We start from the raw sequence: 72,089 nt of genomic DNA, 5'->3' as shown, positions 1-72,089 counted from the left end.
TGTACGACCTAGCCGGCTTAACGACAGATCTTCGCATAATCGCTAGCCTCTTACGTGACTTTATGTCACATCTTTATTATCTAGTAATGTGCTCCTTCGTTCTACCCTCGAACAGTTCGTCACCAACCCTTTTTTTCCTGTCTCTGAAAAGAATGAAGCAAATATATGCACAAAGTTGTCCTTATGATGGGATATGATCAGGTCTGAAGCTATAATTGAGTTCCATTAGCACATTTAAAAAAAAATGGCTGAGGACCTTGCAACTTAACTTCTGATCTCATCAGTCCCCTAGAACTTAGAGCTAATTAAACCTAACTAACCTAAGGACATCACACACATCCATGCCCGAGGCAGGATTCGAACCTGCGACCGTAGCGGTCGCGCGGTTCCAGACTGTAGCGCCTAGAAGCGCTCGGCCACCCCGTCCGGCACACGTTTCCAAAAAGGTCTTATATTTTATCTAAAGGTATGGTACACAGAAACATTTATAAACGACACAGACTGGCGAGAAGAAATAAAATGCCATCTCATTTGTTTTACGGCAAAAGACATACAGAATGTGTTTCCGTCTGACCTCTATCTCCAAAAAAAAAAAAAAAAAAAAAAAAAAAAAAAAAAAAAAAAAAAAAAAAAAAAAAAAAAAAAAAAAAACCGTTTTTCTTATGTTTTTAATTACGAAAACTTATTTTACACAGAAAAACAAAAACAGAAATTCACCGCCAATCACAGTATTAGTATGCTGCTTCTGATTTGTTCATATTTCACACATAAACAATTTCATGGTCCTGAGCTCGAAACACTTATACGAAGGAGCGACGGAAGACTCGTTTATGTTTGTGCGAATTTCTGCAGGCACGCCGGTCTCAGAGGATTTACATCGTGTGGCTCTTGGACAATGTCGCGGATCTGCCTCAGAGGCTAGGGGCAAGGACGCGGCGTGTAAGCAGCCTAGGCCCGGCGTTATCTGGCGCGGATTTCACTGCCAGCCCCGGCCACGTGCCGAAGCCGCCGCGCAGCCGGCGGACTAACCCGACGCCTGGCCGCCTCCCGCGTTTATCTGCCAGCCCGCGACACTCCCCCCCCCCCCTCCCTCCCCCCCCTCCCCCCCCTCACCACCCTCACAGACGAGCCTTATCTGTCTGACGGCGTGTTTGTCCAAGTTGTCGCGCGCCCGACCCGCTTGTAGCAACAGCCGAGAGGCCTTTCTCGCGAGGTTTTGTTATTCCAGCGCTTACGAAGATGTGATTCCGCAGGAGATAAATGCACTCTCCTCCAGACACTCCCTCTCGGCGACCCTCTCCGCAGCAGTATCGAGTTAATTAACGGGGTCGGATGCCTCGCAGGAGACAGCCTGGGGAACACGGGCTCCCCTTCCACTGCCTCTTGTCCCTCTTTAAGATGACGTTTAATTAAATCTCACAATTGACAGGGAGCCGCTCGCCTCCTTGGCACGCATATCACGTGTCTCTCCGGGACGCAGGTTCGCAGGACGCCCATAAAACTTGGGCAGCTGCAGTTGGCAGGGAGGGGTGTCGTAAAATCCGTGGTGCCTGCGCCATAAACAACTTTCCCTCCACTATGAGCGATGGACGCTATCCGGTCCTTGACACCTTGTACACTGCCGAAAGGACACCTACCTCGGGTTCACAGTTTTGGAATCACAAGTCTGTTTACAAACAGTACAGTATTGATCCGTATTTAGCTTGCTTGTAATGCTTATCTCTCGGCTGGCGCAAAGTCCCAAGCGATTGGAAGAACGCGCAGTTGACTCCTGTAAATAAAAACGGTAAAAGAACGGACGCAACAAAATTACTGACCAATATATTTAACATCGGTTTGCTGCAGAATCCTTGAACACATTCTCTGTTCGAATGTAATACATTTCCAAGAGAGGAATAAGCTTCTATCCACAAATCAGCAAGGGTTTTATCACATGACATACTGCGAACCATGGACGAAAGGGCAACAGGTGAAATATATATTCTTAGATTTCGTAAAGCATTTGACTCGCTGTCACATGCACAAAAATATACGGAATAGGTTCCCAGGCATGCGAGTGGCTCAAAGATTTCTTAAGTAACAGAACCCAGTACGCTGTCGTCGACGGAGTGTGCCCATCAGAGACAAGGGCGGCATCAGGAGTGCCCCATCGAAGTGTTATAGAACCGCTGTTATTTTCTACAAATGCTGTGGCATACAGGGTAAGTGGCAATTTGTAGCTGTTTGCTGATGATGCTTCGGTATACGGCAAAGTGTCGTCGTTGAGTGACTGCAGGAGGATACAAGATGACTGAGACTAAATTTCTAGTCGGTGTGATGAATGGCAGCTAGGTCTGAATGAGGAAAAATGTAAATTGATGCACATAATTAGGGAAAAAAACCGTAATATTCGAGAGCAGCTTTAGGAATACGAGGTGCGACAATAAAGTGATGAGACTGAGTTTCTTTGCAAGATGCGGCAACCCTGAAGGACTTGCACACGCATTCTGATAACTGGTTAATATGTTCAGGATAGGGTGTAACCACCTCTGGCACCAATACAGGCCTGGCAACGACAGTACATGCTGTGAATGATGTCATCAATCTCATATTGAGGCAATAACACTCATTCTTCCTGCAGAGCTGCTCACAAATCTTGGAGAGTGGTTGGTGGATGCTGACGTCATGCAGTCCGTTTAACTCGTGCATCCCAAACATCCTCTATGGGTTCAAATCGGAGGAGCGATCAGGCCATGGCATGTGTGCAATATCTTCCGTTTCGAAAAAAAACATGGGCAAGCGGTTCTAGGCGCTTCAGTTTGGAACCGCGCGACTGCCACGGTCGCACGTTCGAATCCTGTCTCGGGCACGGACGTGTGTGATGTGATTAACTTTGTTAGGATTAAGTAGTTCTAAGTTCTAGGGGACTGATGACCTCAGATGTTAAGTCCCATTGTGCTCAGAGCCATTTGAACCATTTTTGAACCCAAAAACATCAGCCTCCCGTGCTCTATGAGGTCAAGCGTTATCGTCCACCAGCACGAAGTCGGGGTCCACAGCACCTCGCAACACGAGATCCTAAAAACCCCTTACGGTACCTGACAGCAGTTAAATCTTGCTCATTCACCCATGCAATTTCATGAAGAGGTGTACGAGTGCTCAAAATAATCCCTGCCCGCACTATTAGGGACCGTCCTCAATATCATTCTCTTTCCAGAACGTTTCGGCTCAGAAATCGTATTCCACTTTCCCTCCAAATGCGAATCCGTTGCGGATCACTCTCCAAATCGAGACTCATATGTGAAAATAACATTTACCCACCGTTCGACCGTCCAGGTGGCATGCTGACGGCCCCACTCTAGACATTCCCTTCTATGAAAACACGTTAGCGGTAAACAGAAAGCAGGACTCCAACAATAAAGACCTCTCTGCTGAAGCCTTCTGTACACCTTTGCCTCGATGCAACACGTCCAAGGGATGCCGCGAGGTCAGATGCCAGTTGCAGAGCGGTACTAAGACGCTACGATCGTGCCCTTTCAGACAAATAATGGTCCACTCTTTCTGATGACACATGCGGTCGGCCCTTTCCTGGTTTGCGGGATACAGTTTCGGTCTCTATCAACTGTCGCCTCATCAGAGATTCACATTAAGCCATCCGAGATTCACATTAACCCATTGGCCACATCATTTTGCAACTCTCCTGCTTCCATTCTTACTATGGCCCTCCACATCAGTCTGTAGGCGTCTTCTCTGTGCTATACTGCACCGTCTGTCACTGTGTACACAGCGATTGTGGATGTGAGGCTACCCTGCAAACACTACCCCACTTGATAGGTGCCCTGACGTCATTGTTGGCGTGGTTATCCGTTGATCAGAATGCCATCTTCTGTGCAGATTACCATCGTATCGACATCTGCTGACAGTTTATATGAATATATCGTGAATTAGACACAGGACGGGAAAATAGTAGTTCGTTGCGTTAGTTTTGGACACCAGAGTACTTTTATGTTAATAGTCAAACTAGTTTAAGGGAGAAGCCGTACCTTACTACTTCGGCAGACCATCATTGTCTAAATTCCTTCTTATCCCCTCGTGAAAAGAACTTGTCATTTGTACTTATACTTCCTACACCTCCCTAAGTAGCCTTATGAAGGTACATTGAGGTAATCATAGACTAACAGGGTCGTTAACGTCCTGACTACGCCATGCAGGCCACACCAACACAATATTGGTAACCTGGACCCGTGCAGGGACGCGGCAGCTTTTGAAACCCTAAGGTATGGTGTGAGCTCTGGGACACTTTACATTGTCCTGCTGGTAGGTACCATCGTGCCGAAGAGAAACAAAGAGCATGTACTATTTATCTATCTATCTGTCGCTTGAGCCTTGTCCTGCAGTTACGCAGGGTCAGCCATCGTTAATCGGATTTGGCGTGTTAATGTTTAAGTGGTGGCCGGATACCCTTCCTGCCGCCACCCTGTACCCCCCGGGATGGAATTAGTGTACCCCAACTGTCTGCGTCGAGTGAAAGCCAAGGAATAAAAAAAATGGTTCAGATGGCTCTGAACACTATGGGACTTAACATCTGAGGTCATCAGTCCCATGGAACTTAGAACTACTTAAACCTAATTAACCTAAGCACATCACACACATCCATGCCCGAGGCAGGATTCGAACCTGCGACCGTAGCGGTCTTGCGGTTCCAGACTGCTGTTAAAGGCGCTGCAGTCTGGAACCGCAAGACCGCTACGGTCGCAGGTTCGAATCCTGCCTCGGGCATGGATGTGTGTGATGTCCTTAGGTTAGTTAGGTTTAACTAGTACTAAGTTCTAGGGGACTAATGACCTCAGCAGTTGAGTCCCATAGTGCTCAGAGCCATTTTTTGAAGCGCCTAGAACCGCACGGCCACCGCGGCCTGCTCCATGGAATAGTGCGAAAGTGTTCAGATGTCTGCGAGCCGCGTGACTGAGGCGGAACATGGGGACCAGTCCGGTATTCACCTAGCAGGATGTGGAAAACCGCCTAAAAACCACATCCAGGCTGGCCAGCACATCTGCGCTCGTCGTTAATCCGCCGGGCAGATTCGATCCAGGGCCGGCGCGCCTACCCGAGTCCAGGAAGCAGTGCGTTAGCGCTCGCGGTTACCCTGGCGGGGCAAACAAAGAGCAGCTTACAAGGGGACATAATCCCTAACGATGGATGCATACTTGTGTTGATCCATTGCGCCTTTCAGAATGACGGAATAACCCAGGGAATCCTACGAAAACATACATCAGACCATAACACTCTGTCCTCTGGTCCAGGTACTTCCGGAAAGATTGTTGCTGGATGGTTGGAAACATCAAGTCGTTGTTACAGCTAGACTGGAAGAAGTATTTTATAGATGTTGGCCACTGATCAATGGTGTGTACGATTGGAGTTAAACTCCTCAGGGTCAGTCAAGCCCTGAAGCTGGAGCACAGAAGCATCGAAAGTGGTAGCCATATAATAAATAACATCGTAAGGACGGCTGTAGGTGTTCCATTTTATTGCCGGCCGAAGTGGCCGTGCGGTTAAAGGCGCTGCAGTCTGGAACCGCAAGACCGCTACGGTCGCAGGTTCGAATCCTGCCTCGGGCATGGATGTTTGTAAGGTCCTTAGGTTAGTTAGGTTTAACTAGTTCTAAGTTCTAGGGGACTAATGACCTCAGCAGTTGAGTCCCATACTGCTCAGAGCCATTTAGTTCCATTTTATTACATTCTTGCAGGATGTTTGCCTTCAGACGTTTCACGCCGTGCACACCAACGGCCATCAGTCCGATAAAGCATAAAGGGTGAGCTATCTGATAAGGCCACCTGTACAATTGTGGTATTGACGTAGAAATTACAGCCTTCGTCGTCAGTGAAAGCAGTCAGCATATGGACATAAACCAGAGCCCTGCTGTTGCTGAACATTCGGTGAACTGTTGGTAGCCGTTGGTTCCTCTGGGAGATCAGCTGCTCAACAGTTGCACATCTGCTCGCCTGTACACGTCCCTGCAGCCATAGTTCACCCCTATCATCTACATCTCGTGGTGTATAACACCACAGTTGCCTCGGAGCCGGTTTTCGATAACCGTATTTTGCCAATGGTTCAAATGGCTCCGAGCACTATGGGACTTAACATCGGTGGTCATCAGTCCCCTAGAACTTAGAACTACTTAAACCTAACTAACCGAAGGACATCACACACATCCATGCCCGAGGCAGGATTCGAACATGCGACCGTAGCGGTCACGCGGTTCCAGACTGAAGCGCCTAGAACGGCACGGCCACAGCGGCCGGCTTTTGCCAATGATCATGCCCTTTTGGACATCAGGTGAATCGCTCCGGCTGCCCATAGAGAAAACATCTGCACTGTTTTCCGTGTCTCTCAAACAAACTTTATATTCCCCCCGCTGCTAGCACTGCCATCTGCTGTCTGCGAGTGGTTATTGCACATCGACGTCGAACTTAAACGGTGGTCACTGAACAGTGTAGTTTTCGTTTTTAGATACTACTTCAGGGCTTTTCTGCAGCTTTAGATTTCTCCTATTGCCTATACTCTATGTGGTCAACACTTTACTTCCATATCAGAAACCGTATGAACAGTTTTATAAAACATTCCCGAAGACTTAGGTTTACATTCGATGTTAAGAAATGTTTCCTTTCCAGAAACGCTTTTCTTCCTGTCGCCAATTTTAATTTTACCTCCTCTTGAGCCGTCGTTACTTAGTTTAGTTGCCAAATAACAAATCTACAGCCTTAGTGTCTAATTTCCTAACTCCTGCAAGATCGACGGTGAAAAGCAAGACACTTAGATCACGTACTCCTCAACCCCTAGCAATAACAAATAATGTGTGGAAGGAAGTCAACTAACAGCTGCGCCACCAGTGCATGAGGATGGCAGCCCAAGAACTATGTCACAGAATATCACCCAGGGGATATCAAAATCGCACTGACAGTTGTCAGTGCACCACATGGCGGAGGAGCACGTAATACGTATCACATCACTGAGTGTAAAGCAAGACTATTGTAACTGTCTCGTCATGGACATGATGACTTTAGTTAACCAATTAATACTTTGTGCACATTGCCTTTAATAAAGGTCTGAAAAAATTTCTAATCTAATCCTCTCAGCATTTGATCCGACTAAATTTTTTGTTTTTGTGAAGTTCATATTATAACTTCTCAGCAAGAGCCTATCTACTCATTTGGCCTGATCTACCTAGAGATAGGCTGTATGTGACAGGATTACAATCAAGAAACTTAACGTTTTTATATATTGTCCATAAATTTTGATTACTTTTACAAATTTCTCTTTGGTGCACTACTCGAGAATTGTAGACACTGTGCTGTGAATTGGCATATCCTTGCTTGTGTCGGTGGGACTTACTGTACCATCGGAAGACAGTGGTGGGAGGAGAGAAGTACGGGCACGAAGTCTGTTGGAGCGAGCTGTCGGAAACAGTAGCAGCGATTGGTACCACGTGATGGACTGTTATTAAAAAATGGTTCAAATGGCTCTGAGCACTATGGGACTTAACACCTATGGTCATCAGTCCCCTAGAACTTAAAACTACTTTAACCTAACTAACCTAAGGACAGCACACACCCAGTCATCACGAGGCAGAGAAAATCCCTGACCCCGCCGGGAATCGAACCCGGGAACCCGGGCGTGGGAAACGAGAACGCTACCGCACGACCACGAGCTGCGGACGACTGTTATTAAAAGGGCACCGTAGGCAGTTGGTTTACTGACGGTAAGCCCTGTCTGTTGGGAGCATGTTATACAACCGAAATCCGACGACGGTTTGGCTGATGGTTGTACCGCACAGTTCATGTGTGCTCCTGAACACGCCGTGGAAACGGGACATGTGAGGTTGTTAGTGAACATTACTGCTGTTTATCGTACCTTGCCTGGCCTTGTTAGACCATTCGTCGTGTTGAGCGCCAGGTTGTCATTAACAAGTGCGTCATTGTTTGTTGCAAGTGGTTTCAGACAGCAGACTTTATGACTGTACGTTATCTTGTTGCGTTAGTCTGCTGGCGATAGCGCGACATATTGCTGTGGCGCTTTGTTTCTGCGTTGCCGGCCTGCTATGTGTGCGCAAGAAAGCACTTGGGTGTAGATAAGCTCGCATCAAGCCTGTACAATTATCTGTAGTAAAGCTGAATGGCATCAAGTGATCTTTTATCGGTTCTTTCGTCAAATGTTCTGCAAGTGGCTATTTAGAACGGTGTGCAGTAGATGAAATCTAGAGCTTCCACTACTCCTTAAGATTTTACTGTTTGGTGAATGATGCAACTGTTAGTATAGCTTAGGTGTTAAATTATTGGCTAATTCACTGGTTTAGCTTAGATTTCAGATTGTTGGTTAGTTCATTGGGATCTGGCTTGGTGACCGTAATTCACATTTACACTGTTATACACCAATTCTTAACTGGTGACTCTATAATTTCATAGTTTTAAGATACGGATGTTAAAGAAAAAATTGCCGGCACTGCGAGTAAATAGGGTTGTTGTTAAATGTTTCTGTGGTCATGTTTTAATATAGTTTCCGTTTCAAATGAGCCTATTGTGATATCATTTCAATTACTTGTGTCGGCCTGATTTCGGTGGCGCCCGTGAACTGTTACATTGTACACAACTAAGACTTCCACTTGCGTTGACTGTACTGTGGCGGTGGATCCCGCTGATTTGAGAAGACTGTAAAGTTCATTCCAGTTAGGTATTGCATACATAAACACTAATTGTGGTGGAACGATTAGACTGATTTTCAAAGGAATACTTAAAATTTACTTTTTAAAATTTTCTATTTAATTGCTTACGCAGTCAATAAAATTTTAGAAGGCGACACTGCACTCATTAGACCCGGATCCTTCTCGAAGCCTGTATATGCAACACTATTCCTGTATTACTACTGAATCCCTTTTATGCTTGAGCGAGGTGGCGCAGTGGTTAGACACTGGACTCGCATTCGGGAGGACGACGGTTCAATCTCGCGTCCGGCCATCCTGATTTAGGTTTTCCGTGATTTCCCTAAATCACTCCAGGCAAATGCCGGGATGGTTCCTCTGAAAGGGCACGGCCGACTTCCTTCCCTAATCCGATGAGACCGATGACCACGCTGTCTGGTCTCCTTCCCCAAACCAACCAACCAACCAACCTTTTATGCCCCTGGGCTCTTGTAACTGAAATCTCGTTCCTGTTCTAGTGGCAGATAATATTTCGCTCCAATTTGATCACTCACAACGTCAGAATACGGGAACGGTGTATTCCAGTCATTGGAAAAACCTTTCTCTAAAACAACAAATACTATTAGCGGATATTTACTTGTCTTCAATAAAGGTCAGTATTGCTTCTTATAATCCTACACTCCGTATGTTTATAATATTATTATTGATGTAGCCTCATAGATGTGTGTACCCTAAAAATATGTCACGTTGCATTCGCTTCCGAAGTGAGCTATTCCAGGATTCACAGCCTATCTGTATCAATAGTAACTCCCGCTCAGTGCTGTAATAGGTAACGCGTGATTATCTGCTTCATGATCAGATGATCTTATTTGTGACTGAAGAATACTCTTGCAAGAACCTGTTGATTATTCGTGCGCCTCTGCGATGAAAGTGTATCGTTGAATCAACTAACTGCACCATCCTGAATACTGCTATCGAGCGACGTAGCGATCAGTTGAGGCACTGATCCCGTATCCGAGAGGATCGGGTTTCAGATCCCTTTGTTGTCTAAAAGATGTAAGTTTTATGGTGAGAGGAGGTATTGTTTCACTGAAGAGGGCATGGTCGATTTCCTTTCCATTCTTATCCGTCCTCGTGCTCCATCCATAATGATGTCGATGTTGACAGGATGCCCTAAGTGGGTATAGGTTTCGAATAGTAACGCTACATGGAGCTTTCTAAGTTCTAAGTCTTTGATATCTAATGATAGCAGCGGCCTAAATCGTATATTAAAAAACATTTACTATGCGATCGCGGTATTCTATAGGAAATTAATTTTCTTATTAGTTCTCGAACGTGGTATTCATGTGAAAGGTTTGTGGGAATGCATTCTCCTTCTGTGTTGCTCTTCGGCAGTTCTAAGAAGTCACTTTTCACTCTCGCTTTGATAGACGCATTTAATGTGTCATATAACATTGGCACAGTGATCATTCCGCTAAGCAGTAGACTAAATCTTTTCCATCATGTATTTGTGGATAAAATGGGTAGGTATGTGGACATGAGGCCATAGAGGTATATGACGCTGGTGTGTCGGTCATGCGGTACACGGGGTATGTTTGAGGTGACATTATGGTAAAACATGCAGTCAGAAATGGGAGAAATAACACATACAACACGAAAACTTTTGGAGAGAGAGGTTATGAAGAAGGTATCTGTTTTCGTTATTTTTCCTTTGTTTTCTTTTTTACTGGTGTTATTGGTCGGCGCGAATTACGTGAAGCGAGAAACGGGTTAACTGGATATACTGATATGACAATTTCGTTTTCAAGGAGATTTCTTTTGTATTTGTGGCAGTACTTAGGAAGTATTTATTGCAGGCGTTGCACGTAGAAGAATATCAAAAGTTAGCAAACAGTTGGTTGTAGTGGATTTTTGGCAATAAATGCGTCAGTTTTCGGGTAAAAAAGTGTTTTCCACTAAGAAATATGCACAATACATATACTACATTTAATTATTTCGCACATTTCATTTCTGCCTGGACGTAGAAATAACAGGGAAGGTCGCTGTGAAACTTTTGGTTCTTCTGTGCTAGTACTGGTGGCGGTGGGGCGGTGCTTAGGTCTCAATTTAAAAGAAATCTGAAGGGTAATTTTATTTTCGACATTAATCTTACATGTAATTTCTTACCTTCTCGGAAGGTTTGATAGGAGTACCACGTATTACACACGAACTCTTAGACCGGCAACGGCGACCATTATATAGGGTGTTTAAGAAGTGATGGTCAATATTCCGGGATATGACAGAAATGATCATTCGAAACAAAAAAGTCAAGTTAACATGGGCTCTAAAACGCATATCTAAAGAGCTATGAGCAATTGTTAATCTTCTATTCTGTGAAACAAATTTCTTCTACTGCAGCTCTTTGCTTTCTATATTTTGGGAAGTAGTAGTATGGATCAAACCAAGAAAAAACGTCCTGTAAACTAGTGCTCTAAAATGCATATCTTAAAAGTTATGACCAATTGTTCATTAGAAGAGTTGTGTTTCAAAGCAACGAAGATGAACAAGTGCTCACAGCTCTAATGGCATGCATTTTAGAGCACATGTTTACTGGACCCATTTTGCTTGTTTTGGTCCATACTACCACTTGACAAAATATGGAAATCAAACAGCTTGCGGTAGAAGACATTTATTTCACAGTATCAAAGATCGAGAATTGCTCATAGATCTTAAAGTACTCGTTTTGGATCCCATGTTTGCTCGATATTTTTGTTTCGAATGATCATTCCTGTCATATCCCTGACTATTGACCATGACTTCTGAAACACCCAGTATTTTTAAGTTTATCATTATGGAGTCTTTTTTCTATCACAGGAATAGCACTACCGCAAGGGAGGGGGAGACAACAAGCAATTTAGAGTGGGAAATTCGGGTTCGAGTACTAGGAGCAAAGATTTTCAATCATCACTTCATATGTTGGCTTAATTAATGTTCATGTAGTACATCAGTCAACCTATATCAAATAGGGCAGGGTGGATGGTTGCAGAACTCATATCTTTCTAAGCTTTGAATTGAGAATCTTTTTTCCCAATTGGGACTGTTTGGCAAAAGGCATCCGATTTCATCTTTTACTGGGTACCCACGGGCTTCTACCAAATATTCTTGTGTCAACCTCTTCAAGTCACAGCAGTACTTGCACGAAAGCCTTCAATTAGGTGTTGGATGTATTCGAATCCTTATCTTCTCTACAGTTTTATTCTCTACAGCTCATGTGTAGTACCATGGAGGTTTTTCCCTGGTATCTTGACACGCCCTGTCATCCTGTCCCTTCTTCAGCGTTTTTCGTATGTTTCTCACCTCCCCTATTCTGCGGTGAACATCCTCATTCTTTATATCATCAGTCCACCTAATTTTCAACCTATTTCTATACCTCAGCATCTCAGATGTTTCGATTCACTTCGTTTCCAGTTTCCTCACATATCATGCTGCACTTCCTTACAACACTGTGCTCCAAAAGTGCATTCTCAGAAATTTCATCGTCAGTTTATGCGTATGTTAGATACTAGTAGACTTTTCTTCGTCAGGAATATCCTCTTTGACTGTGGTAAACTGCTTTTATGTCCTCCTTTCTTTACCGATCATGCGTTATTTTGTTTTGGAAGTTTCGGAATTCCTTAACTTTAACTACTTTGTGGCCAACAATTTTGATATTAACTTTACTGCTAATCATCACTTTTACTTTCGTCTTTCTTCAATTTCACTCAGTATTCTGAACTCATCATACTGTTCATTCCATTCAACATGTCCTGGAAGTCTTAAGTGTAATTGACATGAGCGGTGTCAGTATTTTTATGCTTTCACACTGAATTCCTATCCAGCTCTTGAGTTTTCTTTTATTTCCTTCACTGATTGTTAGCTGTATATATTGAATAGTAGCGGCGAAGTTTCCTTCACTGATTGTTAGCTGTATATATTGAATAGTAGGGGTGGAGTACTGTATTCCTGGTTTATACCTTTTTAAATCGGAGCACTTATCTCCGGGTTTTCCATTTTTAAAGTTAGCATTTGGATCTTGTGCATGCCGTATATTACCAGTCTTTCCGTACAGCTTACTGTTGTTTTTACCTGTTACCTCGACAAATCCAATGAAGGTATCTTGATTTTCCTTTAGTGTTTCTTCAGTTACTAATCGCAACGTCAGCACTGCCTCTCCGTTACCTTTACCTTTCCCAAAGCCAAACTTCTAGTCATCTAACAGATATGCAAATTTCTTTTCCATTCATCTTTTCCCAGCGGAGAAATTTGGAGAGCATATCTAATTCCGGAATTCGTCCAATGATCCTTGATTGCAAACTGGAGGACTGGAGAAATTTATAATTTATTTGTGGAACAATGTTGTTCATTGTTGTAGACAGAAACAAAAAATTTAGGTGTCTGGGAGAGACCAGGTTGGGGGGAGGGTCAAAGGGGGAAGGGGCATTGCGAAGGCTACGGCAGAATGAGAGTAAGATTTTTTCCACTTTCAGATAGCAAGTATGAGACTGTCAAGAGCCCTGTTGAGCAAACGTGCCCTTTAGCGGAGGTTCTAAAGTCGAGACTGTATGAAAAGTGCCCCGACAGGACACAGCGCTGTTGCAAGCTTTCAACTGCGAAGCATTACCGGGTGCAGGCGAAAACAGTAGCCGTCTACAGAGGTTTGACAACACAGAGGCGTTGTCATAGAGACGATTACCAAATCGCGTTACGTTATTGGTTGACGCAGGCCCGCGAAGCTGCCGCACCAAACCCGTTGCAACTATCAGGGATCAACTTAACGCGAGCTCAGCTTTAGCCAACCGTGCGCTGCCCCTGGCGGCAGCTACCCGCCAGACAGCGGCAGCAGCAGGACAGCGATCCGCGACCCGACCTGCCATCCATCAACATGGGGCGCGCGCAGGCAGCCCTGCGGCGAACACGGCGCCATGTCCGCCAGGAGCCCAATTTACATAGGCCGGCTGCCGGGCCTGCGCTAATGAAAGCGTTGGCGCGCTTTTTGCTAATGCGTGCCGCCAGAAATAACGGTTTCATTAACACTGCGTGTCCGCGCTCGCTCTAGTCGCCGGGCACGTGTCTAAACTGCCATTTGCATAATGTCCTCGCGGTAATGGACCCTTTTTAAAATTACTTTCCTTTCTAGCTGAATGATTATGTTCATTCCACCACAACGCTCGTGTCTCATTAAATGTTCAGTTCGTAGAGTTATGTGTAACAACGTAGGGCCGTGTTGCTTCAGAAACCTCCTGCATATGAAATTGCACTTTGTAAATTTAAACCTGGATGACCATGAAAATTTCTTAACACTGTTTACTCTGAAATTAACCAAAAGCTTACAACATTTAACATCGGGGGCCGTCGGTGCTTGGATTAATCGCGCAATTTGACTATATATCTGATATCGGGTGCCGCGGAGGTTGAAGACCTACCAGAGGAGATGGACTTAGATGTCTGTTAGTGGGCAGCGTAATCGCACAGCACTGTGCTTACACGGCAAGGGCGCTACCGTCTCGCTATAAGGCAGCCAATAGCGTTCCTCGCGGCCGGTATTTAGGCGGTCGCTCAGCGCACAGCTGGTCAGTTGAGTGTTTACCCGTGATATTGTCGGACCTATCTTCGCTGTTCTAGGACTGCTTGATAACTACCTTACTTATCATGTGATTTCTCTCTTGGTCACATCTTCGATTTTTTTCAATTTATTGGTTTTCGGGCAGTGCCCATTCAGCCATATCAATGTTAGCGTCAGTTATGACGATACGCAATGATGAACAACGCAGTGCCAAGTCACGGAGTGATGGTCTTGGATCTGTCTGTTTTCCACGTGGCCATCGTTGTGGTGAAGGCTCCGCTTAGGGCCTCGTTCTCGTCTAGATTGTTTGTCATTGTCCTGGTGTGTTGTCTGCAGTTTGCCACGTTTCGTCCACCTACCGTTAGTTTGGGTTACACAGGCAGCTCTCCCGACTGGCGGCTTCGTCCGTTTCTCCAATTCTTCCCGAGCTCCGACGTGTGCACCGGTGACTGACTACCTGAGGATATAGCGACATATATTCCAACTAAAGTACGCCAACAATGTGGATTTAATGAACTGTTGTAAAACCCGAATTAACTGATGTAAGACGGCGTGCGGATAAGTAATGACGCTGAAATTTTGTGCGAAAACTCTTAAAGCTTTTGAAATAAAACAAACCATATTAACATGATACACTTTTATTATTCATATATACGTATTTATTTCTCAATATTGTCGCCCTGGCGACGAACACCTTTCTACCGACTAGAGATAAGTTTATTGATACCGACACTGTAGAATGATTCCCTTACGGAGCCAGAGCCTCAGCTGTCCTTGCACAGCTTCATCACTATGGAAATGAAGTCCTTGAAGGCGTTCCGTAAGTTTTGAGAACAGATGAAAGTCGGATGAAGTCAAGGTGGGACACAGTGCAGGGTGATCACTGACAGTGAACCTAAGGCGTGGGATTGTTGCATGTGTCGCAGCACACGTGTGTGGTCCGCAATTGCTATACTGAATGAAAGGGTGCTCCATGTAGGTAAGACGTTTTCGAATTCGAAAATCGATTACAGTACCATGTTTCCCACACAGCGATATACTTAGGTTACGCGCTCCAATGTCATACGCTGTAACTGGCAGCCCTATAGCGGCAGAGAGCTGCAAATATGTAACGTAGAATGAATATGTAGAATGATAATGTCATCTGATTTATTTTAAAAGTTCTAAAAGTTTTCACATAAAAAATTACGAGGAGTTATTTTTCAGCTCGCCCTCACTTTATCGTCAAGCAACTTCATCATCATTTCAATAGATGTAATTAGGTGCTAGTTTACTGATCAGAGCGCAATTTTTACCTAAAGAGACACTCCTGGATTATCCTGTTCGTAGGAAAATAGGATGTCAATTAAGGGCTAAGCAAAACTTCTAGTCCTTCATTTAACTTGAGACATTTATTCTCTCCAATTATTTTACGAACACGCTCATTACGCTATTTCGTTAAAAATATCATCACTCATTCTAGGATCCTCTCCATAAACACACACACCTTGAACCAAGTTACCAATGCTAAAGATTAATGATAGTAACTATCGAATACTCAGCGAAACAAAACTAAATCTTGAACACACGGAATTTCAAATGACATGTTCAAGCTGTCACAAAATTAATTTGAAACGCCAGCTATATACAATAACGTACTGTGAATTAGGTGGTGTATATGTATCACTGACATAGCTCACTGCAAAGTGAGAATTGGTTTCCTTTGACATAGGACATAAATTATCTCACATATCCAAATTCAGCACATGACCCGAAATTAAATACTACAAATTAACTCTCGTGGCCGCGACATATCACATATCACAGCAATTGAACTGCAAGCTGCGTGCAAACGAAAGGAGTAGTCAGCAGAGCCATGGGGAAATATTACCTAATTAACCCATGATATCCGGAAGGTAGTGCTGGTCAGCTCGACTTCAGCTACAAGAGTGCCTGTCCACACTACCTTTGGGACAAAGTACCTTTTCTCCCACTCTTACTTACGGTACCCCGTATTGATCGCGAAGGTGCAATAGCAACCCACCAAGATTTCACGCAATGGCTAGCTTGATGAGCGTGCTAACTAATCAGATAGCTATATCGTTAGCCTTAAGACACCAGGTGTGAGATGATTGATTACATTGCTGATCCCAGTTCGCCAGCGCCAACTTGGAGAAATATCGCAATCTTGCGTGCGTAATTATAGTATTGAATGTACGTGTCTAAAGCTATTAAACCCAGACCTATGGACTGGACCAATAGTACTCAGGATGTAGCAGAGCTTTCAAAATTGCATCTAGGGGCTGTTCTAAAGGGGTTCAGGATTTAGATTTGAAATCTAGCTACAAATTATCTACAGCAAACTTTCATTATGTATTAGGCCGTGACTTGTAGACTGAAGCTGTGTAGGTGAAATGTGCTTGCATGGAAGGACGTACTCATATATCAACTGGCGTGGCGGAAAAGTGAAGTCCAGCGGCTCTGTTTATGCAACTGCCTGGGTCGTAGAACTGGATGACGTAGCATTATCTGTACTACTACGAATGTATTAAGAAAGCCAGTAGCAAAATCATTGAATAATTAAGTACCTTAGCCAGTGAAGAAATGCAATAGGGGACGTTTCCACAACACATCTATAAATATATGCTTCAAGTGACGGACACGTAGTCGGAATCATAGAAAAAAGCAAATATATAAAGTAATAAAATCACGAGTGCCAAGAATACTGAAAAAGCAATATAATGATAGAAGTGAAACTACAGAATGAATTACTCTTAAGGGCAATTGTAATACATCACATCTGCCATGTTCAACATCACAAATTTACATCATCACCCAATGAAATTCCAAAATAGTACTACATGGTTGAAAATATTGATTTTTGGAGCAAGAGAGAGAAATTAACCGTCACTTTCAACCACACATGCATCAATTAAAACCACATATTGAGTTTCTTGTGCTCTGGTGAAATCGAATCGATCACATTACGTGTCACCAGGATTTGGAATGAAAATGAGACGCGAGAATTCAGTTCGATATTACATAGCTTAAAAGCATATTTAAGTTTTAAAAACGTAAATTAAAAGCGAAGGCACGAAGCAAGCTGCAATCTCACCAAATCCTGTGATATAGCAAATTGACTGGCCCCTACTCGAAACACACAAAGAAACTAAAACAAATGGGACAACAATGTACGGAGATTGCGATAGCACCTTGGATCTGGAACAGAATTCTACATTCATAATTCAGTGAATGGTTCAGTGAAGGAATTCAAGCATCTTGATAAACATATATCATAACCCTAAGTTCCGACTCAGTTGTTAAACATTTCCAAATTCACTTGCACTTACAGAATGCAAGAATGAGGACAGGACACAAAAACTGTGCAGTCAACGGTATCAGACGTAAAACTCACTAAGTACGCGTAATATAAAAGGGGTATTACATGACTTTAGCGCCAAAACAGGAAAAGAAGTTATTTACAAACCAAGTACAAGCAGTTTCGGCTTACACGAGAAACGTTTAGGTAATGAGAGTCGACTTATAAATTTTGAAATAACAATTGATTTCACATTAAGTAGCACAAAATTTCAACACAAACGAATTCATTTAAGGACATAGATATCACCTGACGAAGATGTAATGAATGGAGTTGAACATGTAGCTATCCAAAAAATATTCTAAAACAGTATTAAAGATAAATAACTTCTCATGGCTGGGGTTCGCAGCCCTGTAGAACTTTTTAAAAGACATCTCGTTCGCCGTTGCCTGTAGAAAGAATTTATTTTCACAACCGCAGTTTCGGCCTTAAGGACATAATCAAGCAGTGTATTGCAAGCGACTGTGTGTTACTAATATTAGAATCTTTAGGGGAGCGGATTGCAGCAGAGACTGTATGGGTAGTCATGACATAAATGAAAACGAAGCTGAAAAGGAAACTATACAGAAATTGAGTTTAAATTGGTAGTTACAAACTAGGAAACACGGCAAAATAAAACAGAAAACCTTACGAAAAATGGGAAGTAACCTAACAAAAACGTGACTGGCGTACAAGGAACATTAGCATGTGGAAAAAAATGGAGACACCTAAAGAGAAATATACAAAATATGACTTCCAGAGTTCTAGGAAACAGGAGACCTACTAACAAAATTTAGTATAAAGTGCCAAATAAAACGCTGAAGAGCAGAAATGCGAGTAATTCTTGGATCCAACAAACCAAAAGCGCTAATCTGAAGGAAATGTCCGTGAAAACACTGTGAATTTGAGAAAAGGGGGCCAGAGGATAATTTGACGCATCGTGGGACAAGTCAAGTCTTCCAAGATATATAAAAAAGTCTTGAGGTAAATTCACGAAAGTGAAACAATTTATGACGGATCAACATGGTGAACTTCTAATCTGCAAGCGTAACATACAAAAACCATGGGAGGCATATTTTAATCAAATATTCAACTTACTTTAAAGTTGAAGAACCAGCTACAGATGATATCCAAGTCAGTGCCTCCAGAAGTGCAGAAAGCAATAAAGATATTGAAGAATAACTATACCTGAGACGATATACACTGAACTACTAAAACAATAGAGGTCACAACCGGAATTATATCTACAGTCCTTCACAAAAACAATTTGGAAGGCAGAAACCATAGCTGCACATTAGAAAATCGGAATTATGTGCCGAAAAATTAAGAAAAATAATCACCTGGTGAGCGAAGGTTAAAGAGGAATTGCTTTACCTGATGTTACTTACAAAATAAGAACTAAGTGGAGACTACAACACGGTTTGCGCAGAAAGATTGACATTGGATCATTTATTCACTCTATGACAAATTACTGAGAACGTGTGGGATTTCAGTGTAGATGTTCACATGCAGACTTATAAAAGGCTTTTGATAACTTAATCCATCAGTGATTCTCACGCATAAATTGAGGACTGAATATGCCTTCAAAACTAGACTAGTGTGAAATGTGTACAGACAAAACGTCATGCCACATAAAGAAACTGGTAGGAGAAAATGAAAATTTTGATGTGTACACTTGAACGAATATACGGCATGCCATTTCGCCTACATTACTTTACCTTTTAATATGGAAGATCGATAGAAAATTTGTTGAAGTTAACCACAAGTAAGTTAACTGTAGGAACTGAATATTATTAGATTTGCCAATGTGGGTGATAGAGCATTATAGTTAATCTAAAACAGAATTAGGCAATACTATCGCAAAATGGCTGCGTAAACAGGATTATGTGTTAATAAAGAGAATACAGAATGCTGGTCATTATTAAGAAAAGACAAAGTGATGCACCTTTGACTGTAGATGGATTCAGTTTCACGAAAGCTGACGGTTTCAAGTAGCTAGGCAGTGAGTTTGGCAATGACAACAGAACAGATATCGAAGTAGATGTTCTTCTAGTATCGGAATACTTTTACTGAATCAATATCTTAAGGAAAACATCACTTAGCAAATATTTCAAAATACGCATTCATCAGTTCTCATTCTAAAAAACTAAACTCTCCCGAACAGGTCATGAAGGCCCAACGGATCTGACCGGCTGCCGTGTCATCTTCAGCCCACAGGGTTCATTGGATGAGGATATGGAGGGGCATGCGGTCAGGACACTGCTCTACTGGCCATATGTTAGTTTATGAGACCGGAGGCGCTACTTCTCAATCAAGTAGCTCCTCGGTTTTCCTCACAAGGGCTGAGTGCACCCTGCTTGCCAACAGCGCTCGGCAGACTGGATGGTCACCCATCTAAGTGTTAGCCCAGCCCTACAGCGCTTAACTTCGGACCAGTCCACAATCTGACCAGCAATATTATACAGATGGGAATTATTAATTACAAGAAAGAAGTATGAAAAGACTCAGAGATTTGCAGACCAATAATCGAAGGGAATAACATCGAATGGAAAATTAGACAAGTGAAAAGCTATTGGAGTTGTACAAGCACTGTAATATTATGAAAGTGCTAAAGAAGGGAAGGCTGAGATGGGCTGGTCACATCGTAAAAATGTGGGAGAATATACTACCTACAAGAAAATTCTCTAGGAAAACATTTGAACAAGACGAAGAAGAAGAGCCAGAATTAACTGGTGAGACAATATATGAGATGACACAGTAGCAGGTAGACAAGGAGAGCTGTGGGACAAAGAATGTTGCCCCAATTCTCCCCATCCCCCTATTGTTCTAGAACAATGGGCTAATGTCATTGTTTTACAACCTCCCTATTGCTCTCTACCAAAAGACTATTGATCTCTAAGTCCTCTATTCTGTTAGTGATTACTCGCATTACTTCCCCTCCCCTTGTATTGTGTTTGAACAAAGCGTGTTACCTGCCAATGTTACCTCCACTTGATGGGCTTTCCAGTCCTGGAATAAAAGTTATTGTCCCTCCTTCCTTCGTCTCTCTGACATATGCAAATTGCTCTATGTGTAAATTCATGGAAAATTAAAAAATAGCCTGATGTTTTCCTGACGTCACTGTAGAAGTAGGGCTTTTTTCCTAAGTATACAATAGCAGGAAATCCAAGATTGTGCATTGTCCTGCTGGAATTCAAGATGGCTGACCTGGAATACAGGTGCAATTTGCATTGTTGCCAGATTTCCTGGGTTTTCCCCTGACATCACTCATCTGAAGAAAAAGGATATAAATTTCCCTGCAGGTCTAACCTGGACTGTTAGACAAAGCTGCATTCCTCCTACCAGTCTGAACTTGTGTATGTGGGACAAAGGACAATCTCACCAATGTCACCTCCCTCCCACCCAACACCAGTTATAGGACAAAGGAGAGCTGTATCGCCCAGCGTGAATGGATATTTTCTCCTGTGCAGTTCCAATCCCATCTGCTACTCACATACACGACAAAAGGGGTTTATTTCCCCTTCAGATCCAAGCGTGTGTGTTAGACAAAGCATTAGTAAGCAGTCTGAACTTGTCCGCTGACCTTCTTTCAATTAAATTCAGTTTCAATTCAATTCAGTTTCAACTTAAATTCAATTCATTTCAGCTTAAATACAATTTGAACTCTGTACAATTCAGCTCATATTCAGTTCAGATTGAATTAAAGTCAGTTCAAAATATGCTAGCTAAGACAGCAATATATTTAAACTTATGGAGAGTGAAGTCCTTCAATTTACATAAGTTTAAAGATGTTACTAGCCTAGCTTCCCAAAGTTGAAACAATTTACCTTATGAAGGTAAAGTGTAAAACAGTGTCCCTCAGATGTTAGAGTTAAAGAAACTTCCCTTCATCACTCCGATTTCATAGTTTAAACAATTGTCATCCTAAGTTAAGATCTAACCTGTTTTAAGTTTAAGTCCACTTGCACTTTAAACAACTTCCACCACAGCTGGAAATGCATCCTAAATCTAAAATGGAGAGAAATTCACTTACCCTTAGTTTAAAATGATCAGGAACCCTCCGGTTGTAGATTTGAACCATTTATCCTAAATTTAAAAGTGTGTAGTTCACTGCTGCAGTTTCTATGGTTGGCAAACACTCGTCACTGCGAGATGTGTTAGGAAAGCAATAGGAGAAGGCTCCACTTGTGACTTTATTTACACAAATACCATGCATGGGGTTCTTTTCTGCATCAAACAATGTCGGACTGGACTTTGTGCTCCCCATGTATCGATGGTGGTCCAGTGCCACTGTCATAATGTCCACCACCACCGCTGTGACAGCCACCTCATCCACGCAGGACGAGTCTACGCCATGGTGTGTCACACGCCCTGACTACCATCAAACTGCGGACAGATCCCAGCGGGTGACTGCCGCACAGAGATGCAATGCACAGTTGCACAGAGGTTGCTTCTACCTGCGGGTCTGGTCCGATCAGGAGCGCGTAGTCACTTAGGTACGTGGAGTGTTGTTTGTCACATGTTGGCTTCTGGTAGTTTACCTCTGTCACACCACATTATTTTGCACTTAAGAACTGTAGGGCATCGTGTTGTGCTGCATGCTGGACCTCTTCTGCGATTGCTGCAGTCACCACGACCGTAGGTTGTTTACTGCGCTGCCGTCTCTGCTCGCAGGCACCTTGTGCGGTATCATCATGATGTCTTCCTTTGGTGTTTTGAAGCATACAAGACCTTACAGATGCACACTGCACCCCTTACCCCATTTACGAGTGGAGTATGTATGTTGCTTTTGTGAAACATTAATGCAAGAGTATAAAGACGCACAATGCATTAATACATTCCCACAACACTTAGATCCATATTTTAAAGCGAAATCAGCCTGACATTACTACAGTGATCTGATGGAGACGCACATATATTAGCACTATATAAGTAGCTGGCATTTCCCTCTCAACATAAAGTTACATGACAGAGAAAACAAAATTTATGGAGGCATACACTCAGTCTTCTCTCACTAAAGTATCCTTACTCCATGGTTAAGACCATCAGTCATACCACAGATATCGAAAGAAATCAGAGTTGCATTTGCTAGGATTATAACAATTGGTGGGTAGGAGAAATGGATCGAAGACAGATTTTTTTTGGAATAGTTCTCGGAAACTGCTGTTTACTGTAAAGGAAAATGGCACAGAACACGCTAGTATTATCAGTTATAGAGGACTGATTGGTTTTCATGAGACTGTACATAGATAGCAATCAGAGACACTTTGCTAAGATCGGAACAGTTATGTATAGTATTACACGGTAGTTTATGCCATAACTGTCATGCAGTCTTCTTTATAATGTAATATGCACATCTGAATAGTCACCATTGTCGATTCTACAGACGATATTCACTGTTTTCAATGACTGCACAACTAATTGCTTATTCTTCCTATTTGTCTTATTATCGTGAGGAGGATCTCTTATTTTCTGCAGTCTTGGGAGCTTTCCTTAGCTGGGCCACAGCAGAACCAGAATGGCATAGACTTGTGTGGTGCTGAAAGCAGCTCATGAGCTGATGTAGTATAGGGAAGTCGGTGTGCCCCATCACCGAACAGCAGACAGGTAGGAGGACAGCCAATGTGCCGTAAAAACTGCGTTGTGCAAGATGCTAGAACGAATCATTTTGGTGAATTAAAGCCAGGTGTAACACTCGGTACATGGGAGTAATGTTTGTTTAAATCTAACAGGTACGGTGATTGTCTCATACAAATTGGTGCAAGGCGCGTTTTTCCGCATGTGTGTACATGGAAAACTTTTGGTTGGTTGAGGTTAGAAACCTGTCATGTAGTGGAGAAGATTTTCTGCCTTCCTCTTCATGCTACTCCATTATTAGTTAACCATGACAAAATCTGTGATTGTAGTAATTTGTTTAACTTGTTTATAAAAGTATTATTGGCTGGAATTCTCAAGGTGTGCTACAGTTGACTGGCAGGATTCCTGAACTGGGAGACCCAGATAAGTATCAGAGTTGAGTCAGAGAACATTTGCTGCTGGGAGGTCACAATCGAGAATACACTTCACTTTAGACAGCGAGATATAAAGGTCTCTGACTTAGAGCAGAGTACAGTGGTCAAACTGGACTCAGAATTTCCATTTATAGCTCTCACTGCCGTCACCACATCAGGGGGATGCAAGACTAGTTAATTTACATCAGGCTTTTACATAGCTAAATGCTACCAACATGCCCTCTGATAAATGTATTAGTAGTATTCATTTTTCCTTTTTTGGGAACCTTTCATTAAATCACTAACCATTTTTCAAAGCCATTGCCTGCATCCGCAATATAATTTCAAATTGTGCATTCATGTGTCCACCCACCTTTGCCAATACAACAGCTAATCATTACAGCACTACGCCCAATTGTAAATTGTTAATATTTTTGATTCAGTTGATAAATCATTTGTTTGACATTTTAAGGTAACAAACCTAATCGTCATAGTGACCACTAGTTTCCTTTAGTAGTTAGATAAGCCCCTCCATTAATATATCCATGTGCAAGTGGTGCACATAATTCTATGCTTAATTGGACCACCCCTAATAATTTACATTCAATTAAACGTTATCTGTTACATGATATTATTCCTCTTTAATTTATATGACCTGATGGGGAGCTTCTAGGTCACTGAGGACTGCACTTATTGCATCTTAGGGATATGCAAAACAGCTCAGCCGACACCTCATATTCTCAGTACCCTCAAGCTGTAATGGGCTTTTCCAGTCCGTTTAGCCGCAAAAATCATTCTCGAGACCTCCAGAGAATAGAAATGTGTATCATTAACTAGCTGCGTAAACACAATGTATTTGACAGTGAAGTATCCCTAAACATGTGAAACTGCATCAGAAATATGAAATGGTTACGATTAAGATAGTGAAAACATCTCACAGTTAGACAAGAAAAGTTCTTCGACTTCGTAAAGTGTAATTAATATTGGAAAATTACAAGCGTTACACGGTGGATTCTACGTTCTGTGTCTGATTCAAGACGTAGTGATGTCGTCAGAAGCCTTCACGTACTTTGTAACACAGAATCGGCACTATAATGAATACAGACATTATATTAAGCAGTCATTCCTGTTTTCAAGAACTGTCATTAAAACTACCATATTTTCGGATTTCAGTACAAACGATGACGCACAATCACTGACGGTCTTAGCCACCAAATAACCTTACCTTAGCGAGGGTGGGAAAGAGTGTACGCTTCCTTTCATTCAATGTTCTTGGTCAATATGTTGAGAGCAAACGTCTGGTCCTATACACCACCAAAATATATGCACCTCCAACAGATCAGTGTAGTACTGCCTGGCTGTTTTTAATATAAAATGGGGATCTAAGAAGTGTAGGATTGTGTTAAATAATCGTCGCAAGTGTATGTGCAGTTAACTCTCGCATTAATGTTTTGCGAAAACAACGCCGATATTCCATTCATAAATGGAGTAAGGGGTGAGAGTGTTCTTCTGTATGGCCTTGTACGCTCCATAACACCAAAGAAAGTCATCGTGACGGTACTGTGCTGGGTAAATGTGGGCAGAGAAAGGAGAGCGGTGGGTGGGGTGCAATCGTGGCTGTATTATAGTGGTCTGAATGCAGCACAGTAAGATACTTTACGGTTCTTAAGTACAAAATAACGCAGTCGGTTGTGGTAGGGGTGCATTACCTGTAGCAATAAGAAGCTGTCCACAATCTCACCTGACGACATGAACTGACCAATTCAGACCTGCAGGTAGATGCAGCCTCTCTGGAGTGGTGGATTGTGTGCTCTGTGTGGCGGTTAGGTGTAGGGTCTCTCGGTAGTTTGATGGTTGCCATGGAGGGCAACACAGCTCGCCGCTGCTTCGCCGTACATAGATGAGATGGCTAGCAGAGCGGTGTTTGTGGGACGTTATGGCAGCGCAAAAAATCACCTTTTACACTTATGGACTGTGGAAGTTCAGCCTAACGTCATCAGGAACAGAAAAGACCATCCCCTTGGCATGTTATTTGTGTAAATAGAGACACAATTGCATCCTACTAGATATGACAGTGACGAGAGTTTAGCAACCATACAAACTGAGTTTTAAATTTACGTTAAGTGGTTTAGGTATGACAGCCGAAGGGGTTCTCATCATTTTCAACCTAGAGTATGTGAATTTATCTCCATTTTAAATTTAAGATGAGCGACTTTTTCGAATATCGTCTCCCAGGAGAGTTGGCAGTTATTTAATTAGATCGCAAGAGGACTTACATTTAGCACAATTAAGATCCCAACTTTGTGTGACAATTGTTTAAATTGTGTTGATGGATGGATTTGGGGAGGGGGGGGGGGGAATTTGGGGAAAATTTTTAGACTTTAACATCACAGGGGGAATTGTTTAATCTTAAAGTCAAGTGGGAAATTATTTAAACTTTCGAAAGTTGGGCTAGTAACAACTTTAAAAATAGGTGGAGCTGGTTCCAATTTGAAATTGAATTAAACGAATTTGAATTTAACTGAGCTGAACTGGAAATGAATTTGAATTAAACTGGATTTGAATTCAAACTGAGTTGAACTAAATTCAAGCTAAAATGAAACTGAACTGAATTCAAATTGAAATCGAATTGAATTGAAATGAAAGTGGGTCAGCATGCAAGTTCAGACAGTTACAATCTGTAGTGTAAAAAATGAGTTTATGGAGCTTGTCTAACAGATAGGCTTGGATATGAAAGGGAAACAACAACCATTTGTCCTAGTTGTGAACAGCATCCAGTCTTGGAACTGCATGAGCGAAAAACATCCTTCGCATTAGATGAAACAATGCTCTTTGTCCTATAAATGATACAGGTGGAAGGGTTCGCCTTGGAAGGCAATGCTGTTTGTCCCAGAACCAGAGGATCCGACTGGCAGGAGAACAAATATCTTTTGTCTAAAAGTGGGGTTGCATTTGCAGAGGAAACAGACTATCCTTTACCTCAGGTGAATCATGTCAAGGAAAAACCCAGGAAACCTAGCAGCAATGCAGACTGCAACGAATATATCAGGTCATCCACCCTGCATTTCAGCAAGACAAATCACCCTATTCGATTTACTTAAGGGAATATTCCTACTTCCACAGTGAAATCGGGGAAAAAACCCAGGCTTTTTTAATTTACCAGAAACGTCTTTGAATATCCATTCATTTTATAGATAGAAATATTGACCAATATCAGAGGAATGGGCGAGGGAGTGACACTTTGTTCCAGAAATGGGAATCCCAAGGGAAGGTTGAGCTTGAGAAGCAACAATTGATAGGAGGGGGGAGGATATGAAAAATCACTTAATAGGACAGCAGGGGAATTAGAAATAAACAGCTCTTTATTTCAGAACAATGAGGGAATTAGAGTTATTCAGTGTAAAGTCAAGTGCCAGCGCTCCTGTCAGGAACGTTTGAGGAGAGACGGCTGTGAGACGACGTCAGCCAGTTGCACACTCACTGACCCCTCTCCAGCACGACAATGCGACAGCAGCGGCCTCTATGTGATGAGAAAATAAACGCTTCGCCGGCTAGTCGTGGCCCACTTCTACAGCAGCATCAAGATTAGGCTCTTCAAGACTAGCGACTTAGGAATTATAGATATTGAAGAACATTGTTTATTTGCATGTCGCCCTTTTGCTTGTGACACTTCTGTGTTATTGTCAAAGTTAAACACTGTCATTTGTCATTTCATAATAAAACTTATTAACACGATTTGTTTGAATGTTGTCTAGCGATCCGAGAAGCCAGGCTTCCTAGACAGCACGTATTTGACGCCAAGGCGGGATTGAACATAGAGAACGATAGCCCTTTATTCCATAATGATGGTGGGGTTAAGGAACAATGGAGAATTAGAGAAAAATGGAGAATTAGAGATGCATAATCCTTTCTCTAGAACAATGGATGTGGGAGGGGGATTGGATGGTGGTATCCTTTGACAGAGAATCCTCGTTGCCTATCTACTCAAAGCTAGGATCAAACTGAGAATGGAAAACCAACGCAATTGCGGAGAGTAATGTAAGAGGGTTCTCGAGTTGGTATATGGTCGATAATGCCGTTGCTGCATCTAAAGTTAAGTGACGCCACTCCTAGTCCACCACCACGCCATTTATTTCAACATGAGGACAATGTATTTGCTCATGTGACCGCTTATTGTTTAAAATAAACAACCAACTTTTTGGTTACTATTGTAGTAACGTTGCCCTTATAACGGCATTTCGAATGCCTACTGTCTGAAAGATGTACAAATATTAGTTTGAAATTTACTAGTGTTACTCCTAGTGCAGTGCTATTCTGCTTAACCTTCTTAGTAATGTCGTATGGCAAGCTAGGCTGGGAGAGCCAAAAGGGTACGTTCAGCTGCCTGAGTTGGAAAGGTGTTTCCTATCCTTTGAAGTGCTAGACACCTTTTCCTTTGTGAAGTATGATCATTGTGTGTGGTCAAGTGAAACTGTCAGTGTAGTTAAGTGTAATAGGTGTGGGTATAGGGTAATGTCATGTATATGTTTGGTGTTGATGAGACAAGGGAGAGGTTGAAACCCAGTGCTGGCACAAAGCCTACTCTTCCCGAAGAGCACCAAGAGGATCCCTGAGCTTAACGTCTGAATCCGATAAGGTGGATCACCAACAGTAGTGTTTCATGCCCTGGATTCATGAGATACTGAGTTGGTGGGGGGGAGCTTGGAATTTAGTCCGGAACATTGACGTCAAGACTTGAGTAAATAGGGAAGTGACGTCACCACCTCTCCTGGCACCTCTGCTTTGATGGCAAAGGGAAAATTGTCAACAGCGCGTGTCATACACGGGCGACATTCCCTTGCAAACATTGATCATGCCAACCAGCGATTACCTGATTGGAACTGGTGTATCCGCTGCGGCACGGCCATTGACGCTGTTTTTAGTAAGACGTGCTGTGGTCCAACCGAGTACAAAGGCCACCTGAAACAGTTGCAAGCAAATTTTTGCCATCTTTGTAACATTTTGTTCTCCTCTGGATAGCTAAATAAAAGTGAAAAAAGGGTACCTATTGTACGGAATCGTAAACTTAAAATACGTTGTTTTGAAAAAACCAGTAAAACAGATGAGGAACTGTATAAACTTTATTTCAGACAAATGTGTTTTACCATCAGTAGGATAATGTTATTAAATGAGTCGCCGATTGCTGCACCGGGATATGGATACATAAATAACAAAAAAGTTTCACAGTTTTGCCTAAATAATAAATAAATATTTTGGTAGTTTAAGTATCATTTTCTCCCCTTTTTCAATATTTCGACGCGCTAGTATTTGCTCCTGGATGCTATTTCATTCTTCCTGAAACAGATTTTACTCTCCGTTTGGCTGATATGGCATTACATGTCGTTCATTACTCCCATTCACTACATGACACAATCAGCTTTTTATAGCATGCCTGTTTAGTGATACGTCCTAAAGTGTAGACATACTTAGTCATTTTTGGCAACCTCTGTTTGGTCTGGATAACATATAAAGTGTCCTCTGCCCTTGTCCAAGTTCTAATAAAAATGATAACTGGCATCTATCATGCCTGTGGTACTTCTCTGTACTAGATTTGCTTTCCTGTTGGCTGTGTCAAGTGAAATTACGAATTGTCACATTTGACCTCATTAGATGCATGTGTAGAAAGAGAGCACAAGACATATGCTGTACTAACGCTAGACTAAGGGCAGTTGTACAGACAGAGCTCACCGACTCAATAATAATAGCGTTGGAAAGATGGCAAAGGTTGCACAAATCACACGTAAACACTAGAAAAATTCCTGCAGACATTGCCTCAATCAATTAATATTACAGATACACTCGTATAAAGAAAAATTGGATAATGGGGTGAGTGAGGGAGAGACATATTAGCGGTTCATGACACAGGTCAGTAGATCATTCTGACACGTCCAGAGAGGCATGTTGGTGAATTTGGAGGCTTAGGATGTAGGCGATTCTTGTTGCCATCGTTAAATTGTCATGTGTGGTATCGCGAATTTCAAGTAATAAAATATACGAAATAGTGCTCGTCTAATTAGTTGATTTTCTTAATCATTTGATGCTACAGAGGTCCTTAAATACTTAAACTAACATCTTGTCTAAACTATAGGTCCGTGTCACCCGGCTGTAAACGATATCTTCCCCCGTAAATCTCGCTGAAAAGTATGTGCCTATGGGTCCCGTTTAAGGACTCCCCCCAGAGAAAAAACAGTGGAGTAGCAAACAGCGATGCCATGGCGTAGGTGCAAGTTCTAGCCGGCGCTGTCCAGATCTACGAGCTCCGCTCCAGATTCACCCCATTTGATGAAGAGCAGACAGACGGCCGGGACACTTCGCTTCAGCTTCGCTTGATATAGAGACTTTGCACTACTTACGACAGGCCTAAGGCTTCGCACCTACGCGCTGCTCATCATTGCAAAGTTATGTAACCATTTATTTGCTTGTTTTTGCCTATAGTAAACATCTATAAATTTACACGCAGTACCGACGTGTTTTACCTCTCCTGCTCCTACTCACTTCCTGCATTCGGCCAACCTTTCAAATAATCAACATAATTTGGTGTTCTTGAAGCAAGTTCTGAAAGAACGATTCTCCTTGCAAGTCTTCATTCCACGTGAAAGCAGGTTCCTTCTCAGAAAGAATATCGTTTTAACGGGAATCGTCAACTAGGTGGTAACTGATATTTTATTAATTCTACTACATATTTCTTCACAATTATCAGGGGAAAAACTATATTTGAACAACATCGTTACGTTAACGCTCTTTTTCTGTCAGCTAGGGAACATAGCTAAAATTGATATTCTAATTATTCGCCTCAGAACAACAGTTTCATAATACTATTTTGACCAGTTACCAACTTACATTTATCTCTGTGTTATTCCTAAATATGAACTGAGGCCTTGTGGTTACAGCATCACAGCTTCACCCGATTAAGAAGTAATGTACAGGCAGCCCTGGAGGCGTGCAGATGAGGGTGGTAATTGGCATGAACAAACATATGTGTTTGAAGAATAAGTATTCACCATCATCATCATCATAAATGTTCTGCCAAAAGGCAGGTTTTCACATGGTAGCTCTCCTGGCTGTCCGGTATTCTGCCATCGTCTTCAGGTCTGCATAATTTCCTCTTCCCTTTATGTCGTCTGTCATATTGTATCTCCTTCTTCCTTTCAGTCTTTTCCCACAAACCAATCCTTCCAAAGCATCTGCTAGCAAGCATTCCCTTCTCAATGAATGTCCCAACCAGTATATTTCCTTTCTCTTACAGCCTTCAGCAGACATCTTCTCTCACCAACCCTTTCCAAGACTCTTTCATTACTCACTCTTTTCGTCCAGCTTATTCTCTCCATTCTCCTCCACATCCACATCTCAAATGCTTCTAACCTTTTTTCATCTTCTCATCTCAGCGTCCATGTTTCTGCCCCATGTAGTGCCACACTCCAGACAAAACATTTGCTTAGCCTTTTCCTGAGTCCTTTATCTAATTGGCCACATACGAGTCTCCTCTTTCTGTTGAATGCTTCCTTCGCTATGGCAATTCGAATTTTCTCCTGCTGGTGACATCTCAAGTCTTCAGTTATTGTGCTTCGAAGATATTTAAATGCGCTTACTTGGCTAATGGTAGATTGTCCCTTTTTAATGTTGGACAGTCTGCGTCTTGTACTGATCACCATACTCTTTGTTTTTGCTGTGTTCATTTGCATCCCATATTCCACACAAGCTTCATTCAGATCTTTCAGCATATTATTCACTGTACGCTCACTTTCTGCCACTAATACCATGTCATCAGCAAATCTTACACATTCTATTCTCTTTCCGCCAATGCATATTCCTCTTTTCCCATCTAAGACTTTCATAATAATCTCTTCAAGGTATACGTTAAACAACAGTGGGGAAAGGCAATAACGTTGTCTAACACCTCGTCCAATGCCGCTTCCTTCTGACATTTCATTTCCTATCCTTATTCTTACTTTCTGGTGTAAATACAAATTCTGTATCAGTCGTCTCTCTTTCCAGTCTACTGCTTTCGTCTTCAAAATATCCATCAGCTCGTTCCACTGAACTCTGTCAAAAGCCTTTTCTAAATCTATAAAAACAGCAAAGATTTCTCTACCTTCTTCCACATATCTTTCCCCTATAGTTCTTAACAGGCCAATAGCATCTCTTGTTCCTTATCCTCTTCTAAATCCAAACTGCTCCTCTGCAATCCCTTTATCCAGCTTGCTATACAGCCTTCTATTCAACACTCTCAGCAAGACTTTAGCTGCATGAGAAATTGGACTGATGGTCCAGTACTCTTCACATTTTTTGGTGTTTCTCTTTTTCTCTATTGGTATCATAACTGTTGCAAGGAAGTCCTCAGGCCATTCCCCTTTGTAATATATCTCGTTACAGAGGTAGACTGTTTCTTTTCTTGCCTTGTTTCCCAGACTCTTCAACAGTTCTGCTGGCAAATCATCAATTCCACATGCCTTCCTAGTCTTCATCTCCTTCAGCGCCTTTTCTACTTCTGCTTCCAAGATGGTGAATCCCTTTCCATCTTCCGGCACATATTGCTTCTCTTCAACCTTAATTTCGCTTTGCATTTCATCCCCCTTATACAGACATTCAATATATTCTTTCCATCTGTTCAAAACTTGCTGTGGTTCCTCTACTAGAGTACCCTCTGTTCTTTCTATTTCCAGGTTATTCCTCTTTCTTTTACGTTCAAAAACTATTTCACTAGCCAGTCTATACATCATTTCATACTTTCCCTCTTTCTCCATTTTCTCTGTTTCGTATCATTTCTGTTTCATCCATTTATTTTTCCCTTGCTTCTTCAGTTTCTCTTCTTAATTCATTATTCAGTTCCCTGTACCTCTTTTTGCCTTCTTCAGTTATAATTTATGAAATGACTGTAATCAGATTGAATAGTTTCACTGTTCGGCGGCATGTGCAGTGATTCGAAACTTCTTGGTGGATTACAACTGAGTGCTGGACTGTGTTGCAAACTTGCGTTGACTACCGGTCTGCCACACAGTTTTAGAAGGAACAGTGGTTCAACTTAATTTTTGGTCTTTAGGTAGGGGCAGTTTTCATACGGAGCCTACTGATCGTGGTCCATTGTGATAAATACAAGTACATTAAGTAAAATTCGAGGGTCGTTCAATAAGTAATTCGCCACATTTTATCTCATAACACATTTATTCTTAAGAGTCAGAATTTGGTAGCAATATACGTCAATATGTCTTGTCTACGTCCTATTTTTCTACATAGTCTCCATCATGGTCTATTTTCGTACGCCAACGTTGTGGAGGAGCATGTATTCCCTGCTGGCAAAAGCTCTTGTCCTATAGGCGTAGCCATGTTTTCACTGCATGACCGATACTCTCCTCATCTTCAAAGTGTGTTCCCTGTAGAGAATGTTTAAGCGGCCCAAAGAGATGGAAGTCCGCGAGTGTCAGGTCTGGACTGTAGGTTGGATGAGGCAATGATGTCCAACCCAATTTGGCGATGTCTTCCCAGGTTCTTAGACGTGTGTGGGCGTGCATTATCCTGTTCGAGCAAGATTTATGCTTGATTCTTGTCCGATCGAGCACGTCGGAAGCGGTTCTTGAGTTAATTCGGAGTCCTCCCGTATGCGTCTTAATTATTGTCAACCCTGTTGGCATCAAATCCACGAGAATGACCCAATCACAATGTCGGAAGACTGTCACTATGGCATTTCCGGCAGTGGGGGTTGTCTTGAATTTCTTATTTTGTAGTGAATGAGGATGATGCGACTCCATTTATTGCCATTTTGTTTCTGGCGCAAAGTGGTGCGCCCATATTTCGTCCCCCGTAACGATCTGTAACAGAATGGCCTCTCCGTCGTCTCCAAACGCGCTAACAACTCAAATGGAATGGCCTTTCTTTGAACCTTGTGCTCCGCTGTGAGCATTCGTGGAACCCATAGCACCTCTTTGAATATCCGAAAGTCTCGATCATTGCAGACAAACTTCCAATACTGACCGACAACTGGAGAGCCAATTGATGAGTTGTGATGCGCCGGTCGACACGAATAATGGCAACCACACGATTCAGCATGTCTGGAGCAGTGGGTGTGTCAGGACGTCCCGAGCGTGGCTGATCCTGAGGCTGTAACTTTCTTTACCCATCGCCCAACTGTATTCATGTCAGTTGCAACACCGCCATACACTACACAAAAAAGTTTATGGATGTTCAACACGGTTTCTTTTTCTGCACACAAGAATTCAACAACAGTATGCTGCTTGTAACATGAGTTGTATGTGGACGCCATTCTAACGCTGTACTACGGCTCGGCCATCTGCCAGAACGATTCGAAACTTCACCGGCGCACAGAACGAACATCAAATGAGCAGAACCAACAAGGACGTTTGTCTATGTATACTGATGGCTTAAAAAAATGTGGGGCATTATTACTGATCGACCCTCGTATGTACTAAATGCGATCTATTAACTTTCTTTTATGAAGCACTTTATGTAATTCGACGTTATGTATATAAAACATAAGAAATGAAAGTTTTTAGGAAACAACGGTTTATTAACCCATTCTGACGCTTCTTCTAGATTCTTTTATGAGCTCCCCTTGCAGCGCATGGAAGATGTTAGTTGTGCAGGAAGTCGGCTGCTACACCGCCACGAAGTTGGGATGCGGAGTGGCGCCCAATTGGTGCGCTGGTTGCGGTCTACCAGGGGCGTCCCAGCACTGCCTGGCCCTCGCGCCGAAAATTGCGCTCCCTGGGGTAGACGCCTCTTAGCAAACTCTGTAGCCGCGTTTGCTTCTTTCTCGATCGACTGTAAGCAGTAGGGTGTCGCAGATGGGCGCAGGAAGGCCAGCCGCAGAGCCATCTGCTGCCTTAGGCTGCTCCAAGTTCCTAACCGCTTCAGTGCTCACCACTTGCTCTCCGCAAGCCCTGTACGCTAAAGGCAGATGCTGCTACAACAAAGAGATCGAGAGTAGTGTACACGCCTTTGCCTGCTGGTGAAGCCACAGAAAGGAACCATCAGTTGTATGTAACACAACAAAGCGCTCCGATGTCTTCCCACTGATCTCAATGACTGGTACAAAAGCGGTTTCACATGTATCTGTCTAAAAATTGGTGTATCTGTACATACGGCTATTTTTCAAAAAACGTGGGAGAACATAAACACTCACCAAGAGCTATCACGAGAGTTTCATATCACCGGCTGGAGAGGAGGTTGGCTATGACTGATGCTGATTGAACCATCTAAAAGGCATTTCTGTCAGACTGTATCCACTGAAACAAGAATATACGTAAGACAGTAATAGGAATAAATCGGGGATAAACGTATAAAAGTAAAAGAAAGGTCTCTGCAAAACCACTGAAGCAAAGGAGAATTACCTTGGAAGTCGTGAACAGCACCGAGCGAAGCACAGGATAGAGGCACACGTACAGCATATAAACCTGAAAATCAGGTAAGTTGCGGTATATATGATGTACGTGTGGAGCTATGCTGCGCTTCGCTCAGTGGTGTTCGCGATTTCGAAGATAATTCTCTGTTGCTTCAATCGCTTTGGAAAGACCATTCTTTTACGTTTATACGTTTATCACCCTTTTATTGCCGTGTTACGTATGGTCTCGTTTCAGTGGATCTGTTCCTAGAGAAATGTCTTTTAAATGGTTTATTCACAATCAGTTCTGAGTAAGCGCCTTTCCAGCCGGTGATATGAAATGGTCTTGATAGCTTTTTGTTAGTGTTTATTTCATCCTTCTTTCCTGAAAAATGGTGTAAATAACTTTTTTCTGAAAAATTTTGTAAACAAATTTTTAGCGCAGGCTAGAACTATGCTCTAGGATAACACTATTGTATGAACTTGCCTTCGTTTTCTTTTGTTTTTACATAAAATTTGATGATTTGTAATAAACGTTCTAAGCTAAGTCCAAGTGCTCCAGTGGCCAGGTCGGGATAGTGGGCATGTGAGTTCGTTTCAAAGATGTTATTGTTCAAAAAACACTGTCTCACAGGCGTCTGTTTAATGCTTATACAAACAATCATCGTCTCCAATCTGTTCCTCTACTATAAGCTGTTGACAGCTCTGCAAATTTTGTTCATATCCTACCGCACTTTGCGTTTTCATAAGTGCAATTTAGCGGACTACCACCCTAACCACTAGAAACAGGCCGATATATGTACTTTATTGTGAACACCGCACATGATGGCACGTAAGCTCCTCCAGTCATGCCTGCAGCTCGTGGTCTGGTAGCTAGAGTTGCTGCCTCTCCATCATGGGGTACCGGGTTCGATTCCAGGCCGGGTTGGGGATTTTCTCGGCCCAGGGACTGGGTGTTTGTGTTGTCCTCGTCATTTCATCAGCATCGTCATTCGTAGCAGTGACTAGATTGGACTGTGAAAAGAAGTGGACTGTGAAAACAATTGAACTGTGTAAATTTGGGGCTTCTTCCCGGCGCTGATGACCGCGCAGTTGAGCGCCTCACAAACCAAACATCATCATCATCATCGTCCTCCAGTCATTCATAAAACCCAAAGCCGTCCATCGCTTTGCCGTAGTGTGTAGCGCGATTCTTCACCCCAATCACTCGTTTCCAGTCCTCCGCTGTCTACAGCGACTCAAGCGTCACTTAGCGTGGACTACAAAAATGTTTTGCTTATGCGGAGCTGCTCAACCATTGTATCTTACTCTTTTCAACTTCTTACTCACATCTATTGTACTAACTGGACTGCTGGTAGCACTTTGGATCTCACGAGTGATTCCTACATCTACGTCTGCATCTACGTGATTACTCTGCTATTCACAATAAAGTGCCTGGCAGAGGGTTCATTCGACCACCTTCAAGCTGCCTCTCTACCGTTCCACTCTCGAACGGCACGCGGGAAAAACGAGCACTTCAATTTTTCTGTGCGTGCCCTGATTTCTCTTATTTTACCGTGATGATCATTTCTCGCTATGTAGGTGGGTGGCAACAGAATGTTTTCGCAATCGGAGGCGAAACCTGGTGATTGAAACTTCATGAGAAGATCATGTCGCAACGAAAAACGCCTTTTTTAAAAAAAATGACTGCCACTCCAATTCAACTATTATGTCTGTGACACTACATCCCCTATTTCGCGATAATACAAAACGAGCTTCCCTTCTTTGTACTTTTCCGATGTCATCTATCAGTCCCTCCTGATGCGGACCCCACACCGCACAGCAATACTCCAGAATACCGCTGACAAGCGTGGAGTAAGCAGTCTCTTCAGTAGACCTGTAGCACCTTCTATGTGTTCTGCCAATGAATCGCAGTCTTTCGTTTGCTCTACCCACAATATTATCTATGTGATCGTTCCAATTTAGGTTATTTGTAATTGTAATCCCTAAGCATTTAGCTGAATAACCGCGGGACTGCTACGGTCGCAGGTTCGAATCCTGCCTCGGGCATGGATGTGTGTGATGTCCTTAGGTTAGTTAGGTTTAAGTAGTTCTAAGTTCTAGGGGACTCATGACCTAAGATGTTAAGTCCCATAGTGCTCAGAGCCATTTGAACCATTTAGCTGAATTTACAGCCTTCAGATTTGTGTGACTTATCGCCTAATAGAAATTTAGCTGATTTCTTTTAGTACTCATGTGAATAACTTCACACTTTTCTTTATTCGGGATCAATTGGCACTTTTCGCACCATACAGGTATCTTATCTAAATCATTTTGCAAATCGTTTTGATCATCTGATGACTTTACAAGACGGTAAATGACAGCATCATCTGCAAACAATCTAGGGCGGCACTGAGGTTGTCTCCTATGTCGTTAATATAGATCAGGAACAATAGAGGGCCTATAACACTTCCTTGGGGAACACCGGATACTACTTCTGTTTTTCTCGATGACTTTCCGTCTGTTACTACGAACTGTGACCTTTCTGACAGTAAATCACGAATCCAGCAGCACAACTGAGGAACGGTGTCAAAAGCCTTCTGGAAATCTGAAAATATGGAATCAATTTGACATCCCCTGTCGATAGCACTTATTACTTCATGAGTATAAAGAGCTAGTTGTGGAACAATATTTTCTGAAACCGCGCTGACTATGAGTCAATAAATCGTTTCCTTCGAGATACTTCATAATGTTCCAACAAAGCATATGTTCTAAAATGCTACTGCAAATCGACGTTAGTGATATAGGCCTGTAATTCAGCGATTTCCTCCTACTTCCCTTTTTGGGTATTGGTGTGACTTGAGCAAGTTTCCAGTCTTCAGGTACGGATCTTTCTGTGAGCGAGTGGTTGTATGTAATTGCTAAACATGGAGCTATTTTATCAGCATACTCTGAGAGGAACCTGACCGGTATACAATCTGGACCGCAGGCCTTGCCTTTAAGTGATTTAAGCTGCTTTGTTACACCGAGGATATCTACTTCTATGTTTCTCATCTTGGCAGTTGTTCTTGATCGGAATTCCAGAATATTTACTTCGTCTTCTTTGGTGAAGGAGTTTCGGAAAACCGTGTTTAATAACTCTGCTTTAGTGGCACTGCCATCAGTGACTTGGCGTTGTTATCGCGCAGTGAAGGTATCGATTGCGTCTTGCCGCTGGTGTGCTTTATGTATGGCCAGAATCTCTTTGGGTTTTCTGCCAGATTTCGAGACAGAATTTCGTTATGCAAATTATTAAAAGCATCTCGCATTTAAGTACGCGCTATATTTCGAACTTGTGTAAAACTTTGCCGATCTTGGGGATTTCCTCCCGCTGACTTCATTACAAACACCTTTCGCAGTGCTCGACGATCCCTGTCAGTCAGTGAATAAAGTCCTTTGTCTTGGTTTAGCTGTGGTTGTTCCTTCATGTTTGTACTTCAAAAAAATATCACCAACAGTTGGGCAGCTTTGGAGGAGCTGGAATGTCTCTGATCCATTTCTTATTTAGGTGATATGCAATGACACGTTCACTTTCTATGTCACTGACGTCTCCAGTCTGTAGTTACTGCTTCTCAACTGACAATACAGTACTTCATGTTTCCCGTTATACTGGCGGGTACGCGTCTCATAACATATACAGGGTTATTACAAATGATTGAAGCGATTTCAAAGCTCTACAATAACTTTATTATTTGAGATACTTTCACAATGCTTTGCACACACATACAAAAACTCAAAAAGTTTTTTTAGGCATTCACAAATGTTCGATATGTACCCCTTTAGTGATTAGGCAGACATCAAGCCGATAATCAAGTTCCTCCCACACTCGGCGCAGCATGTCCCCATCAATGAGTTCGAAAGCATCGTTGATGCGAGCTCGCAGTTCTGGCACGTTTCTTGGTAGAGGAGGTTTAAACACTGAATCTTTTACATAACCCCACAGAAAGAAATCGCATGAGGTTAAGTCGGGAGAGCGTGGAGGCCATGACATGAATTGCTGATCATGATCTCCACCACGACCGATCCATCCGTTTTCCAATCTCCTGTTTAAGAAATGCCGAACATCATGATGGAAGTGCGGTGGAGCACCATCCTGTTGAAAGATGAAGTCAGCGCTGTCGGACTCCAGTTGTGGCATGAGCCAATTTTCCAGCATGTCCAGATACACGTGTCCTGTAACGTTTTTTTCGCAGAAGAAGAAGGGGCTGTAAACTTTAAACCGTGAGATTGCACAAAACACGTTAACTTTTGGTGAATTGCGAATTTGCTGCACGAATGCGTGAGGATTCTCTACCGCCCAGATTCGCACATTGTGTCTGTTCACTTCACCATTAAGAAAAAATGTTGCTTCATCACTGAAAACAAGTTTCGCACTGAACGCATCCTCTTCCATGAGCTGTTGCAACCGCGCCGAAAATTCAAAGCGTTTGACTTTGTCATCGGGTGTCAGGGCTTATAGCAATTGTAAGCGGTAAGGCTTCTGCTTTAGCCTTTTCCGTAAGATTTTCCAAACCGTCGGCTGTGGTACGTTTAGCTCCATGCTTGCTTTATTCGTCGACTTTCGCGGGCTACGCGTGAAACTTGCCCGCACGCGTTCAACCGTTTCTTCGCTCACTGCAGGCCGACCCGTTGATTTCCCCTTATAGAGGCATCCAGAAGCTTTAAACTGAGCATACCATCGCCCAATGGAGTTAGCAGTTGGTGGATCTTTGTTGAACTTCGTCCTGAAGTGCCGTTGCACTGTTATGAGTGACTGATGTGAGTGCATTTCAAGCACGACATACGCTTTCTCGGCTCCTGTCGCCATTTTGTCTCACTGCGCTCTCGAGCGCTCTGGCGGCAGAAACCTGAAGTGCGGCTTCAGCTGAACAAAACTTTATGAGTTTTTCTACGTATCTGTAGTGTGTCGTGACCATATGTCAATGAATGGAGCTACAGTGAATTTATGAAATCGCTTCAATCATTTGTAATAGCCCTGTACTGGTCCATTTCGCCTTATATAAAGGTCTAATTTTTATTAGATACTGTGTAACTACATGAAGCTCTTCTGGTAAAATAAACATTCGCTGATGAGAGCCCCAGGTGCTCCCATTCTTATTGCGATGATTATCACTTGACGCCGGCCGTTGTGGCCATGCGGTTCTAGGCGCTTCAATCTGGAACCGCTCGACCGCTACGGTCGCAGGTTCGAATCCTTCCTGGGGCTCGGATGTGTGTGATGTCCTTAGGTTAGTTAGGTTTAAGTAGTTCTAAGTTCTAGGGGACTGATGACCTCAGATGTTAAGTCCCATAGTGCTCAGAGCCATTTGAACCATTTGAATCACTTGACGATAATATTATAGAAAGGGAAGAGCAAGGAAATGAAGATGAGATGATATGATACTACGAGAAGAATCTCACCGAGCCCTAAATGAATTAGACACAGTGCCCTGGAGTAGATACCTCTTTAGAACTGTTAAGATCGTTAGGGGACCCATCCGTAGCAAAACTATTCCACCTGGCACGTAAGAGAAGGAGTCGAAATTCTCTCAGGACGTCAAGAAGAACGGGATAATTTCAGTTTCTCAGAAAGCAAGTAGCTGACTGGTGGGAATTCAACCAAATCATGAGGGTCAAAAGTTATGCATGAAAAATACTTACACGAATTATTTACAGGAGAATGGGAAAACTTCTACTGAAGAAGACGTCTTCCGGGAATTCAGTTTAGGTTCTGGAGAAATGTAGGAAAGCACGAGGCATGACTGACCTTAGCAGATAGGTAAAAGAAAGCTATCCTAAGTTTATACCATTTTTAGATTCTCCTTTCGCCCATGCTGTATGTTATGTTCCCTTTGAAATTCTGCAAATAGCAGGGATGAAATCCTGGGAGCAACACGTTATCTACAACTCCTAAAGAAACTGGGTTGCATTTACGAAAGGCAAAGGATATGAATGGGAAGCAGTAGTTGAGAAAGTACGGCAGGATATCAGAATGTAGACGAATTAAATCTGGAAATGCTGAGGCACAAAAATCTTTAAATTGGTATTGTTATTTGGGCAGCAAAATAAGAGACAATGGCCAAAGCACTTTCTTTCTTGTGCCATCCTTTTAATCTCAGAGTAACAATTGCAACCTACGTCCTCAGTTATTTCCTTATTCCAATCTCTGTCTTCATCTACAGTTTTTATCCTCCACAGATCCCTCGAGTACCATGGAAGTTATTTCCTGATGTCTTAACAGATGTCCTGTCATCCTGTCCCTTCTCCTTATCAGTGTTTTCCACATATTCCTTTCCCCTTTGATTCCGCGGAGAACCTCCTCATTTCTTACCTTAACATTGCACCTAATTTTCAACATTTTTCTGTAGTACCAGATCTCAAACATTCGATTCTTTTACGTTCCATTTTTCCCACAACCCTGTTTCACTGACACGCGATACTATATTCCAGAATTACATTCTCAGAAATTTCTTCCTCAAATTAAGAACCATGTTTGATTTTAGTAGACTTCCCCAGGTCCGCACTGCCCTTTCTTGCCAGTGCTAATCTGCTTTTTATGTCCTCTGAGCTCTGTCCGTCATGGGTTATTTTACTGTCTAGGTAGCAGACTTCCTTGACTTCGTGATCCTCAATTGTAAGTGAGGTTTCTCGGTGTTCTCATTTCTGCTACTTCTCATTACTTTGGCGTTCCTTCAATTTACTCTCAATCCATATTCTGTACTATTTAGACTCTTCATTCCACTCAACAGATGCTGTTATTCTTTTTCAGTTTCACTGAGGGTACCAATGTCATCAGCTTTTCTTACCACTAATATCCTTTCAGCTTGAATTTTTATCCCACTTTTGAACCTCTTATTCCCGTCGTCGTTAGTCGAAGTATCGTTTGTAGAATAGGGCCGAATAACTTATCCCTGTCTTACACCCTTTTTAATCCGGGCACTTTGTTCTTGGCGTTCAAGTGTTATTGCTCCGTCTTGCTTCTTGTACATATTGTATATTAGTCGTCTTCCCTTATGGCTTACATATGTTTCTCTCAGAATTTCGAACATCTTGCACCATATGAGAATGTCAAACGCTTTTTCCAGCTCGACAAATGCTATGAACGTGTCTTGATTTTTCTTTAGCCCAGCTTCCATTATCAACCGCAACGACAGAACTGCCTGCCCTTTTGTAAAGCCAAGCTGATCGTCGCCTAACAGATTCTCAATTTTCTTTCCCATTCTTCTGTATTCGGAACCGTGCGACCGCTACGGTCGCAGGTTCGGTTCCTGGCCCGGGCATGGATGTGTGTGATGTCCTTAGGTTAGTTATGTTTAAGTAGTTCTAAGTTCAAGGGGACTGATGACCTCAGAGCCATTAGAACCATCTTCTGTATATTATTCTTGTCAGCAACTTGGATGCATGAGCTGTTAAGCTCATTGTGCGATATTGTGTCAGCTCTTGCAGTCTTGGGAATTGTGTGGATGGTGCGTCGCCAGATTCATACATTCTACACACCAATGAGTAGTTATTGTTGCCACTTCTCCCAATGATTTTAGAAATTCTGATGAAATGTTAACTATCCATTTAGCTTCATTTTATTGTAAGCCTTCCGAAGCACTTCAAAATTCTGAATCTAATACTAGATCCCCTATATCTTGCATATAGACTACTGCTTCTACTCTCATGTTATCAGATGAGTCCTCCCCTTACAGAGCCCTCAATGTGCTCTTTCCACCTATCCCCATTCTCCTCTGCATTTAACATTAGAATTCCCACTGCACTCTTAACGATATCGCCCGTGCTTTTAATTTCACCGAGCATTGTTTTAACTTTTCTATGTGCTAGATCAGATCTACCGACAACCATTCGCTTTGCAATTTCTTCACATTCTTTATGTAGCCACTTCGTCTTAGTTTCCTCGCACTTCCTGTTTGTTTCATTCCTAAGTGACTAGTATTACTGCATTACTGAATTTCAATGAACATTTTTGCATTTACTTTTTTGTTACCTATAGTTTCATTACAGTTACTTTTCTTATAACTATGTTTTCCTCTCCAACTTCTGTGACTGCCCTTTTTATAGCTCTTACAGTTTTAAACATGGCTGTTTCTCAGCAACCGTATGCAGTTTCCAAACATAGGAGTTATAAAGCCAAACGGTTGCAAATAACTGTTTGGTACAATTGACCTAGGTTGCGACATCCACTGAACGTGTTTTCATCGGAATCAAATTTTGAGAAATCGTAAAGTTACGGTGGGAGAAAGCAATGGTCGGAACTGAGAGCAGCTATGTTCATGTCAAAACCAAAATAAAATACGTTTCAGCCGTGTCACTTATGCTTACTAGGAATAACATCTTTTTATAGATGTTCATACCTCTTCAGCTGAACAATGTACTCAGCTACTCCTTATTGCAATATCCATAGACTCAGAGGACTTCTAGTGTATCTCTTCTAGCATAGCAGTATCCGACTTCTTTGCGCATTGGTTCTTCCTGACTAGTCTGCTAAACTTCAGTCTGCTCATCATTACTACTAAATTGTGATCTGACACGTAGCCTCTTGAGTAAGTCGCAAAAGGCCAATGATATTTACGGCATTCGACAATATTGGCTGCTAATGGTAACTGGACGTATCCAGTGTTGAGCACAGCATGATGCTACGGAGTGTATGCTGTAAACACAGGAAATGTATTGGCAGTCTTGCGAATATGGACTATATTTGGCTGTATATTAGAACGACGACAATGAAAATTTATTCCGGACTGTGACTCGAAACCGAATTTCCAGCTTTACGTGAGCGGTCGCCTTACTCGCTTCGGCTCTCCGAGCACGAATCACGGCCATACCAAAACTTCCACATGGCGTTGTCATGGTGTCAAAACGTGCGTTCGTACTTACGTATATTCCCGTCCAGCGAGGATATACTTATTGAAAGTCGAGGGGCTGGTATTGGTGAATAAATACGAAGTAACAACGTCTGTGTTATTAATAAGTACGACTCAATGTTCTTTCGGACATGCATGTACGTATTCTTGACAGTGTTTCCCATCCTTCCGTCACCAATTCTTCAGGAAACCTCATTTATTAACAGCTCTAAACATGGCGTCTTTGACTTGCGGTAAAAACGCAATGAGCTCATATTTTATTCGTGTTACTGTTTTAATTTTCAATAACATTCCTCAGCAATGACAGCCAAAGATATTCAGTATAAGGAGTCACATCCGTCCCAACAATGGCTTTGTTAGGGAGGGCGGATAAGGGGGCGGACTTTCAGGGAAACCGCTTAGACATGGAGTGGGAAACTTGCATGCATTCATGCATGTCCGGAGGAACATTGCGTCATACTTTTTAATAGCACAGGCACCGCTATTTCGTACTCTTAGATTTGATCTGCCTAAAACACCGCTTTTATCCCTGTGCTGGTCTGCTTGTTATGCACTTTTACTCGTCCGTAATGTGTTAGTTTGCTTCCAAGGTACGTTTCCTGTATTTCCGTCAATGTCACTTCGATGTATAAACTGACCGGTAGATGCGAAAGACTGCATCTCTATCCTAAACTCTTTAATTCCAATGCTAGTTATTTCACACAACCGGCAGTTCTTGTGGAAGGGTACTGATTTTTCTAAAGTTTTGCTTCAGTTACGTGTCTTTTTCTAAATAGAAATGGATCTTCAGCTACCTTGACCACGATTCTCTATTCTATTCTGTACGTTGTTCTTGTTAGCAACTTTGGACACAAGAACTGTTAGGGTGATTATCATTTCACACTTATCCGACCTATCTAACTTTCGAGGTTTTCTGGGTGAGAAAGTCTGATGGATGTCTCCAATCTAATAGGTTCTGCACATTAGCGTGAATGGTACAGGGTGGCGCACGAAATATGTTACCATTTTGTTTTTGAATATAAACTTTATTGTTAATACAATCTGAAAGGAACACATATGACAATGAAGAACTGTCCATGGAGATTTGTTCTAAATCAGCACATGCTCAATATGTCCAGCAATTCGTTTCCTAACTTCCTTCAAACGAACACTGAAGTTAGTGATTACCCTACGGCACATGTCTTCCGTAATTTCACTGCAAGTTTGAAGAATAAGTCATCTGAGCTCCACTAAATCACGTGGTAGTTTCGGGAAAATTTTTTCCTTTAGGTACCCCCAAAGAAAGAAGTCACATGGATTGAGGTCTGGACTATTGGGGGGGGGGGGGGGGCAGTTTTGTCCGTCATTGAAGCGACCTGGAAACCTGAGTGAAATGATCCGCATGTCGAAATGCTCGTGTAAAAACTCTAACACAGTGTCTGCAGTATGTGCCCTGCTCCATCGTGCATGAACCACTGCGCGTTGAAGGGCAAGGCAGTAGCAAGAAGCTGTGGAATGAAGCTATTGCGAAGCATGCTCAAATAACGCTCGCGGTTCACAGTTTCTTCAAAGAAAAAGGGTCCAATAAGTCCGTGACTGGAAATTGATGCCCACGCTGTAATCCTCGGAGCATAATGTTGTCGTTCATGAAGCACTTGTGGGTTTTCAGTGGCCCAAAAGCGTACATTTTGTTTGTTAACCACACCGTCTAAATGAAAATGCGCCTCGTCTGAAAACCAAACGTTGTTGAGATTTTCTTCCCCATCCTCCGCTCACTGAGCAAACAGTAGTCTCTGCTGCTTGTGTTCTTCAGTGAGCTTCTGTGCACAGGTCATCTTGTATGGAGCTCACTTTTAAGAATGCGTTGAACGGAGCGCCTGGATATTCCCAGTTGCACTGATGCCTTTCTACACGATTTCCTGGGACTTCTCTGTACAGCAACTCGTACCGCTTCAATATTCTCCGGCGAACAAACAGGCTTAGGCGGAGGTCGCTTCGCTTCCAATACTGTTCCTTCCTGTAGAAATTTATCGTACAACCTGTGGATGGTCTTCTTGCAAAGGACCCATCGTGTGTTAAACTGTTGTCGAAAACGTCTCTGAGTCACAAGGCTTTTCGGTTCATGAAAAAGTAACACAATTGCCGATCGTTGCTGTGTCGTCAGTCTTCCATTGTCAGCCATTGCTGCTTACAAGTCTCCTACCGGCAGTATCGTGAATTACACGTCATTTCGTAACTCATTTGTTTTTCAAGCTCTGCTGGTACTGCTGTAGAGATCTCAGCGGGATATCTAATGTGCGTCGTAAATTGTGAAAGAAACAATTGGTAACACATTTCGTGCGCCACCCTGTAGTTTGATTAGCAATTCCCTCAATGGTTTTAGAATTTCGTCAAGAATGCTCTCTGTGCTTTATTTCATAGCAAGTCCTCCAACGCTCTGTTAAAGTTTTATCTCTTATGTTTTGCAAATCGAGTCATACACCAGTTAAAAAACTCATCAGGTTCGGAGGAAAACCAATCTGCCATCCAGTTAGACAGGCGCTGTCATGGCAGAGATCGAGTGAATAATTCCCCAGCAAGCCATCTCCGTTTCCCCGAGAAGCTGGCGGCAGTATTTATTAAACAGCGCCGATATTAAACAGCGTAAGCACCCATAAATCAGTGCGCGTCCGATGGCCGCGCGACGCCAGAGCCACCTGTGTGTGTCGCTCGTCGTTTGTCAATGTCGCTGCACGCTGTCGCCACACTGGACTCCGGGCCTTCTTCGCCGGAGTCGGGATCTCGAGGAACGACTCGACGTGAGGTAACGAACTGCCGTATTTTCTGGGTGTATGATAGGACGGTTACTGTATACGTGCACCCGGAAAGTAGAGCGGCTCGTACTAGCGCAGACGGCAGTGGAGTGCGCAAGGGAGGTAGTGGGATTCCAGCCGCGAACGGTCACCGCCCGCTAGGGAAGGAGCAATAATTCAACGCATGGTGTCTGTTCACCAACGTGTATCTCGCAGAACTTATAAGCTACAGCTTACGAGTTTGAAAACGACCTTACAAATATTTTACACGGCTGTGAACAGTAATTCGACAAAAAAATGGTTCAAATGGCTCTGAGCACTATGGGACTTAACATCTGTGGCCATCAGTCCCCTAGAACTTAGAACTACTTAAACCTAACTAACCTAAGGACATCACACACATCCATGCCCGAGGCAGGATTCGAACCTGCGACCGTAGCGGTGGCGCGGTTCCAGACTGAAGCGCCTAGAACCGCTCGGTCACCCCGGCCGGCAGTAATTCGACAAGTACAGACATTCTATAATATTCTATTACTGCAGAACCCGAAAAACGCTGTCAAATCAACACCAGTTCAGCTCATAAAAGCGATAAGAAATGTTGCATACAATAATGCATTTTGCAATACTGACAAAATAATAAATATTTTGTAGAATATTATTTAATGCCCTTCTGTTTATGCACTGTCGTCAGAATAGTAAGAGTCGAAATCTCACTGTCAGTTTCACTGTCTTCACAACCGCTAGCATGAAAATGAGGAACTAGTTCGTCTTTCTTTTTTTGCCTCTTAATTTTTCGAGCTCGTCGTAATTCCTGTCAACGTGATATTATAGAAGTCGAAGAACACAGTGTTCATAATAGAAAGAAGTTTAGTTGCAGTAAATACGTTTGAAAGTTTGTCGCTTTCCGTCAAGGTTCTTTGTTCAGTTTTCGTGTTTTCCTTGTAAAATCGAACATTATGAAAATTTAGCCAGTTTTCCATCTTAGCATGCATTCATAATGATTTTTCTAACTTGATACCAGACCAGTGATACAGAGACAGAATGGCAATGATGATACTTATACTCTATAAAACTCTTTCTTTAACATCAGCGAGTCCAGGGGTCACACGTCACATGGTCTACATCTACGTTCTACATTTATACTCCGCAAACCACCCAACGGTGTGTGGCGGAGGGCACTTTACGTGCCACTGTCATTACCTCCCTTTCCTGTTCCAGTCGCGTATCGTTCGCGGGAAGAACGACTGTCTGAAAGCCTCCGTGCGCGCTCTAATCTCTCTAATTTTACATTCGTGATCTCCTCGGGAGGTATAAGTAGGGGGAAGCAATATATTCGATACCTCATCCAGAAACGCACCCTCTCGAAAACTGGCGAGCAATCTACACCGCGATGCAGAGCGCCTCTCTTGCAGAGTCTGCCACTTGAGTTTATTAAACATGTCCGTATCGCTATCACGGTTACCAAATAACCCTGTGACGAAACGCGCCGCTCTTCTTTGGATCTTCTCTATCTCCTCCGTCAAACCGATCTGGTACGGATCCCACACTGATGAGCAATACTCAAGTATAGGTCGAACGAGTGTTTTGTAAGCCACCTCCTTTGTTGATGGACTACATTTTCTAAGCACTCTCCCAATGAATCTCAACCTGGTACTCGCCTTACCAACAATTAATTTTATATGATCATTCCACTTCAAATCGTTCCGCACATGCTGATGACCTTTGGTCCCCTACAGGCAATAGGCATCCCATAGAGGAGTGGATCAGTAGTTTGTATCTCGCCATTGAAGTCTTCGTTTGGCCAATTCTCCAATACAGCTATTACTTCGCTTTTCTGGACCTCTGGTTTGTAACTGTTACATCTAAATCAATACCCCGCAAGCCGCCTGGTGGTGGAGGGTACTTCTACTACCACTAACTGATTGATCCTTCCCTGGTCCATTCACAAATGGTGCATGGGAAGAATGATTGTCAATATCCTCTGCATTAGCATTAATTTCTCAAATTTCCTGTTGTGACCATTCCGCTACATGTATGTGGGAGAAAGTGACATGTTGTCCGACTCTTCGCTGAAAGGACTCTCTATGCTCAACGCCTTTCCTGCTCTCTCGCAACGTCTGGCGGGCTGAAGTGGCCGAGAGGTTCTAGGCGCTGCAGTCTGGAACCGTGCGACCGCTACGGTCGCAGGTTCGAATCCTGCCTCGGGCATGGATGTGTGTGATGTATTTGGTTAGTTAGGTTTGAGTAGTTCTAAGTTCTATTGGACTGAAGACCTCAGAAGTTAAGTCCCATAGTGCTCAGAGCCATTTTTTTTTTTTTTTTTTTTTTTTGCAACGTCTGCCACTGGAATTTCTTGAGCACCTCTGCTGCACTCTCCCGCCGACTAACCGCTCTTGTGACGAAACGCGCGGCTATTCGTTGAATCTTCATCTCTTCTATCAGTCCTACCTGATTAGGGTCTCAGACTGATGAACAGTTCTCGAGTATTGATCGGAGGATGAATTACATTTCCTTGAGATTCCTCTTATTGACCTCATTCTGGCCTCTGCCTTACCAACTACTTGTCTTATGTGGTCATTCCACTCAAGTTCCTTCTGGAGAGATACTTCTAGATATTTTACTTGGTTACTGATTTCAAAAATTTTTCTTCAGTAGTGTTGTTGTAGAGTAGTGCATTTCATAGCCTAAGTATGCGCAATGTGTTACATTAATGTACGTTCAGGGTCAACTGCCGTTCCGAACATCATTCGTAACTACTCTGTAGGTCCGTCTACAAATCATTGCTGTCTCCTGGCGTTGCTACCTTTTTAAGACAATTTGCGTCATCTGTAAACAGCCTTACAGCCTTAAAGAGCTTCCAACGCATTCTACTAATCATTTATCTACAGTGAAAACAGAAACTGTCCCATCAGACTTCCATGGGGTATTTTACATGTTGTTATGCCAGGCGATGCAGGCTTTTTCGGTTCTGATTCGAGCTCATGTTACTTGCTGTCGCTACGTTTGCTCTCTATGGCATTTTCACTCCGGTACTTAGTAGCAGTTTACATTTCCAGACGCCACGTCGGTGTGGCATTGGCGTGCCTGCTTACTGTTACGCTATGTCACGTATGTATTGAAAACTCACATCGGCGAGGACAGTACTGGCGTTACGCGGAAAGTTGAGTGAATTTCTGTCCCAGGTACCTAACACTAAACGCCAGTAACTCAATCGACCTGCTATACAGGGTGTCGCTTTTACTTTGAACATCCTAGATAGCATTTTATCCAAAATCGAAATGGCTGGTTCAAATGGCTCTGAGCACTATGGGACTTACTTAACATCTGTGGTCATCAGTCCCCTAGAACTTAGAACTACTTAAACCTAACTAACCTAAGGACATCACACACATCCATGCCCGAGGCAGGATTCAAACCTGCGACCGTAGCAGTCGCGCGGTTCCGGACTGCGCGCCTAGAACCGCTAGACCACCGCGGCCGGCCAAAATCGAAATAAAAAATGTATCAAGCAAGTGTAGTTTAGCTAATGGCGAACGTTAACTAACGTAATTACTTTTCTTGTAACTTTGTTCCCTATGAAGCTGTGGAAAGCAGTTAATGTTTTTTAAATGGCACGCTACATTTTTAATTTGGTAATCCAGATACTCCCCTCAAGACCTGTGCAAGAACGTATCACACTGTGCCATTAAAGTAAGCATGAGGTAAGAAGAGTTCACGACCCTGAGGTAACGGAACCTGTCGATGTGCCGGAGTGGACAGAAATCGAAGCACAAGGCATAAGCACACTGGTCATTCACTCAACCAAATGCAGTTGAAGGTTTCTATGAGTAAAATGTACACCAACGAAAAGAAGGTGAGAAATGCTACTCGTCTATGGATAATGTAAGCTAGCAGAACTGTAATTGTAATAATGTTTTGTTATTTACAATATGGGTACCTGTAGTACAGCACTTTATACTTTTAAATGGTACATTGTGTACAGTAAAGCCGGTCCTTGATTAAAAACTGCATCGACTTTTATTGTTGTTCAAGATAGGTGTAATTCGTCTCGAAGAGGGAGAGAGAGAAAGGGAGAGAGAAACTCTACAGAAAACAATGTCCTGACAGAAACCCACCATTCAGACGGATGTTTTCTCGTATTGATCTCCAAATTTCAAATAAAATGTCAGTATGTCACCTAAATTTCATACACAGCAGTGTATGATGTCAAGGCGTTCAGTACTTGAGACCATTAACGAAAATATTGGCAGTTCAATATGAAGCTGACGAACATGGCTATGAGATGTCACAGAATCTTATTTTTCGGAAAGTTTGTTTGTATCTTTTGAGGAAGACTACAGAACAGCTGGAGTTCGCACGACATTCTGCTCGTACACGTACTCATACTGATGCACGTTGACTTGCGGTCTAACAAGCCTTCTCGTGTGCGCTTGCAGGTGTAGACACGGGATGTCTCCCCTAAGAGTCGTCAGGCGCATTTTCTATGATGTTTTGGCTAGTATTTACAATTTCGTTTTTGAAACGTTTAGCTGGAGTCAGCCCAAACAAATAAATCTCATTATGTCTTTCATGTTTCGCCAAGCGTTGGTGGAAAACGTCGTTTGCTTCCCGTCAGGACCAAAATGATTTTTGGAATAAGACTTTGCTTAATGTAGTGCCCCATTCGTCTTATCGTTATGTAACAGTAAATCACGAGGAACAGAGAGTACTCCAGCAGCTCGCTTCGGCATAGAAGTCCTGTTATTGCTAGAGTACTCGTTATTCATCTAAATCTACATCTACATGGATACTCTGCAAATCACATTTAAGTGCCTGGCAGAGGGTTCATCGAACCATCTTCACAATATTCTATTATTCCAATCTCGTACAGCACGCGCAAAGAACGAACACCTATGTTTTTCCATATGAACTCTGATTTCCCTTATTTTATCGTGGTGATCGTTTCTCCCTATGTAGGTCACATTCGGAGGAGAAAGTTGGTGATTGGAATTTCGTGAGAAGATTCCGTCTCAACGAAAAACGCCTTTCTTTTAATGATGTCCAGCCCAAATCCTGTACCATTTCAGTGACACTCTCTCCCTTATTTCGCTATAACACAAAACGTGCTGCCCTTCTTCGAACTTTTTCGATGAACTCCGTCATTCCTATCTGGTAAGAATCCCACACTGCGCAGCAGTATTCTAAAAGAGGACGGGCAAACGTAGTGTTGGCAGTCACCGTAGTAGATCTGTTACGTTTTCTAAGTGTCCTGCCAATAAAACGCAGTCTCTGGTTAGCCTTCCCCACAACAGTTTCTGTGGTGTCACCGCCAGACACCACACTTGCTAGGTGGTAGCCTTTAAATCGGCCGCGGGCCGTTCACGTCGGACCCGCGTGTCGCCACTATCAGTGATTGCAGACCGAGCGCCGCCACACGGCGGGTCTAGAGAGACTTCATAGTACTCGCCCCACTTGTGCAACCGACTTTGCTAGCGATGGTTCACTGACAAAATACGCTCTCATTTGTCGAGACGATAGCCTTCAGCCACGTCATTTGCTACGACCTAGCAAGGCGCCATTATCAGTTACTATTGATATTGATTCATGTACCGTCAAGACCGACGTTCTTCATTAATGGATTAAAGTTAAGTATTCCACCAGCTACGTCCTTTTTTCTAAATTCTAATTTCCTTGTCCTGTTCCAGACCTCACGCCAGCCTGCGTGAGCTAAAACGCGCGCCTTTCGGCCTCCTAGTAACACGGTGTTGGCTCTCCTGCCAACCAAAACAGTTTCTATGTGTTCTTTCCAATTAAAGTTGTTCGTTATTGTAATTCCTAGGTATTTAGTTGAATTTACGGCTTTAGATTTGACTGATTTACAGTGTAACCGAAGTTTAACGAATTCCAGCGCTCATGCGGATGACTTCACACTTTTCGTTATTTAGGGTCAACTGCCAATTTTCGCACCATTCAGATACCTTTTCTAAAGTGTTTTGCAATTTGTTTTGATTTTCTGATGACTATATTAGTCGATAAACGACAGCGTCATCTGCAAACAACCTAAGACGGCTGCTCAGATTGGCTCCTAAATCGTTTATATAGATAATAAACAGCAAAGGGACTATAACACTACCTTGGGGAACGCCAGAAATCACTTCTGTTTTACTCGATGACTTTCCGTCAACAGCTGCGAACTGTGACCTCTCCGACAGGGAGTCACAAATCCAGTCATATAACTGAGACGATATTCCATAAACACGCAATTTCACTACAAGCCCCTTGTGTGGTACAGTGTCAAAAGCCTTCCGGAAATCCAGAAATACGGAATCGATCTGAAATCCCTTGTCAATAGCACTCAACACTTCATTCGAATAAAGAGCTAACTGTGTTTCACAAGAACGATGTTTTCTAAACCCATGTTGACTGTGTGTCAATAGACCGTTTTCCTCGAAGTAATTCATAATGTTCGAACACAATATACATTCCAAAATTCTGCTGCATATCGACTTTAATGATATGGGCTTGTAATTTAGTACATTACTCCTAATATCTTTCTTGAATATTGGTGTGACCTGTGCAACTTTCCAGTCTTTGATTGTGGATCTTTCGTCAAGCGAACGGTTGTATATGATTGCTAAGTATGGAGCTAATGCATCAGCATACTCTGAAAGGAACCTAATTCGTATACAGTCTGGACTAGAAACCTTGCTTTTATTAAGCGATTTAAGTTACTTCACTACTCTGAGGGTATTTACTTCTAAGTTACACATGTTGGCAGCTGTTCTTCATTCGAATTCTGGAATATTTACTTCGTCTTCGTTTGTGAAGCTATTTCGGAAGGCTATTCCTCGAGTTTTATTTTTACGTGTCCAAAAACGAGTGGTTTGCACCGTTATGTCGGATGGAAAGTAACATTCCACTGTAAAAGTTATTTTGTTTGTTAACAGGGAACAAAGCGGCGCTCTCCATCGACCCTGAGCGTCCTATGAAACACGAGATGATCATTTGTCTGGCATGGCTCCAGCTACATGTTGCAAAAATGAAATTGCAGATGCCTGCCGAAACACCAGAGAAAGTACGCCTGGCGAGAGAGAGACTGTATATGCGTTCAGTCACATTGGGAGTCAGGAAGCATAATGTAGGCTTTCTCTGTGCTCTCGCACTTAGGGTTAAGGGTCAACTGAGATGGAAGGAAAGACATTCAGTCACCACGTTAAAATAAATTGTCCCAATCATGAGCACAGCAGGCACCTGGGATACGATAATCAGCAGGAAGGGGACAGAGAGGGAGTATAGTGAAAAGAAAGGTTGCAGTAGGCCTTTATCCTACAGAAGATGTGAAATGGTTGATCTAATGGTCTAACGAAATAATGATAGCAGAAATTACTAAAACTACAGTAGTTAAGTCTAGAGTGAATCTTTTTGTTGTGGTCTTTACACCGAAAACTCGTTCAGTGCGGCTCTCCACCACGGTATATCATTTGAGAGCTTCTTAATCTCTGAACAGCTGGCAGTAGAATGCCAAATAGATGATCCAGGGACTATCAGAGTCTAACGAAATATTGATAATATACATTTTTTTTTTAAATGATGATTTAGCTGGCGAAAATCTTGCTGTTGCGGTCTATAGTTCGAAGACTCATTCAGTGGTGCTCTCCACCACGGTGCATCTTTTGAAGGCACCATCATCTCTGTGTAGCAACTGCAGCCCAAATTCGTGTGAACATGCTTACCGTAGGCAAGCCTTTGTTTCACTCGGTTTTGAGACTTCACATTTACCTCTATCACCAAACTGACGAATATTTGATGTTTCAGAATGTGCCCTTCCGAAGCCCCTTCTTAAAGTCAAATTATGCCATAATTTCCACCCCTATTCGATACTGTGCCTTTTTTCATTAACTATCCGATGTACCCATATAATTCTCAGCAGTCTTCAGTAGCACGACATCCCGAAAGCTTCTATTCTCTTCTTGTCCGAAGCGTTTATCAACTATGTTTCCCACTCAAAGCTACGCTTCAAAAATATTCAAAACTGACTTCCTATCTCTTAAAATTACATTCAGTGTTAACAAATACTTCCTTTTCCAAACTGTTTATCATGCTGTTGTCGGTCTGCGTATTGTATCTCGCCCCCTAAATCTTTAAATCTCTATTAAATCGAAATACAATCCTTTTTGTTTTTATCTTTCAGAACATTTCATTTTACTCTATTCTCCCTTCCAGGGTGTAGATTCGCGGGAGTTCACTGCACTACAGGGATGATAGAACTGTGCTAAAATGTGTTACGATGTTAATTTGGTAGACCTAGGTTCCATTAAGGACATATCTGTTTACTTATAGATAGTTCACTACATACTCATCCTGCAACGGAAAGCGCTTAGAATTACAGAAAATATTATGTCCTGAATATACAACGAAAATAATATTTAGCGCGCTACTTGTTTTCCGAGCGCGAATAAAGTTTTAATTGGATTCGGATTGTTTCCGGATTACTCACTGGTGAAATGTTTAAACAAAGCGGATGCGCAGTCAGAGTCAAGTATTTACCGTAAGCGCCGGGCGAAACGATTACAGTAAACACGTTTAATCAGTTCCAAGGCAAAACCCCTCAGAGCGTGTCGCCCGCAGGGCTCCCGCCGCCCAAATTATTCGTTAATGAATATTCATTAATCGACTAACTGCGTTACATAGACTGCAAATCGTAAACTAAACTACGAGTGAAATGGTCATGCCTCATTTCGCTGCTAAATTACACTGTCAGACAATAAAAAAAAGAAGATATTTCATTAGCTCCGCGAATGAAAGCAGGGAGAGTGTCATGAACTTGCACGGCTCCCGAAGTACTTCGGGAATTACAATTTGTTCCAGTTTAAATATTAGCTTAGTGGGAGATGTTTTCTTGCTTCCTCAAGACTGACAGCGAATTGTTTTTCCTCTGTCTCTCCTTAACTGTTCTACAGTAAAGCTTCAAAAGTTATCTCTGTTCGATTGCTGTCGAACAACGCATGAGCATATTGCATACTGTGGGTGAATTTATAGGCATCCGCAACGGAGAGTACAAGGAGCAGTTATTCATTACAAAATTCTCCTGCAGCTCTTTGATGCCGGTAAAACTCATATTTACACTGCTGGCCATTAAAATTGCTACACCAAGAAGAAATGCAGATGATAAACGGGTGTTCATTGGACAAATATACTAGAACTGACATATGATTACATTTTCACGTAATTTCGGTGCATAGATCCTGAGAAATCAGTAACCAGAACAACCACCTCTGGCCGTAATAACGGCCTTCATACGCCTGGGCATTGAGTCAAACAGAGCCTAGATGGCGTGTAGAGGTACAGCTGCCCATGCAACCTCAACACGATACCACAGATCATCAAGAGTAGTGACTGGCGTATTGTGACTAGCCAGTTGCTCGGCCACCATAAACCAGACGTTTTCGGTTGGTGAGAGATTTGGAGAATGTGCTGGCCACGGCAGCAGTCGAACATTTTCTGTATCTAGAAAGGCCCGTACAGGACCTGAAACATGCGGTCGTGCATTATCCTGCTGAAATGTAGGGTTTAGCAGGGATCGAATGAAGGGTAGAGCCACGGGTCGTAACACATCTGAAATGTAACGTCCACTGTTCAAAGCGCCGTCAATGCGAAGAAGAGGTGACCGACACGTGTAACCAATGGCACCCCATACCATCACGCCGGGTGATACGCCAGTATAGCGATGACGAATACACGCTTCCAATGTGCGTTCACCGCGATGTCGCCAGACAGGGATGCGACCATCATGATGCTGTAAACAGAACCTGGATTCATCCGAAAAAATGACGGTTTGCCATTCATGCGCCCAGGTTCGTTGCTGAGTACACCATCGCAGGCGCTCCTGTCTGTGATGCAGCGTCAAGGGTAACCGCAGCCATGGTCTCCGAGCTGATAGTCCATGCTGCTGCAAACGTCGTCGAACTGTTCGTGCAGATGGTTGTTGTCTTGCAAACGTCCCCATCTGTTGACTCAGGAATCGAGACGTGGCTGCAAGATCCGTTACAGCCATGCGGATGTGATGCCTGTCATCTCGACTGCTAGTGATACGAGGCCGTTGGGATCCAGCACTGCGTTTCGTATTACCCTCCTGAACCCACCGATTCCATATTCTGCTAACAGTCATTGGATCTCGACCAACGCGAGCAGCAATGTCGCGATACGGTAAACCCCAATCGCCATAGGCTACAATACGAGCTTTATCAAAGTCGGAAACGTGATGGTACACATTTCTCCTCCTTACACGAGGCATCACAACAACGTTTCACCAGGCAACGCCGGTCAACTGCTGTTTGTGTATGAAAAATCACCACCGGCGCCAACCTTGTGTGAATGCTCTGAAAAGCTCATCATTTGCATATCACAGCTGCTTCTTCCTGTCGGTTAAATTTCGCGTCTGTTGTACGTCATTTTCGTGGTGTAGCAATTTTAATGGCCAGTAGTGTAGCATTGTGGTGTGCACCTGAAAATATGTTGGCTCTTCGAATTCTAAATAACTAGCGCTAGTTCGGTTCACAGGCTACTCACAGTAACTTACTCCATTTCTTTGGCGCGGTGGTGGCTTCTCTGCTGGACTCCACTGCTGGTGAACATGCCCAAATAAGAGCCTAAAATCTTTGCTCTCTCACTTCATCGTGCGGCTCTTTGTCGAACTGCAGTAAGGAAACGTTCCTGCATTGAGCGCAAAATAAACGTGACTGCAGTATAATAGTCCAACATTCGTTCCTATTAGCAAAACTGTAGCCTTACCCTCGTATCACAACTTAATCACAGTGGTTGTCTGTAAACAAACAAAACTCATCAAGTCTCGCTACTAAATCGCAGCAGCATGCTCTGAAGGAAACGTCCATGCCTGATGGGGTGTGTTCATCTACAGGATGATCCTTGTCAACGTTTAAAAAACCTCTAAGCGACATAGATGACGCGGACACAGATAATTTAATGTGACACACATGGGATCGCAAATGTCGCGAAATACCCCGAAAGTGGATGACAAAAACTGAACATGTGATCTCAGCAGATGGCGTACCGGTACTTCGTTGCACGTTGGGTTTGTCAGTCCTACTCTCACTGGTAAGGGAGCATTGATACACATCGCTCCTCTGTGCTACCGTTTTCGTAAACGTAATGCGATTCTTTGCAGCACTGGATTGCCACTACCTCGTGCACTATCTTATCATATCGTAAAGTACAAGAACGAATACAGATTACCCTAGCACAGCCATGTATAACACAGTCCTCCTATCGGCCAGGGTAGTGCAGAATCATCGTCACCACTGTAGAGTCTTGTACAGTAAGGAAGCAAGGGAGAGGATGTTGTTATGAGTGGCCAGTATCCTCTTTCTGCAACACAAAAGCACTCGTGGACTCACACAGTTCTTTATTTACAAGAACTGGCACTTTTATTTATCTTGAATAGAGTCCATGTTCTCGGTACAAGCTCATCAGTAACAGTCCTCTTGCAGACAATGTCGTTAATCTTGCTATAGTCACAATTCTGGGATCACTGCTGGTGCGGCTATGTCCTATCGTAGCCTACGAGTAAACTGATGAACGCCAACTGGAGTGCGAGTGAGTCACTGAGGCCGTCCGGTCAGAGACGGTGGCCTAAATACATCTTGTTGAGAGGGCGTTGGCGGCGTGTTGCTTGTGGTGTGTCTCTCTGGCCTCTCGTGATAGGCACGTTTGATCCAGCGCCTACTATCGATCTTCGCGCTACATCTTTGCCGACCGGCAGCTTACGCCAGCACAGGTAGGATCGACGTATTCAGCCGCTGTAAGTGCGGTGAGGTATGTTACCTGGTGAAGTCACATGTTCAGCATTTGTCATACACTTTTTGAGTATGTCCCGACGTTTGTGATCACATGTGTCGTAGATAACATTGCCCATTTAGGCGTCCGCCCCGATAGCTGAATGGTCAACTTGACGGACTGCCGTCCTACGGACGCGGGTTCGATTCCCGGCTGAGTCGGGGATTTTCTCCGCTCAGGAACTGGGTGTTGTTTGTCTTCATCATAATTTCGTCACCATCCGGCGTGCAGGTCGCCCAATGTGGCGTCGAAGGTAATAAGACCTGCACACTGGTGGCTGGATCTACACCGTAAGGGGCCTCCCAGCCAATGACGCCAAACGCTCATTTCCATTTCCATTGCCCATGTAGGCGTCATTTCCGTCGCTTTGGGATTTTAAACGTTAGTAAGAATCACCCTGTGCACTTCACCTTGGAAGATAAATTCTTATTTCCTGCGACAGGAAAGAGCGAAAAAATGGTGAAATTTCAAGGCTGAAAGGTATGCTCTCCTGAAGTTGCAGACTAGTTGGCTTATCTGTGTAATATCGCGTCTAACTGAGAAGACGACGTCAATCTTGGTTAGGTCCAACGGTATTAATGAGCTTAGTAAGAGCAGGCATTGCCTACAGTGAAAGTGACTGTTAAAACTAAGCTTTTGAAAATAGCGACAAGTGGCACTTAGCATTTTTATTTAACAATCTCGTGTTTTTTTGCAATTTATGCTTGATTTCAGGTACTTTACCTTAAACGGAAAAACTTATCACATAGGGGTCGATCTAGCGATGGGTCATAGTTTATCCAGCATCTCATCTGAAATTTTTCTTAGTGACGTGGAAATTATATTTTCGGTATTTTCTGCTTTATATGTGGAATTTATTAAAGAATCTAATTTCCACATATAAACACATATAACAATGTGTCCCAAGAAGAGCTACTGACTGGACCAATTACTTTTGTTGGAGCCAAAATTAATTTTTCTTGTACTACCACTGAAGTTGTTACTTTATTAAAAAATCTAATTTCCACATATAAAGCAGAAAATACCGTACTATGACGACACTATAGTTCTATGTAAAGGAACCAAGCAAGATTTAATCGAAGTAACAGGCATGCTCAACCAATTGCATGAAAAAATTAAGTTCAGAGTTCAACATGGAACCGATGGTAACATCAATTTTCTCGATTTTTCCATTGGTTGATCGAATGGGAAATATTATTAAAATTGACAGGAAGCCTACATATTCAAGTATATTTATTGGGAATCATTCAAACCATCCAACCTGGTACAAAAAAGCGTATTTCTATTCAACCATAGACAGACTGTTGCAGTTACCAATCAGAGATGCAGACAGAGCTACAGAATAAAAGACAATTAACAAGACAAAATTAACAACAATTACCGAGAATGTGGTATGATGGTACTGTACCACAGAAAAATATATCAAACGAAGTAATAACAATTGCAGTTGCAAGTCAGTGGAAAATAAAAGGTATAATGCACTCACATCCAAAGATCTTGTAACAGACCGTATTGCGAGAAGTTTCCTAAGACAAAGTTCAAGTTACATTTCGAACTAATAACTCCCTTAGATACGCACTAATACACAAAGACAATGTACGTAATTCAAGATGTATAAAATAAACTGCAAAAATTCTCAGAGCACGTACATTGGCTAAACTGGACGAGCGTTTAAAATACGTTACAAGAAAGATTGCAGTTTAAATTCATACCGTACAGCAATGGGTGGGCATTTGAGAAAAACTAAATATATGTGAGGTGGTATTCAAGATAGTATGAAAATTATCCGCACAGCAGAAAAAGATTCTCTGTTAAATGTTTGGAAGACTTGGAAATATTCGTAGAAAATAAGAAAAACCAGCAAAATTTATTAAAAGAACAAATCGAATTTAATTTACGTGGTTTCTTCAAGTTATCTGATGAAGTGAAGTAGTCAAGAAACCCAAATATAATAAGTTATTTATTATTGTAACAGAAATATTTTTAAAAAACGGTAATTTTGAATGTATATTTGTAATGACATTTTTAAATATGTATTTCGTATAAGATATCTTGGAAACCTATTGTAATTTTTACAGTTGTATTTTGAAAGATAAGCAGATATGTATAGACATGAGGTACTTATACACACGCCTATTAAAGAGGCGATTAAAATGTAAATTTAGATTTCTGTTGTTGCTAATTATCTTTGGATACACTATACCATGGGCTTCTGTAAAGTCAGTTTAAATAGTACGGTACAACTGGTTTAATCTCTATTACTGTCAGACAACATTAAACGCAGTCCTATAGTGCTATCAGCCAACTTCAGACGTTAGTATAAATTTTCGTATTATCGCAATTCGTATCTTTTACATTGTATACTCTAATGATGCCCTTGTTTAACTGAAGAGGTGTTTTCAAAAGCTTATGATTAATAAGTTGTTAAGGAATGTTTCCCACGTACATCTTGTCTAATTCTGACCTTCAGATGTACTTTACACTCAAAAAATGTAGCTGTCAAACGGACATTTTTTCCATTTTTATTATTAGAAACATCATCAGAATAGCAAGGCACTGAAATAATGCAACAAATTCAGTAAGGAAATCAAATGTGTGATTTTGTAAGAAGCCTAAATTTATACAATTATGAACAAAAAATATTCTGATCACATACTCAACAGGGTTTGGACCACCTTTGGAACGTAGTGTACCAGCGATTATATGTGCATGGATTCGGCAAGTTCTTGTTGTGTTTCTGGCATCAGACGTCTCACATGAGTCCTGTGTCACGCTTCTCAATCCTCTGCAGCCTGTTCTTGTGTTGTGACAAATATGTTTACCCTACTGGAAGATACCATTGTTTCGGATAAGATATCAAGCAGGAACGAATGCAGGAGTTCTGCAGTGAGGTTCACGTTGTCCACAGCTGTCATTAAATCTTCGATTATTATCTCAAGTCCCATGGAAACTCATGTGAATGTGCTCCACAGCGTAAAACTGACCCCTTCAGTTTGCGACTGTAGTGCGCTGCCGTTCATCTGTATGACAGCATACCCGTAAACGGACATTGACCTGGTATAGCAAGAAACGTGATTAATCCGACTAGCTGACACCTCTCCTTCGATCCACGGCTCGTTTTCGGTTATCCTGTGCCCAGTGGAATCATAATTCGTGACGTGGTTGGATCAGTACGGGCCGAAGTCGGGGACGTTTGCTGCGGAACTTCACATTCAGCAACGTGCACTGATGATGGTTTACCATGCTCTGGCAACAGAGCACAATGCTGGTGCAGCAACATCATAAGTGCACGTGGCTGCACCAGCATTGTGCTCTGCTGCTAGATATGCTACAGATCGCGGCTATCACGTTTTACTGAGCAGGTGACCCTTCATGATGAGCCCAGGACGTCTAACACCTTGTGGTTTCTTCGCCCCCAACCAGTTCATATCCGCGTTACTACAGTGGCACGTAAACAGCCAGTCAGCTCTAGTTGTTTCTTGAGCGCAGTCAGCAATCTTTTTATTATGATTCTCCACTAAAATTTCTTCTTGTGGTTTACCATGCATTTTTCGTTGTTTTTATAACTCAGTGTCCTTTTAATCTCAATTTCCTCCAACATTATATCGCATTATTCATTCGTGGTTGAAAAAAAGGCGGGACATACTGCAAAGGCTACAGCGAGAGTAAAAATGCACACGTTTAAATTACATTTAATGGTAAATTCAAGCAAATCTTCCACTTCGCCGTAGTATACGCTCTGTTACCTTAGATTGTTTTGTTCTAATGAAACCAGGCGCATAAATCCCTGTAAGACAGCGATATGATGAGCGATGGCTAACGGTGATAAAACGCAGCACAACGCGGAGAAATTTGTCGCACTGCCCAACAAAATTGATCGGACTTCGCGTTACAAGCGATATCATACTCTATATACCGAAAGAGACGATGCAAACACGCATGTGATAACACGCAGATAGTGTGTAATCGTCACATCACCAAATTTTCGCTTCCAGCGGAAATTAACAGCGAAACATAACATTTGCTAATACACATAATAAACGATAATTAAGATCTGCGCTGAATCGAACTGTAACTCATTTAAGTCTAAAGTAACGGTATTATTCAGAAGTAAACTAAATGTACAAACGTGGAGTCCTTACACGTATCGTAACAGAAGAAATCTAGCTACTGAAGTGCAAGAAGGTTTATTCTTTAGCCTCCCCTCTTTTTGAGAAAAGAATATGGAAAATGCTCTACCGACTTCAGCGTATTGAGTTCAATGATAACCATATTTTTGTTACGCTATTTAAGTAAGCAATATAATTTATTAAAGCGGCCAGTTCTCTACAGTCAGACAGTTAAAGATTTATTCTCATCTTCCCCAAGGGATGCTACTTTTGCCTTTGGCTTCTTACTCGGTTACCCCATTTACCTCCTTTCTGCATTTCTTGTATTCTATCACGTTCATCTCTCTTCCCTCTTCCGTGCCTTCCCTCACAATTCCACCAGTACTCACAGATTAAACTACATGTCTGTAATTTGTCTTCGTTGTCCTCTCTTTGTGATACCTGCAGTCGTAACGAATGGTTCAGTGGTTACTTAGATTTGTATACTGTAATGTGTTTGCAGGCTACATGTTATTCATGTGGTCTTGTGTCTCGCAAGTAGGACACTTATGGAAAAGTTCGTGCAATGATAACGAGATCTGTACAGATTTTTATCCCTTTTCCGTCCTACATAGAACTTGCTATATATACGTGGAAGTTAACATGCCGTTACTATCCGTAACGTCTGTTAAAGGGCTAGCAACCATAGGTTCTACGTAACATACATGGGGCAACTACCAGTATGCTTCATATTTAATGAAACAGACAGTACTGAACTGTGGAGTCTCACACGAAAGTATCGTCTTGAACTAACTAAGCGCAAATCTTTATTTTCTACATTGCACGTAGCAGGAATAAGTAGAGAAACGGTAGCAAACTGTGTCACATCAGCTAAAAGTAATTTAGTACTGTTCATAATTCAGAGGCTGTAAATAGTAAGTTTCAAGACAGTAGTGAGTTTCGAAATTTTAAACAAACGTGCGTTTCCGCCTTTAGATATATGTGGAAAGTCATGGTGATTTCGGAGCAGGGAATACTTTACCTAATAGTCAAGCCCAACCTTGTAGTGTAGCTGAAGATGGTAATACATCTGATACTAGCAATGTCGAGGGTACAAATTGTGAACGACTAGATCGTCAAAGTGACACAGCAGTCACGTTGGACAGCTTGCAACATACAACTCGGGAACGTCCGCAACGGAGGTCGTTCAGGCTAACGTGAATGGTAGTGCTCTAGAGATTTGTCCTGATACGTCATCGATGGTACAAGCGGCGAAAGCATTTGCGGAGTCGCCATCCAAAAACAAATGGAGCCAACTGTATCTGCTGCTACAGATAAGCCGAGTCAAGTTTCGACGGAAAAGTAGAAGAGAAAAATTTCTGCGAGTAGTAAGAAAGAGAGGGAAAACGATGTACACGAACAGCCCCCAAGAAGGTGCAATAGTGATGGAAGGATAGCTCTATTGGAGAAATAGCGAAGCCTGAATCGAAAACGATCTCCCATGCCGAGCGCCAACTGACTACGGATAATCGTAAGCGAGGAAAGTACTCAATATTTTGCCATTTCATTTGGAAGTGGGCTGTTTAGGTTTTTATGTTGGTAACGCCACGTAGCGCTCTGTATGAAAATCACTTACTGTGCTGTGTGCAGTCTGCGGCTGGTTTGCATTGTTGGAATATTTGCTATTGTAGTGTTGGGCAGTTGGATGTGAACAGCGCGTAGCGTTGCGCAGTTGGAGGTGAGCCGCCAGCAGTGGTGGATACGGGGAGAGAGATGGTAGAATTTTGAGTGCGGACGATCTGGACGTGTGTCCATCAGAAATAGTAAATTTGTAATACTGTATATCATGAACTGATATATATATATATATATATATGACTTTTGAATATTATTAAAGTAAATATATTGTTTGTTCTCTATCAAAATCTTTGATAGCTATGCCTATCAGTAGTTAGTGCCTTCAGTTGTTAGAATCATTTATTTAGCTGGCAGTATTGGCGCTCGCTGTATTGCAGTAGTTCCAGTAACGAAGATTTTTGTGAGGTAAGTGATTCATGAAAGGTATCGGATATTGTTAGTCAGGGCCATTCTTTTGTAGGGGTTATTGAAAGTCAGATTGCGTTGCGCTAAAAATATAGCGTGTCAGTTTAGTGTTGATCAGAATAAGTAAAGAGAGAAATGTCTGAGTACCTTCAGTTCTGCTCAGCTGTTTGAAAATCAAATAACATAAGAGGTTTATCAGCACAGTAATTCATTAATTTTTTAAGGGGATGTTTCACATTGTGGCAGGGTGCTACAGCAACCAGTTTCGAATTATTTCAAAATACAAACAGTCTAGGTTGCGAAACTATTTAATATTAATGACGAGTTTCATCCTTTTGGGACATCAACAGATTGTGTAAAAGTAGTTGGAAGTGAAACCCATCCGCCATAAAGGCATACAAAATGGAAAATCGACGTAACAGTAACTGGATATGTAATCCATCCATCCACTTACTGTTGCATCCAGTTTCCATTTTATATGGCTTTATGACGAATGGATATCACGTGCAGCTACTTTTAACCCCCCCCCCCCCCCCCACCCCTTCTCCCCAAAAGTGTCAAACACGTCGCGGATCACTGATATTAAATGGTTCCGCGACCAGGACTGTTTATATTTTGAAATAATTCGAAACTGGTTGGTGAAACAGTGCGCCACAATGGAATTGTGTAATTTTCGGTACAGAGAGACAGGGGCATGAGGGACTTTATTAGAAGAAATTAGTTTAAAGTTCTAGAGTGAAGCAACATGTATTGATGAAAAGAGACTATATCTCATGGCGGAGCATAGCACCCTCATAGTTTAGTTTCTTAACTGAAGTCAAAAGCTCTCACCTACCGAAGTCCGCGCGGGATTACCCGAGCGGTCTAGGGCGCTGCAGTCATGGACTGTGCGGCTGGTCCCGACGAAGGTTCGAGTCCTCCCTCAGGCGTGGGTGTGTGTGTTTGTCCTTACGGTAATTTAGGTTAAATAGTGTGTAAGCTTAGGGACTGATGACCTTAGAAGTTAAGTCCCATAAGATTTCACACACATTTGAACATTTTTGAACCTACCAAAGAATTTACTGTCTCGTTGTACGGACACAAGCTAGCATAATCGTGACTTGATGCCGAAATCGGTGATGATTTGACAAAATAAAAAATAAAATTGCATGTATGGTCCAACAAGTAAGAAAATGAATAAATACATAAGGAAGCCTGTCAAAGCAGAAACCCACTTAGTCATTTAGTATTTTTCACTTTTCGAAACTACGTTTTAAATGTTACTTACGTCGGTTCAGTCGCGTTTCAGAAGAGTGCAAGCATTGGCATGTACGAACGTGACAAATGCAACGCAGCGTTTATCAATCAATGGCGCGAACTCGTCAGCCATTTGGAGCACGCGTGTAGCGGCGCGCGGCAGTCGCATCAGCTATGTTTGAAGTTTGTTCCGCGCCGATTTAAATGGCTATCACGCCTCGTTTTGCATATGCGATTGCGCTTGTTTCCAGGCGAGTCAAGAGCGCCCTCCCACCCCCGAGCGCGGGCCTCGCACTCGCTATTTAGTGCCACAGGGGGCGGCTGATGCGTACCGGGGCGGGGTCACTGTGCCGGGAGTGATGACTGCACGGGGCGGGGGGCGGAGGTTTATGGAAATCGGATACATTGTTTACCTATCATTAGCATGTTTAATGTCACGTGATATATTCTGATTTCCCCTTGCGACAAATGAGTTTCTGTTCGCGCGTTGTTGTAGCGGTGCTCGCGCGCCCAGGAGTCCTGGCGCCCACCCCGCGCTTTCGTCCGCCCCGGATTTAAATATTCATCACGAATCGGCCAGAGTGCCGCACGCGCACGAGCCGGGTATTTTTGGCACAGACCGAAGCACGCTCAACTAACGAGGCCAAGGTGGGCGTGCGGACAGGGGAGAAGGGGAGGGAAGAACAATAATCCTCTTCATCGGCTTCTCCTTAGACTGGTAGCCGACATTGCAATAATCCCATGAACTGCAATTGGCCAGCTGACAAGTTGAGGGTATGGGACGTGGGTCACCAGTATGGCACAAACTGTGAGAAGAATCAGATAGATGCTTCTTTCAAGATCCTAAAATATGTAATCTGAATGGGCCGTAGGGAAAGAGCAAAGACTCTCTAAAGATTTTCGGGGTCCTTGTGAGGAATTATAGAGCAACGTGAACCGAACAAGTTCTCAGAATGAGATTTTTACTCTGCAGCGGTGTGTGCGCTGGTATGAAACTTCCCGGCAGATTAAAACTGTGTGCCGGACCGAGACTCGAACTCGGGAATTTTGCCTCGGTAGAGTACTTGCCCGCGAAAGGCAAAGGTCCCGAGTTCGAGTCTCGGTCCGGCACACAGTTTTAATCTGCCAGGAAGTTTCATACCAGCGCACACTCCGCTGCAGAGTGAAAATCTCATTCTGGAAACATCCCCCAGGCTGTTGCTAAGCCATGTCTCCGCAATATCCTTTCTTTCAGGAGTGATAGTTCTGCAAGGTTCGCAGGAGAGCTTCTGTAAAGTTTGGAAGGTAGGAGACGAGGTACTGGCAGAAGTAAAGCTGTGAGGACGGGGCGTGAGTCGTGCTTGGGTAGCTCAGTTGGCAGAGCACTTGCCCGCGATAGGCAAAGGTCCCGAGTTCGAGTCTCGGTCCGGCACACAGTTTTAATCTGCCAGGAAGTTTCGAATAAGTTCTGTTGCGCGCCGACAATCAGATCACTTGCTCGGGTGCGATATACGTTTTTACAGTTTTCTTTATCTTTCCTCGCAGTGTTATTGCCCGTCGTTGTAATGTTCCCGTCACCTCTTGCTCGTAATATGCTCGTGCATCCCTCCGCATCTTGCGGAGATGACGAACGCAATTTCATTTATAGCGCCAACTAGTTCTATTCCTTTCCTTTAAATTTGAAGATAATTATTTTTCCCGAGATTAGAAATCGTGATTTTTTAATGACGAGAACATACATTTTGGACGAGCACCAGCAGAATCGATGACTTTCTTCTTTTCGGCCAAGGACACCAACATACGAAAGGAATATTCGTTAAGATCGTAATCATCGTCGTTCACGTCTGGACTCCAGGAAGGAACCTGTTACAAATATAACAGGACTGCATATATAGGAAGTGTGTGTGTGTGTGTGTGTGTGTGTGTGTGTGTGTGTGTGTGTGTGGAGAGAGAGAGAGAGAGAGAGAGAGAGAGAGAGAGGGAGAGAGAGAGAGAGGAGGGGGGGAAGAGAGAGGGAGACGGAGAGGGGGGAGGAAGAGGAAGGTGGAGAAGAGGGGAGGGAGAGACAGAGATAGAGAGAGAGGAAAAGAGAAAATCCACCGCTTCATAAAGATTTTGCTCTTCAGTTTCGGTGTATAGCATCAAATCTTCAACATGTACTATGAAATTATCGTTCATAATTTCAATAACGTGCTGAGCAATTGCTTGACCGACGACTATTGCTACAGCAGCCATAGACGCAAGAGGATTGTAAGTGATCATGCATTTTTCTTTATAAATAAATGAAGAGCAGTTGTGAACTAGTTTTTTAGCGTTTATCAAATGTTAAAAGTTTTGGTCTGTTTACCATTCACTTCACCGGTATAAAATTCTTGATAGGTTTCCATTTTCCAACAGAGAAGAGAGACACTCTCCACACTGTAGAGACCGTTGGAAATTGTCGGAAAAAAGGTAGAGTAAGAGCCGACTGGATTTAAAACAGCTGCTGGAGAAGTTCTTTGAATAAACGAAAGAGAACAAAGGAAAAGGACAGAGTGGGGATACGACGACACGAGAATGTTGCCATTGAAAGACAGTTGAACTCATAAACCGTCAGAAATGTATCATTTCTTCGATACTGGTGTTACTTGTACAACTTTACAGTATTAACATACAAATCTTTCGACGAGCGAACGGTTTTGTATAATTGCTAGGTATGGAGTCACTGTATCAGCATACTCCGAAAGCAACCTGACTGGTACACAATCCTGACCGGACGCCTTGCCTCTATTAAGTGCTTTAAGTTGCTTTGTTACACCGGGGCTATCTACTTCTAAGTTAGTCCTGCTGACATTTGAAATACTTACTTCGTCATTTTTGGAGAAGGAGTTCCAGTGTTTAATAACTGTGCTTTAGTGGCAAAATCATCAATGACATCACGATTGTTACAGTGCAGTGAAGATATTGATAGAATTTTACCCCTGGTGTACTGTACACTTGACTGGAATCTCTTTGGATTTCCTGCCAGGCATCGAGTTTCGTTGTGGGACGATTAAAAGCAAATTCCGTTGAAGTTCCCGCCAAATTTGGAACATCTGTAAACCTCGACAACCTTGGGGATTCTGCATTCTTTCAAATTTGCCATGTTTTCTTCATTTTGTATACCATGATGTATCAAGATCATCTTTTATTAATTTATTTGATACATATCTCCTAACTGGCGTCGATACTACTTCTCTGAATTCAGACCACAGCTGGTCTACGCTCATACAGTGAGATTGGCAGGAGTAGAGAGACTCTTAGAAACACATCAAGTGAATTTTTACTTCTTTTTTAAATAGTTGTACTTTTCGTTTATTTTCGGTGGATTGGATGTTACTGTACTCAGTCTCGCTATAACAATCTTGTGGTCCTTAACCGCTGTATCTGTCATGATGCTCCCTGTTTACTCAGGGTTATCTGTTTCTTAAGGGTCAAGTATGTTTTCGCAACCATTTACACTTCGAGAGGGTTCCTGAACTACCGCCAGCTTAAAATAGGTAATTTTGCCAACGTCTCGCAGTTAGATTGAAGCAACCACCAACTATAATTGTGTGAGTGTGGTATCCATTTGAACTAAGACTCAAGTTTTCTTTGAACTGTGCAGCCCCTGGACCATCTGAGCCAGTGGGTCGGTAAAGGAAACCCGTAATTAATTTAACCCAGTAAACTAAGTTACTATTTCCAGATACTTATCCCCATAGTCGCGGATCCGAATTAGACGATTGTCGTAACGTTGTACGAACTTTCCATTATCCTCATTATACAAGGCATCCGCCAGTGCTTTCTGCCAATTCTGTACGCGGAGCTACAGCTAGTTGTCTGTGCCAAAATGTTGTCTTGTTAGCCAGCAGTTCATGTGAGTAGAGATGAAATTTTGAGGTAGATAATTACAGGCTGTATTGTGGGCAAACAAGCATTTACAATTCAAAACGATGCAGGAGGATCTTCATTGTCCCTGCAGAATGCGGCTGAGAATTGTCTTGAAGAAGAAAACGCACGACAGTTATGTAGTGTTGGCTGCCTAGCTTCAGGCGAAATTACTCACCAGGTCCTCGTACTTGGGAGGAGACACTATTGTTCTAGGTATCTTGATGTGCTCCCTGTGTGCTCAGAACTAAAAAGACGACGTAACGCGATCGGTGTGGTTTCCATTTCGCGACCGATCGTTCCTTACTTTCCGAATAACCCTCGGATTTCTGGCTTTAGCCAGCTTTCCTTACCTATAACGATTTGAGCGTCTGTGCTTTCTATTAACACTTGGAGCTCTGATTCTTTCCCAACTAAACGACAAATTATAAGTACAATATCGATTGTTGCCAGGTCTACCATCCTGTGTTTGCCCTGCACCCTTTAAGACGGACGCCCTTTCTGTGGTTTCCAAGACTCTGTAACCCAAAAAACAGCCCAGTGCCCTCCAAACAGCCGTCGCTACCCATGTGGCCGCTTCCTGCATCTAGTGGACTCCTGACCTGTTAAGCAGAACGCAGAAACCCACCACTCGATGGTGCAAGTCAAGGAATTCGCAGACTACATGGTCGTAGAACCGTCGGAGCGTCTGATTGAGACCCTCAAAAGAAAAAGAAGGGTTCAAATGGCTCTGAGCACTATGGGACTTATCATCTGAGGTCATCAATCCCCTAGAACTTAGAACTACTTAAACCTAACTAACCTAAGGACATCACACATCCATGCCCGAAGCAGGATTCGAACCTGCGAACGTAGCGGTCGCGCGTTTCCAGACTGAAGCGCCTAGAACCGCTCGACCACAACGGCCGGCTTCAAACCCTCCACTCGGCTCCGTACCAAAGAATTACAGTAGGTTCTGTCGTCGATGCTGCAGATGGTGTGCCCTGGCTTCATCTAGCAAGCAAGATTGGCAGTGTTTACGACTTTAGCCAGCCACCTGTAGCCAGAGAGAATCCCTGTTGGTACAGTGTGATACACATCGCTGGTACCGACATCAGCCACCCCCTGCAGTTGGCTGCGTTCCTTGCTCTTGATGGCATCGGAAAACACCCGTTCCACACCTAGAATGACTTCTCCCGATACGCATTCAAAGTGCACTCTGGGTTCCTTTCCCTCCTTGGCAGGCTCGACCATAAGGGCCTCCACTGCTCTCCTAACGATGGAGCTCTCAACCATCTTCTGCTAATGACCGAAACTTGCGGGCCGAGAGACTTCCTCTGGAACAGGGCGAGCTCTTGCATCTGGCTCAGGGACTTCGCCAACCACAGAGAGCAACCAAAACCTGTTCGTGAGACGAACCCGGGAGGCCATCCAATCGACCTCTTGGAAAGTCTTTCGCTGCCTGATAAACCTTGGTACGACCTCATATTCGACCACAGTTTAAGAGTCAACTTCAGTGCAGGCTGTACCCCGAGTAGCGACATTTCTAAATTGATCGAAGGACGCATGGGATGTGCTAGACATCCTTCGGATCCCAATGCCCCCCACCCCCAGTAATGCCCATTGGCAACAGCTTTAAGATGTGTGACCGAAACCACCACCTGGAACTCTGAGCGAAGCGTCACCAGTTCGGCTTGCATCTGAACACAGCATACACATACTACAGAAGGCGAAAATGTACTCTAATAACTTTGCTAGATAAATAAACACACACTAACGGAAGTAACGAGTTTAAGCTAACTAAAGAGCACAGAGGAATTTTAAAATAAGTCGCTTCTTACAAGAAGGTTTGTCAACTAACAGACGAAAACTGTGTCCTCTTATGAGCATCCTCAGTAACGAAAACTAGCATTCGACTGAGGGCTGTAACCGTTGCAGAGGCTATTCCAATAAAAAACAAAAGTCTAGCGCGATACGAACAGCGGTACACAGTAAATTAAATGTGGAACTGTGTCTGATAAGTAAACAAACACACACGAAATTGACGAGTTTGCTAAACATGCTAATATTTAGGTTGTTACGTAAAATCTGTAATAGTAGGAATAAGTTTCCATCATTGGGCTTGCATAAAATTAATCGCAGTGAATCTAGTAACCACTACTTAGAATAACAGGGAGGAGCTACGCCACTCGATTCTGGTACAACACATAATAGAAAAATAAACGCGCATCTGGGGCGCTCGTGGCGAGATAAAATCACTCTATCACCGACATTGTTCAGAACTTTGACATCTTACACAAGGCTCAAAAGGAGCGATTCTATTACGCCATAGAAGAACTCTTAATTTTGAGGTCACCAAAATGAAATCTGCATGTGATTTTGAATGACCAGATAGAATTGAGTCACAATGAAAACTTAGGAAATTAAGGGTTGTTGCCTATGGCGTAAAAGGC

This window comes from Schistocerca piceifrons, chromosome 4, assembly GCF_021461385.2.
Source record: "Schistocerca piceifrons isolate TAMUIC-IGC-003096 chromosome 4, iqSchPice1.1, whole genome shotgun sequence".
In the NCBI taxonomy this organism is placed as follows: Eukaryota; Metazoa; Arthropoda; class Insecta; order Orthoptera; family Acrididae; genus Schistocerca; species Schistocerca piceifrons.
Note: the sequence above shows the minus strand (reverse complement) of the source record.